At 41.3% G+C, this 72089-nt stretch overlaps 2 long non-coding RNA genes across 2 annotated transcripts; one reads left to right on the top strand and one right to left on the bottom strand.

Annotated features, from left to right (window-relative positions):
* Positions 1-36571: 36571 nt before the first annotated feature.
* LOC138066569 (uncharacterized) lies at positions 36572-66142 on the bottom strand. The gene is made up of 3 exons (XR_011139881.1): positions 65834-66142; positions 62397-62498; positions 36572-37772 (listed from the first exon to the last, which is right to left on the bottom strand). It is a non-coding gene; the product is annotated as an uncharacterized lncRNA (long non-coding RNA).
* On the top strand, positions 60742-71434 carry LOC138066570 (uncharacterized). Its single transcript, XR_011139882.1, has 3 exons — positions 60742-61177; positions 66980-67144; positions 71353-71434. It is a non-coding gene; the product is annotated as an uncharacterized lncRNA (long non-coding RNA).
* The last annotated feature ends 655 nt before the right edge of the window (positions 71435-72089 follow it).

Here is a 72089-nt window from a genome sequence, read left to right as displayed (position 1 = left end):
ATTATTTCACTGTGCTAAGTTATGTATCCCTCTTTATGGAATTAAACTAACCTCTGTCCTATTCAGACATACTATTATCATCATCACTGTTAAATTACTTGTTTCTGAGGCAACTGCAGACAAGGTCTCAAGCCCGTCCCCCCGGCCATGTTCCACTGGGTGAGCTGCAGCCCCCAGTTCCAGGGAATGTATTGGGAAATGCACAATTTCTGCTTGTAAAGTTCAGACACACCTCTCCCCTGCGATTCCTTGCAGCTGCCCTCCCTGCCAGGCAATCTGCTTTCTCAGAAAGGTGCTGGAGAGGAGATCTGAAGAGGTGTATTCTCGTGATCACACATGAGAGGATCCACAGTTCTCCGCTCCCCGCTCTGTCCCTGATTGCGAGCTGATTCTTCTGTTCTTCATACGCAGAATGAATATAGCATCTTCTATCTCCTTCCCTTTAACAGTCTTTTTTTCCTCCAGTAAGCTGCCTTGCCACTTTGAGACACAACTTGCAATACAAGTATAGCTTTAAATATTTAATTGCCTTTCTAATTGTTCTTTATCAGATTGACAATTCTATGATAAAGCAGATGAGTAATATTTGTACCTTTTTCTTCTATGGGTTATTGTGCATGTCACTGAATTACTCAATCATGAAAGGTAGGACAGAGAAAATGTTCTTTCATTTAAAAAAGTTGTATCCCTTATGTCATAAATGGTGTTATAGTAGCATCATTTGTAGCTTTCATCTTGAGCAAGTCCTAGTTTGGGCTTTCTTAGGCTGAGAATGGTCAAACACTTGTTCTTTGTGTTTTAAAACTTTTCATAGACAATGGTATTCGTGCTGGCAAAAATCTAGAGCAGAGAATGAACTTCTGTTGTAAAAAAAGCAGGATGGAAATCAGTATGCTTTATAAGTGCAAAAAGCCATGACAGAATCCTGAACGTGCAAAAATTAAATAAGGCTAAGAAATATACACATATATATGTACTTATGCATAAAGTCAATCTCTTTTTCAAAGGCAGGTAATGGTTTCATGATGTGCACAGTTGACTCTATTACAATAAGACATATGGTTTCATAAATTCAATAGTTATTGTGGGGTATTTGTTTAAATTTCAATGCCACACAGTGTTCTAAACTCATTGTGATGAGAAATACCAGCTGATGATGAGAAGCAGAGCTAGGAACGCTAGATCACACTAAGCGTTGCAAGGATCCAGATAAGTGAAGCGGTCATATAGTCACCAGTACATCCTGGCAGACATCATTGCGGGGAAGCCTCTTAGCTCCTCTTTAAGCACTGGTGGTTTGGTACCAATTTAGCAGGATGGAGCAGCAATTTGATATGAAGCCACTGTGTCATTTTAGCCTGCTTCACTGGTAAAACTAAAAAATGTTATTAAAATCTTGCATAGAGAAATTACAGTGAATGAAAACCTTTACCTGATGAGATCAATGTGAATTTCTCTCTTGGCTTTGGAAGGCCAGGATTTCACCTAGAAAGTTTTAGTTGCTTTATTTCAAAATAAAATACGCTATTTTAACCTTGATTTATAGAGGATCATAGGTCTGTTTATATATGCAATAGTGTTACTAATCAGCTTTTAAAGATGTGGCTCTTTATAAATTAATGATTTATTTCATCATTCAAGTACTAATAACATAGCAGGTGATTGTATTTCTGAACAAAACAAAAGGAAAAGGGATCTGAGTTTCAAGTATTTCCTCAGATTTTGACTGGAGTTCTTGCTTTTTGTTGACATTTGCCTGAGCTCTGTGCTACTATCAGTGTGATAATATTAAACACCCACAAAGGCTCTAACTGGAGCTAAGTCACTGATATTTATATAAATACACACACACACACACACACACACACACACACACACATATATATATATATACACACATAAACTCAAATACACAGATTTAATCACCAAAGGAGCTCACCTGAGGCATGTCATTCCCCTGCCCTTGCTGTACTTCCGAAGTGTTGTTTTTGCACTATAATTTTAGAGGCTTATAATTAAGTAATCAGGGGGTGTATAAATCTGAGCTTACGATAAATATCAATTTTTAAAACTTAGTCTCTATTTCTACTTGAGAAAAGTTTCATTAAAACAGTGCAAGTTTTGTACACTACTATAAATACCTAATTTCCACCAAACTGTACTCCTACCAGAGGACCACTGCTGACACCTCTGCATGGGAGCAGCACTCCAACTAGGGCGGGGGGACTGAAGGCTAGGAGCACGTATATGAGATTTCACCTAGATAGGGCTTTTGTCTGCATGAGACTTCATGCTATCAGGCTTCAATACAGCCTGCATTTTATATAATATTTCTTTAGTGAATCTGTTAGATGAGTCATAAAGATTTGAACTGGACCGCGCTAGAACTTGCATTTTGCAAACAATTCACTCTTCCTCTGCAAACACTGATTCACGTGCTTTTCTCTGTGCAAGACAGTGAATGGGAGTGCTCACGGTATGAGGAACGAAGGATGTGCGTAAGTCTCTGCAGGATCAGGGCCACAGAGGTGGGTGATACTGATTTTACACTTTTGACCCTAGGCAAAACAGGCCTTTTTCTAAATGCCTTGCCTTTCTTAATCTGTAAAGCAGTCTTTTGCTGGTGACAGCTGTGAGAATTCTGAAATTTCATCATGTACCATGGGGACCTTTCCTGATTTCTGCTGCCTTGTAATACACTTAGAAGAGCACATGGAAAGTGAATAGCCAGAAATTTCTGTTGGTGAAAAGAAACAGAGTCATCCAGAGGAAGGATACTCGAGAGAGCCAACCTCAGAGTCACAGGAGAGTTCTTGTTCTGCTCCAACAGTTCCTTTGCAATTCTGTGTGCTTTTTTTCCTGTACAGTTGTAGTTTTACTAGTTTTACATTCTTCTCCAGCAAACTTAAGGGGTCACATTGTCTGTATTCCTCCTCCAGCATTTAGTAGGCCCTGTAATAACGCTACAAAATTCTCCCATTCTTCAAGGAATTGAGATAGTGTGGAGTCCCCAAATATGTTTCTCATACATGTCTGTGGTTCCAATTTGTTTTTCGTCATATATGCATGAGTAACAGAGGTAGTTATATTAGGTGTATTTGATGTAAAAAAAGGGAGAGGCTGCACTGAGGTTTGTCACCATTGCTAGAAATATGTATTAGAAAGTGAAAAACAGATCCTGAGCTGATGAAATGATTTAAAATAATTTCACTGAAAAAGTCTGCTCTACAAAGCTAACATTGTCTGTCTCCTTCACAGATCTATTCACATTTAAAATTAATCGATTATCATTTTGAGCATGTTAGGACTACCTTTTTGGCAAGGAAGATATTCTTGAAATACATAGACATAACCAGGGCACAGTCCTGTGGTCAGACAAGCTGGGCTGACACACAAGGTTTTCCATTGACACTGCTTGAAAGGGGGTTCTCAGATCATTGAACAAAACCCTAGAGATAACAATTATGCACCAGACTCCTGTGCTTTTTTTTTCTGAAACAACAGCCTATACATTTCTTTAGCAGTACGATGCCCTTGCTCCACCTCTGACCTCCCGATTCCTCATTTTGCCAACCACCTTTGTGTAGCAGTGGCCTTGAGAGAGCCCTTGTTCACTGGGTTGCTGAGGGATCCTTGAACATCCTTTTCTGTGCCGCTGCTCCAGGCTATGTGTCTTTACTGCGCATGGAGCACTCCATGGTGGTAGAAGGTGAGAATATGATTTGCCCCAAAAGCCCTGCATCAGTCACGCCTCCACAGAGTCTGAGTTCAAGAGGCAAATACACAATTTAACTTGTCTACTGTCAGGCCTCTCTCAGGCCCAGTCAACAGAGAGTACTCACAGAGTCAATCCTTCCACCTAGAGTATGAGTCATATCAACTGTCTCCTGTATCAGCTAAACCTGTCCTAGGATTGGAGCCATCCCTTCCAACTTTAGACATCACTAGCTGTCTAAATCAAAGGTGATTATCAAAGCTGCCTCTATAGTCCCACCCTAAGATCAATATCTAAAATAACTGGGGTGAATTGCCCCCTGGAGGCTCCTCTCTCTTCCCATAGACTACTGAAAGAGCCTAGATGGCCAGCTTTAGGATAAGCAACTCACTCTGAGATATTTAAAGTGAGGTGAGATAAATAGCATCCCTCTAGTAAGTGGCTTGAATACAGTCCTGGCTTATTTCTGTCTTATTTCCGTAGACTGTGTGACATGCCAGGGTCTAGCAGCCCTGTAGAGTAGTGGACTGTGGGAATGCATCATTATCTTTCTTGAATTTAGGTGCCATATTGTCCCATTTTTTTCAACATCATAAGGGCTCTGGGTGCAAGCCTGTGTGTCAGGAAAAGACAAAACCCACTGCGTAATGGGATGGTATGACCAGCATTGCACTTTAGTCAGCAACTATCTTTTTATTCCCTGACACAAAAGCTTCAGCAATGCAGAGAGCAATGCTAACTTGAAAAATGTGTGAAAAATCAGCAAGAGCATTAAGGAGCACCCCTAATAGACATTTCTTATCGATCTTGTTTGGTAGCTAGCCAGAACGGGAAGTCACCTCTGTAATTCAGCTGAGTAGATTTGCTTTTGCAAATGGCAGGAGAACTGAAAGCTTTGAAAGCCCTGCAAGAGCCTGAGACCTGCAGGAGTTCTTAGCGTGTCTGAGAGGGAGGATCATCCACAGCCTTGAACGTACTAAGTACAGACAAGAGGTACATAAGCAGTCAAAGATAACACCACTTCATATCAAGGGCTGCTATCCAGCCCTACAAAGGAATTTGCATTACTGCTAAGGATTTCTGAAGTCTGCACTTCATTACTGCAGGACTTCAGATACCTTCTCCAAATATTTATGATCTCTCTCTACAAATCAGAGGTTTTAAGACACCTAAAAATTATGCTATAAAAACTTCTCCAAGTATCTTAGATATAGAATTATTATTAGATTTGTTTCTGTTTTACAGATACATTCTTTGGCCCAAGCTGTATGTTTCAACACTCCCTCCTTACATCAAGGGCTCTTCAGGGCTTTTTTTTATAAGTGCTGAAAGACATTTCTTTACCTGAGGCTATTCTGCTAACTTCTTTGAGTACAAAGCATCTCTGGATAATTTAACCACGTGAGGCACACTCAGAAGATTTGGCAGATTGTCTCAAGCATTTGGAGTTAACCAATCATAAAGTCCTCGCTCCTAATCCTACAGATTTCTTTTAAGTTCTGCTTCTATTTATTCTTAGTGAAAAGCATGGCATTATCTTATTACAGCAATTTGATTTTCATTACCTAAATAGGCTGCCGTGTCAGCAAAAAGCAGCAATTTGGAAAGGATGGAAAAGACTGCGAGTCACGGATGAATGAGTGATAGGTGGAGAAATAAAAGAAGATAGAAGAGGGTATGTTGAGTGATTGAGAGAGCTTGGGAAAAGGTGAGGTCTGAGGTAATTGGTTAAGAAATATGGCTCTGTTTGCATGGTTAAAAGTGGAAACCTTTTCCTGTCGCATACAAACTGCGCTTAGATGGTCTAAGTTCGGCTAAAAGTGTGCTGCGAAATAGTTTGTTTAAAATACACTAGAGTACTGAGATGACTATACTGTTGTGTCTAATTCGTTTGGCAAGAAAAACAAGCTTGCCAAAATCAGCAACAACCAACTCCCATCTTAAAATCTACTTTTGAGATGCATTTCCTATTACCACAAAAAGAAGCCTGGAAGATGGTGAAAATCAATTTGTTACTTATGAGCCATCATTTATTTATGTTTACAACAGCACAGATGTTCTTATGGAGACACAAGGTCTCAGGGGATGATATATAAACTGGTATGGGCACGGAGTACAGCACGCTCTTGTTGGCATCTAATTAGCTCCAGTTTTAACAATTTGCAGTCTGTATGTCTGTAGCATTTAAAATATGTTGTATATCTTTCTCCAGGTGTGATCCAGTGCTCATGAAAAGCAGTAGGGCTATATCTAGTGTAGTAAATAAAGTAAGCCACGGACTATTCTCTGGCTTTGATGCCCAGTGGTGTGGCACAGCTCATGTCCATACTGTTCAACTTTCTTCTTCCCCAGAGGAATGGGGAGTCACAACCAAAATGCTATTGGGAATGGAACCCCATGGGTCTGACCTTTGAACGCTGCCTGGGCAATGTTGGGAACAGCCAGAACTAGCCCGTGGAACATACTAAAAAAAAGTGGGATGGTCCTGTCCTTGGGTCTGTGCACTAGTCCTCCTTAGTTTATTAACACAGACATAGGTTGAGAGTCTTTTGATCGGTATCAGCTGAGTATGAATGGGTGAAAATGAGCCATCTTCTGTGATGGCTCTGTAATCCACTGGGATTTCCAGAGCATATTGCTGTTGGCTTAAGGGTAAAAGGACCTCCATCTTAAAGATGGAGAAATTTTAAAGCTGCTTTAGGCATTTTGCCAGCTGGGCAGCAACATCTGGTTGACATTCAGAAGCTTCAGGGGCAGCTAATCCTGCTCGGAGTGGGATTAATATCTGTGCTTAAACTGTGCTCCTGGTATGTCTAATGGAACCAGGGTTTTGGGAGTGCAAAGTGGATAGCAGGAGGGCAAGAAGGACAGCCTGTGTGACTGTCACATAGTGTTTCCATCCTCACTTTGCTCTCTGCGGCTTTAGTGCTTCATCTGAAGAAACAGCTTTTGCAGCCCTGCCAAATATTCACTAGATATGTAGAGACGATTGCCCATCTTCTCCTCACAGCATGTGCTGCAAGTGAGAGCACTTACCAGCAAGGGGTGAAGTTATTTGCAGAAACTTTACTCTGTTTTCTCTAGCTTAGGTGAATGAGAAATTTTTTAGCTCCCTTATGAACCATAGACACATGTAAATCCCAGCTGTGTTTTTTGTGAAACTGCTTTCTTGAAGGAAATACAAATTTTTTTTCGAACAGGCTTGTTGCAGGACTCATGAATGGGCTCCTACAGAGCATTTCCTCAGGCTCCCTACAGTCGTGGGTTCAGAAACCAAATGCCCCAAAGTACTCCTGATGACAGTGACTGATTGACTAATTTTTTAAAAACCAGCTCTGCCACTAAACTACAACTTTTGGAAATGACAGGACAATACAGAGATCTGATACTGCTGTAGAAGTTGTGTAAAACTTTGTACTTTAAGCAGCTATTCTTTGAAACTGGAATACCGTGGACCTGTGGGAAGCATGGCTAGCCATAGCCCATCCTGTCCAGAGTGCAAGGACAACAATTTTCCAAGGCACCAGAGCAAGGGGAAGTATGAAGGCACAGCTAATTGCACACATGCTTTTCAGCTTGGCCCTAGGCATCTTTATAAGGAACGTGTACAGTTAAGTGATTATTAACTAATGGCACGTCCTGAATATGGGGAGTACTCATATTGTAAAAACAAACCGAGCAGCAAGTACAGTTTCTTCTGTATCTTTTTCTTTAAGTTTATATAGAAGAGGAATTGCTGATATACTTCTGCATGTCACTAGCACAGGCTGCTACATAACTGTTGGTGGCAACTGGTTTGGCTCTGCTGAGGAGAAGGCTCAAATTATAGCCCGAGGGGGGTTTGGCCTGGTATGTTCAGCTCTACAGGTACTATCAGGACTATCACACCCAGATGCAATATTTGCATACCTGCATACAATATTCATATATTCATGTACAGCATTTGCATGTTCTTTATTTTGCATATTGAGACATTTGACAAATAAAGGAAGCACTTCAAACTGTGTCTTTATTTTTGTTTCCTATGTCTCAGATTTTCCAGAAAAATAAGTTGTTACATCCCCCTCTTTCATCCCTGAAAAGGATCAGGAAAACCAGCAGCTTTCCTGCAGCAGCTGCTGCACCTGCTGTTTACAGTGAAGTTGGACTGCAACAAGGCTCCTTTTCTGGTCCACAACATTTCCTTTAGCAGTCAAAGTCGACACATCAAAGTGAAAACTCTGAAGGAGAAAAACAATGTGACCTATTGTTCCAAGAAAACAAAACAAATGATTTGTAGGAAGGGAGAAAAAACTCCTAACTGGATATTTAAAATATTAACATTGGGAAGAAGATCAAGATGCAAAAGGTAAAATAACATGTGATTGTGATGATGCTGGACACTACAATTTCCAGAACTTCATTGTACTGCCACACAATGTGTTCTAACAATACCAGTAGTGCATGCAATACATGCCATCGTTCTTTATATAAATACATCATAGCTGTGGATAAAGGCAATTTTAAACCCTCTAACTTACTTCTAGTTCCAGTTTTTGAAAAGCTGTAAATTCTGAAATTATTCAGTCTGATGAGGTCTGGACCTGTCTTTGTATTTGCGGTGCCTCTTTCGTTCCTCCTCTTTTCTCTTGTTTGTTGTTCTTACAATGGAAATACCTTGAGGTTCCCACTGAGGGCCCCATTGTGCTAGGCAATTATGCTGCACAAAGAGATTATGATGTAAATAGAGAAACTAGTGTGTGGCAGAGGAAACAGAGACATGGAGAGAGGAGAATCCGCTTGCCTGTAGTCACCCGAAAGGTCAGTGGCAGAGTTGGTCAAAACCCAGACTTCCGTTGCTTGGTTCATAAAGCCTTTTCAGTAACGGATGAAGCCTAACGAAGACACAAAGTTGTTTCACTGGGATGAGAACGATTACATTTTTCAAAAGCTTAAAATATAACTTGTTTGCTGTATGGGGATGTGTAGAAACACAACCAGAATTGCCAACCAGGATTTCTTAAGAAACTAAATGCAATCTGGAAGATTGCCTGCCATCATGAAATCATACTATCCAGAGGCGCTTGGGTTGCCTCCCCTCTTAGCATGATAAAACTAATTTTGACCTTGTGACCTAGATGCAAGTAATAAAATGTTCAACTTTCTTCCAACGGTATTGCTGTAGCTACGCAACCGTGAAACAATGAACCTTATTTCTTGTGGTCCCGTTTCTTCATTTTGATCAGAAAACTGAAAGCTTGGCCAGTCCATACTTTCTCGATGCTGTTTAGAAGACCTACCATCAGAGAAAGGGAGATAGAGCAGAAAAATCTGTCAAAAACTTGAGCTCCTTTTTGAGACTATTTGAAAGAATCTAGATTAGCAAATGCAGGACTCTGCATACCTCATTACCAAGTAACCAACTAAAATCAAGGCAAGCACAAGCAATTGTTTCCATGAGAAATGGAAATCCAGAACTTGACTCAGTTTCTCCCCTCTCTAACGAATGTCTGGATGGAAATGAATGAAACCTACCCCAAGTTTAATGAAGAAAGTGGAATAATCCTGCTGCCTCAGCTTAATGACTTCTATGGAAAAGACTCAGATGCCCAAAATGCTGGTTGGTGCATTGTGCATACTGGGTTCACAACACTTGGGCCAGGTCTCCATAGTACTTGGACACTGAAAAGCTGTCTCTTGTTCTAATTTTAACACACTAAATTGAAATGTTTGCAGAAACAAATACTGAAAATGACTGGTGAAATTTGACGGCCAGTAAGAGAAAGGAGATCAAAGGGCTGAACTCATTACCTTGCCTCCACAATTTTTACGCCACTGAAACCATGAACTAGCTAAAAGCCCACACTTCTCAAAGGTCAAGAATACAAAATGCTACAGTGCACTAATTTAATAAAAAACTTCAATAAAGAGGTCATCCCCTGTTCCTGTTTCTCTGCTGTATTTGATTACCCTGTGATTTAAGAACGTCTTTCTCAGACTGGGCTTTACTTTCAGCAAGCTAGAAATTTCTCTGTACTTTCTCTGTATTTCCCCATTAATGTTAAGAATCATTACCAAACGTTTTAGAACTACTTATACAGCTAGATCATGTCTCTTGCCATTAAAAAAACCCCATCTTAAGCCCAGCTTAAAAATCCCCTTTGTTAAAGGGATGTAGAAGTTACTTCATAAAGCAACATGCGTTAGTTTAATTGGAACATAACCTCTCACAACTGATGCATGAACCCAAACTAATTCCTGTCTAACCCTTGTGTGGTTAGATATATTTTACCACTTAAGAACTCTGAAAGGCTTTGATGGGCCACACATAGTCTTTGTGCTCTATTTGTATAGTATTTGTATAGACAAGCGGGTGCTGTCTGTGGCTAAGGTTCTACAGAAACATATCTAATAAAGCCGTTATAGAGATCTGATTTCAATTTCAGAATGATTTCAATTATTTCAATGCAGAAATTATTTCTTGCTTTTGTCCCTTCCTCTCTCTTTTCTCTTTTCCTTCCTTGCTTTCCTTCCTACTCTTTCTCCTCCTTCTCTTTCTCTTCCGACCTTGCCTTTCTTCCTTCCTTCTTCTCCTTCCACCCTTTCATTCGTTCATTTTCCCTTCTTTCCTTCCTTTCTTTCTTCCTTCCTTTCTCTCTCTCTCTCTCTCTCTCTCCATTATGATCTTAACAGTTTAGTCTCAACAGGAAATCCACCTCCATACTCCAACAACACCTTCCCAGACAATAAGAATTTGTTCCCTCTCCCAGTCTTCCCCCCTCCCCCACAATCTCTTTTTTTTTTGTTTTGCTTTGCAACTGTCAGCTGGTCTCTTGGATTAGGGTTTGCAGCTCTCTCTGGGCTCAGGAAGGCTTGGTAGCTTGGCAGGATTTCTTGCCAGATCACTGATCCTAATGCAAGTGCCAGAATCCTGCAGTTTGCCTAATGCTAATTTGCTTTTCAGCCCAACTTGCCAACTTGCATACCGCTTAGCGTATCGAGTGGCAGAAGGAGGGCCACGTGCTCTACCAAGAGCCTGGAGGAGCATAATTGGATAGATACCCACTACCTGCAATTGAAACTAATCTAAACAACCCCGGGTATAAACCTTAATGCACTGCTGAGCTTCTGGTAAGAGGTTATTAGAATGAAACTGTTTCAAGCCAATTAATTCCCTGTTCTCAAAGCTCTGGTTGTAGAATTTTCACTGGAATAATAAGGTTGAAAATACTACTTCATTACAACAATGTTCATTCACTTAGACCTAGATCCCGCCATCCTTACTCATAGTGAGTAAGGGTAGTAGAACTGGACATTAATGCTTGTGTTAATGAAAATGCTAGACATGTTAGGGTGTGGTGATACTGAGAGATATCACCACACCTAAGGGATGTTGCCAGTCATTGGGCTAAATGCCAAGCACTTTTAGACGACTAGGCGTGGGGATATATCATTGTATTACCACACATTGAAGCAGCTTATTACTATTGCAATGCAGGTTTCAAAGCAAAACAAAACTAGACTGCCTAGGAAAAAAAAAAAATCTCTGCTGGTTTTCATTCTAAGCTGTAACCACATTGAAGCTGATATAACTTCAGCATGAGTCCAGTAAGGTGGGACTTCTCGCCTCTGAATTTAAACACCCTAATCTAAACTGGTTGTCCAGGCTCTCTCTCCAATAAATGAAGGGAAATGACACCTCTGAAGAAAGATGGATTTCTTCTGTCTGAGACACCTGTCTTTTAGACAGGATGAGATGAACTATGCCTGGAAGGTGTTCATGTCTCTCCTCAGCTGAAGGGACAGCCTGGACAATAGGCTAAGGACTAGATCGTTTTAGTCAGTTGAAGTTAGTGGAGGTGAATCTCAAATTTAGTGTCAAAAATAGAGCCTGGTTTGCTTTGTGACTGATTGCTTGGTCACCGACCGGGTCTGTGTTCACAGCTTGGGCCAATTAGCTGGTGCAATACTCCAAACCACTCAAAACAGGGACCATGTCCATGAGAGGACGCGCTCTTGTCAGCACCCAAGAAGCAATGAATAACAAGGGCCCTGGGAGAAGTGCCTTTGATTTTGTCTGGTCAGCAGGAGAAGCAAGTGCCCTGGCCCAACAGGTCATGCAGACACCCTCCCAGGAGTGCAGCGTGTTGGTTTGTGAGCAGCTTGCTGCTGACGTGGCCCAAACACCCAGGTAGCGGGATCTTAGTGCATAGGAAGGGCTTCAGAGTAGTGCTGAGCACACACAGTCCCTTATCTAGGAGGTGTAGAGATTAGAGGGAGATTGAGTGAGGAATTTACAAGGAATGCTATGAAATAATTGACAGAGTATGACATAAGCAAGAATTAATGCCCAAATAATATTATCCTAATGCCTTGATTTTCTGTGCTTGGATATGGCTTTGCTTGGAAAGGGTAGAGGTGAAATCCCCCAAATCTCTCTCTACTTTGTCCTGCGTGGTACCTTCCTCTGTGATCTTTCTGCGTTAATAAAGCTCCAAATGTGTGGAAGGGCCAGGGCTGGAGGGGTTTATTATTATTCTTTCATCAAACTGACAACAACTGAGAAACTCTGAAACAATTCCCATAAAGCAAAATATCTACAGCAAGGTTCTCTCTAGGAAAGTTTCCTTTGGCAGTAGGCAGCATCAAAAGTATGGCTCAGCTGTGTGGATGTTTGCAAGAGAAAGACTGCACTGGGTAAGAGCGGATATGTTCTCCGGGCAGACCCTTCTTGCTTCAAGTTGGTTTCCCCTGGTCACTCAGTTATGGAGGATCACAGAGGGTTAAAACTGTCAGATCTGACACACTGATGAAAAGCAAGTACTGCGAAGAGAGCTTCACTAATGTTCCTTTCTTTTCTTAGGACTTTTGAGACCTAAGAAAAATATCAAAATTTGCTTCTGCGTTAGGGATGCGCACTTGCTGTCTCATGGGACAGGGCTGCTGAATTCAGTCAGAAATGCAGGTTGCATCCACTTTTGAGGACTTAGCGGAGGAGCGGTGCAATGGAAAACCACCCTTTTACAAGACCACTCTTTGAGTCACTGCCAGCTTTTGCTTATTTACAGCATGTGGTAGATGTATACAAAAATATACTAGATTTTCAGCATGATATAGTTTTAAATAATTCTAGAACACCAGGCCCCAGCATTCAAACAATTGACTTTACTGGATTTACTAGGCATCCTTAGGTAGTACACTAATGCATGTGCTTATGGGATTATACGATGGAGGATCATCTTGTGTGGTGGAGATCACATAAGAAAGCCTGCCCAGTACCTGAGTGACAGGGGTGAAAAATCTTACAGAAAGCATTCTAGTAGGGGAAAGTATGGGATCAATGATAATGTTTCAGAAATCTCTGTGGTTAGTTACACTTCTGGTGAGCCTGAGGTTAAGAGATGAGGAAACCTGTGATGAATAGAAAATGATTTCTCAGGAATTACTCTCCATAGAAACAGTCGCAGTAAAGCTGCAGCTCCTTTCTTTAAGCATGCATACATTTCTTCTATTTAAATCTCTGATTGTTCAGTTTAAGAGGGTGATAATTGCCCACCCCAGTGATTCAGCATTCTGTGAATTTCCAGAAAGTGCAGTTTGAGTTGAGCGATGGTTTCTGCTAGCCTTTTCCAGCCTTAAAAAAAAGGTCAATTTCTCTCTAAAATAGGCAAACTCCTTTCCTTTTTTAACTCAAAGATAGAAGCAACATTCGATTAACACTAGCGATGTATGAAAATATGAGTTTATCAGAGAGCTCAAAATAGGACTTTTATTCTCCAGAGAAAATATTGTGTTCCTGATATATTTTATATACTTATGGCAAGCATCTGGGGCATCTGGGTACTGAGTTAAAAGTATTATAGTGCCGTTCAACAGCCAGGAAACTAATCAGTTTAACAGAGCCAAAATACAAACACAGGAAAGAAAGTAACCCAAGAGTGGAAGCTAATGAAAAGGAGAGGTCAGTACAGGCAAAGATGATGTGTGTGAGTAAATTAGGAATGTGTAAACTGGCCAGGCACAGTACTATAGTGTTGGCCATTCGTGGTTGCCATCTTCTTAAATACTTCCTTGCCTCCTACTTTCTTTCTTGTATCCCCAAGCTACCTATTACTGTAATGCTGAAATAGTGATTATTATTTCCCTTTTCTGTTTAGATATTAGAATAATTTCTCCCTCGTGTTGTGCATGTGTTAGAACATGAGCTAGACATAGGAAGCTAAAAGAAGTTGTAAAACACTTTTGTTTTTCCTCTGACCTTCAGGCTTACTGAATCTCGTGTGTGTACATGTGCATGCGTGTGTATAGCTAACCTCTGGTACAAATTAAGTAGCCACACAGAAGGACACAGAAGGCATTTAGCTAGGATGAAGGATTTGTCCCCATTGTTTCCTTGAAGTGTTGGATCCAACATCCTTTGACTCATAATATATTTAATTAAAAAAAAAAATCCTACCAACCCAGAATTAAAACTATTGTTGTAGCTAGAAATTGAATGCGCAAGGAATGAAAGAATGGGTGTCTAATGTGTTACAATTACTTTTCAGGATACTGTATGCTTTGATCCCACTGAACTCAGTGGGAAAATTCCCAGTGACGTCAATAATACATGAATGGGTTCATAGCCCTTACTCAGGGTAGATTCCCGTTGAAATCAGTAGGTGTGGATAAGCAGAGAAACCCTGTTGGAATGAAAAGAAAAATTGCTTTTCAAAGATTATCATCAGTGTGAGCAATCTCAGTAAAGTCCTAATGAATATTGTTAACAAACTGTGTCTTATTAAGTTTCCTGTAAAACATTGTGCTTCATTGGGGGGAGGGGAAAGAAGTGTGTGTTGGGGGGGGAGGATAATTGTCATTCTGGTGAATCAGCTACTCTGGGAATTTCCAAAAGGTGCGGTGAGCTCAGAAGACTGCCGTGTTTGCCACATTTTTCCTTCCTAAGGCTAATCTTTGTAATTCAAATTAATTTACAACCATTTAGTTTTGGATCTGGAGTTAATGCAGTTGATTAAGCCTTATTATTCTTAAATAAGGCAACAACAAAGGCAGCAGCTATAGAAAAATACTAGGTATTAAGTGGAATGCATTTATTACAAATTCTGAGATTTGCCAGACAGTTCAGCACTCCAAATTTATCCACAAGAAAATGAGACTATCCAGATCATGGGTGAAAGATGAAGCCAGCACATCTGCAAAGCAAGGATGCCATGAGGCAGCAGGGAGAATGCAGAAAAGGACTGACTCAGATGAAACCTTGCAGTGAATACCACTTGCGAAAGGAAAATTTAGGGGGATTAGCCACATGGAAGACATGCAAAGGGCAGCCCAAAATAGCCAGAGATTGCAGTGGCTTGTTCACCTCCCAAGCAGGAAAGATTCAGACAGAAAACAGAAGTATTTTTCTTTCTGCTGTGAATGTCCATCTTTCAGGAGAGGAAATACTATTCTCCAGAAATGTAGCGGGAACAACATTTTAAGTATTGCCCATATATATTTGATTAAGAAACTACTATTGTCAATGTCAAAGAAACATAGCAAATTCTTCCCAGCTGTATTATTGTATTATAATGATTTTCCATTACAGAGGTGACTGTTGCTCCAAGCCAGAATGTGCAGCACAGCCAAGATTTGCCTCTCTAGGCTCTCCCATGCACAATGCTAAGCACCTCATACATGATGCTGACATCTCTCCGTACTTATAGACTTCCCTAGGAGTTGAAGGCACTCAGTATTGCCTGGGAGGAAGAGTCCTGTGTGTGGCAGAAAATGTTAGCATATTAGGAAAGTAAATGGAGATGATTTAATGATGAGACTACTGCTTCTCACGCTGACCAGCATTGTTTCATTGTTTCCTCGTGTTCCCTCATCAGTCGGCATCTATCTTGTGTCTCATGGTGAGTGCAGACGGCAAGCTCTCCGGGGCAAGGACTGGCCTTTGGCGCTGTGTTTGTCCCCCAGCGACAGCCAGGTGCCTCAGTCACAGCAACTGCGGGCTCTTGCCATCACCGAACGGCTGCGTTCGCGCTTTATGGGATGGCTTTCCCTGTTTACGTCTGTCAAACCTTTTATAAAAGCTGTGCTGTTAGCAAGGGCTGTTTTGGGGTTGTTGTTGTTTTTTTTTAATATAAATTGTTTTGAAGGCTCTTTTTAGTTAAAAAGTGTTTGCCACCGCAGTTAAGACATGGACTGGATTAAAGTTCAAAACAAGCTCACGTCAGCAAGTGGATGGAAATTGTTACCATCTGACAGCTGGTGGCCTGGAAGGAAAATGTAAAAGTTACTGCATCACTGCATGAAGGATTGGTTCGGGGCAGTGCCACAAGAAGTGACATGGCTTTGTTTAATATCCTGGCAGAGCAGCTCTCTGTTCTGCCAGAATTTTGCTCAGAGGTGGTGGGCGTGGAGACTGGTGAAACTCACTGCACCTCTCTGGCCTGCAGTGTCCTGGCCTTACAATGTGTTAAACGTGCACAGAAGAAGCTGCAGCCTGTGCCACTAGTGGTATGTGACAGGACAGGAGGGCAGCAGGCCTGGTTTATGGCATCAAGCCTTCGCTGTCCCCTTTCCACCCCCTGAGCTCCCCTCTTAGCCCTCATCTCATCAACTTCAGCCAGCAAACAACTGAATTAAGGAGAAAGAATTATTTTTTCGTCTCCTCTAGCTGCCTGGAATACCCTAGAAATACTAATTGAGAGAATCTCTTACACTGAATAGTGTGGAAATACCTGCAAGACTCCACCACACAGTGTAAAGAGCAGATGGGGCAGACCAGACAAAGGCTGAAGAATTAGCTGACTTGCCCAAATTCATCCAGGGGATCAATGGCAACACTAACTGCTGACACAGGACTCCCCAATGCATATCAATCACAGTGAGCTCAGTTGTCTTAGACAGCAAATCTTTGTTAATCCAGTTTATTTTGAATGAAACAGGTTAAGGAGCAATCATAAGAGCATTTGAATGGGTAAACTGAAGGAGAAGTAGCTTCTGGAGGGAAGATGGTGTTAGGTGGCCAGGGCTAAGCTGGATCCAGTTACCTGTTACCTTTGCAAGCAGTGCAGTTGCACTGGGAAGACATATCTGGGCTCAGTGCCCTCACTTCTGAGCTGTTTTACAAAACAAATACTACAAAATGGGAGCGAGAAGAACAGGAGAGCCAACCAACTCTACTGCAAAACTCAAGAATTTCCCAAGGAAAACTAATAAAATAAACTTCAAGACAATAAACTGTAGTGACAGCATTTACTCCTGAAATAGAACATTTAGGGATAGAAAGTGCCAAATAAATCACTGCCTGTGCCTCTTTCTGCAGAAGATGTTTTGAAGCGCTCAAGGGTGAAGATGGGGGCAGCCTGTTTATGTAATTGGACAGATTACATGAGGTTAGAAAGCTCATCCATATATTTCAGGAAGCACAATTTTTTCAGAGGAAAAGAAGTGAATGTGATAACTGAGAAAACACTTCACTTAGGATGAAACTCAAAATGTAGTTCTTTGGAATCTAGATCATCTTTTAATGATGAGAGAAGAAATACCATTGAGTATGAGGCCTGGTAACTGGCACATAGGGTCACTATTTCAATATTGCTGTCAAAGTCCTACGCAAAAGTGTCTACATGGTACATGTTTACATGAGTTGTATTTATGTGAAGAAGTATACACTGGACAAATCCAGATTTTCTGTCGGATCTATTCTTGCAGAGGTATACATTCTGTATGACTTTACATATTTTGAGATGCCCAGTATTTTAAAAGGCATATCTCAGAACCTTAATCCTAAAGCAGGCATAACCTGCCTTGAAGTTTTTCTAGTGAGATGAACAAAAATGTCTGGCATCTCTCTCTGTTGGATGTTAAATAATTATGTATTTATTATTATTAAAGCATGCTAATTTACTCTCCTTGCACTACTTTATCTTCTGCAAAACGTAACCTGCTGTTTCCAGATCTGTGCCAGTGTCAGTCAGTGATGCTAGGCAGGAAAGGCAAGTTTATTTTCAAAAAACAGCCAAGAGTGGTGACAGAGACCAAAGTACATGTTTTTGTATCTCTGTGCACAATTTAGTTTGTGATGATTCAGGGTCTGTACTACCTGTAGGCTGCTTGCTGTTCTCGTTCCACTTCCTAATAGGAAAAAATCCTAGAAGAGTCAACATTAAACTTAAGATTAATAACCACATACATCTCCAGAAGGGCTAGAAAATTGGACTATTATCTTATCCCATTTTATTTTTTTCTCTTAGTCAGATATAAGGCATGCTGGCCAGGGAAAAGGGTCTTTCCCTGAACTGTGCCTTCTTAGCAGCTACAGCAAGAGTCAGCACCTTTGAACACTCATAAATGCATTCAGTATGATATTAAATGCATTCTTAAATGCATTATTAATGCATTCAGCATGATATTAAAAAATAAGGAAACAGTTGAACCTTACCTGTTAGGTATGTTTCTAGTCCAGAGGTGTAGAGAATTTAGAATACAAAAATCCATTGTTCTGTGTTGCTAATCTTATTTGCACTATGGTAGAGCTCTGGGGTGCTGAGGCCTTGGTATGGCCCCAAGAGTAGGAATAACTGCGAGTATGTAACAGTTATGCTTCACTGCTTAACTGTAGGGTTTGTGTCTGTCAGGGCTGTGAGCTGAAGCAGAGCACAAGGCCACAGTCAATTCTCTCTTTCAAATCATGGCCTAAGCAAGGAGCCACACTTGCCAGCCTCCCTCTTTTGCCCAGTTGCTCAGTGTTCAGAGTAGTCCCTCCGGAAGAGGATTTGGGTAGTGAAGTCTCATCTCAGGTCCTCAGGCAGATGGGAACCTTTTTCTTCACCCCCCCCGTCCCAGCACTCTGATGATTAGGGGTGCCTGCCATTTAATTTTATGGAAGCCGTTTATTAAACTAAGTGTTCATGGAGCAAGAGGAGAGTAACGCACACCTCCATTACCCAATGAACTCACATGTAAAATGGGAGTCCTTAGTTTCACTTTTTGCTCCATGGACTGTTTTACTATTGTATACAGCGTGATCAGCAGAACAGGCATGGAGACCACCTTCCACAGGCCAATGTGACACCATCAGGCTAGAGAGTCATGCTCACATACACATCCTCTCTTCTTTCCTCTGCCTTTTACAAAGCTGAAGGATGAGAAAAGTCAAGCACCTCTGATAAAGATAATCAAGAAGCCCATCACCTAAAGGAGGCAACAGCTGGGAACACTGGCCTGGGGGACCCTGGCTTAAATTTCCTCAGAGGTAAAAGAACATTGGCCCTAACCTTTTCTTATATGATTATTCCTCCCAGGACTGGACATAGTGGGGGAAAGGCAATAACCCTTCTTCTGATGGCCACATTTTGGGTTGGGGGTGATATTGCTGGTATTTTGTAAAAGGCTGCTGAGGTGATTATCTCAGAAGACACAGAAAGGAACTCTTCATCTATCAATACCAAGGAAGCATAACATAGGTTTACTCAGGCCTGACTTACCTCTGAACACAAACGCACCTGGAAAAATGTGTTGCTGAAAACCTAGGGAAGGCCTCCAGGATTAGGTGGTGGCTTAGCAGGGTTTTGGAGCATGGCAATTTTTGATTGCGATGTTTAAAATTAAAGTTGAATACAGTTTAGAAATGTCCCTCCTTTTGTGGAGTTAGCCTTAAGTTCTTCAAATTGATTCGACCACCTCATCCAACATGTTCATGTTGCTGAGACATATTCTTACTTATTTCTATTTTTAAAAAGGGATGTGTACATACAGGATAATAATATTAATCTTCTTTGGGGTTTTAAAAAAGTGACTAAAACAACTTCATAAATGATGAAGATAAAATAATAGAGTGTCACTAATGTTATTAATTACAGTGAATGCCACAGGAGGATCCCCTGTCCAGAGTTCATTTTCTTTTGTTGTTAAATGAGTCCCAATGCTAGTTTTTGTTAAACTGTGGGAATCAGCATGGACTTCTGGCAAAACAGGCGGTCTGCGCTTTCTGCATAGCCTTTTTGTAAGCCCTTAACCTCACCTAATTCTGTTCTGTTCCTCCATTTGATAAATGAAGAGGTCATTAATCGATTATTTAAAGGGCTATTGATATTCGCAAATGTAAGGAGCTGTAGAAGTGCAAAGAAGGATGTTCGTATTGATGTCACAGAGGTGGTAAATGTTAACCACAGTCCAAATTAATATTTTAATTCTTGTTTAAAAGCAAATTGCCTTACTCTTTCAAAGAAAACATCATCTTTTCTAAGTATTTCTATTATTCCTGGTCAGGCTAGAAATTCTCCAACAAGGAATGCTGTTTGCTTCATATAGCGAAAAGAACAGTCACATTAAGGGGCATCTTCTAGTGCCATTGACTCTGCACTGGAGAGAAGAGATACAAACACAAAGCAACAGCTCCACTTCTTACATGCCTTTGTCTAACAGCAGCTTCTACTATCAGTACTCCCAGAGAAGGTGAGTGCTTAAATCAGGGCCTTCAGAACTCACTGTGAGCACCAGCACTACAACCTCCACACAAACTCAAACGCTGTATGCACGTACACATACAGTTCCAGAAATCAACACATGCTAAAAATGTCAGTGCACCCATGATATGTTACTGCACACTCTACAGAGATCTGTTAAGATCTGCATCTAATGGAAGGTCATTGCTTCCGCCCCGCTACTTCCTCCCGAAGCGCTAGTATTGCCTAACGACTTTTGCAGGGCTGGTTCATCCCTCTTTGAAGGCAATTATGGATAAACCAAGAAGGAATTTACTCACTGTGATGTTCCTAATATTTATTTAACCTTTGTAGTTTCCCTGCAAGTACCAAAATCTGTTATTTGGACTGCACACTTGAACATGACTTAATGCATCAGTAAACAGTTGTTCTGCCTTCTCCTTCTTTCTTCTGTGATGAGCACAGACCTTGTGCCGTGACTTTATTTTTGCTAGTTCTCTGAATCCTTTCCAATTTGCCTGCACACATTTCTTTCAGATGTGGTGCCCAGAAAACACCCAGAGCGTTATATGAACCTAGCCTAGTGTCTTCTAGACGTGTGTTCTAGATGCTGGTGAATGTTGGACCGTGTATTTCCTGAAACAAATTCCAGGAAAGTCTCAGAAGTATGATAAGAATATAAAAATATGAGTAGAATGAGAGCACCCTGGGCCTCCCATCTACTTCATTAACTGGCCAAGCAAGATAGGCAAAATCAGGATGCCTCAGATTCATTTAATTTACATGCCAAACCTAAGACATTAGTGTTGCTATACTGAACAGCACTGGAATCCATTAACCTCTAAATCTATCAGTCCTTCAGCTCATTTCTCTGCCTTCATGAGCCAGGGAGGGATGAGAATTAACTATCTGGCCTCAATGTCTGGTTCTACATTGAGGCAATAGTGATGCTCAAATCATAGGCTTCTGAGTTTACAGGGGCCAGAGTGAAGATGGAAACGTTTTGCTTAGTGTAAAAGTTATTTACGAGCTAGGGGTATTTGAGAGCTTGAGGAAGGAGGATGGCTAGAGAAGGGGGAGAGCACTCTTTCCTCCACAGCATCAATGACTCTCTGTCAATGGTGACTGGGGTAGCAGGTGGCCACAGCTGGCTCATGTTTCTCGTTGCTTGGATATAAGAAGGGATTTCTTCTCTTTTATCAGACGGGTGGAGGTTGCAGGAGTTTTTATCTTCTTTGCTAGCATGGGGCATGGGCTGTCTGATCATGAGATTCTTTTTTTTCTACTTGATTTTGAACACTGGTGTGGACACTGGTGGCACCTTGGTCATTCTTGTCCTCTGCCTGGGGCATGACACATTTCAGTCTGCAAAGAACAGAATACTTCAAGAAATCATTTTGCTCCATACAGACCTTTCTCTATTATGGAGTTATATAATATCTCTCCCATAGAGACTGAAGGGAAGTTCTTGACAGCCCTTCAGACTTTAAACACTGTGAAAAATAGCATTACAGCAGAGAGTAATAGTACATGTGCTGCTCTGTCTTACTACTGTCAAAACGTCTTTCCAGAAGCCTCTTGCGGTGTCACTGGAGATGTACGGGATAAAAGTAAGAAATTGTTGAAAGGTAGGCATGCTTAGAGAGAGTATTAAAATAAAGTGGGAAACCTAGTAATTCATTTAGTGTATTTTGTTATACCAAAGAAAAAAAGAGCTGTGCTTTTTAGCTTTGGACCTAGCTTAATTAGTATTGTATCATACATTTAAAATGTTAGAATTTGGATAGAGAAAGACTTATTTAGTCAGCCAGTATCTGTTACACCTAGTGCAGAACTGATAAAATTGAATGCTCGCAGTATAAAACCCAGCTCTGAGTTTTATACCTTTACACAACTGACAGAAAAATAGCAGAGGGGTGCCACTACTAAGCTTTCAAGTTCCAAGATTTAACAAGGTCTGAATTTCATTCATGTAGTTACTGTTGCCTTGATCACTGCCTTTAACAGAAATAACCACAGGAGGAGGAAATATACTCCAAAAGTACTATGAGTAGCTGTTTGTGGTTATCTCACCTCATCATCCCCAACTGGAAGAATCACTCCAGTGGAAGATCTGAAGGAAACTTAATTTTAAAACACATGGACCCTTGACCACACCACTTGAGCAGCTGGATTTGCACATAACCTGAGAGCAACTTGATCTCAGCCCAGAAATGGGTCTATCTCCTCTCCTTCTGCCAGTGGCATTCCATCCCAGCTGAGAGGACTACGTCAGTCACAGAGATTCATTGCTGATGAAGAGAAGCTAATCTGGTTGGTTATAATGGTTATATCCCTATTCTGCCAAGCCATGAAACCACAGCCTCTGTATGCTTCAAAGAGTCAAGTGTAAGAGGAACATGAAAACAAACTCAGCGTCTTCATGCTGCTTTTGCTCCTATCTTCTGAGACAGTGAAAAGAGCCACCAAGGATCCATGAAAGGATTAATTCAATGATCTATCAAGAACAAACAGTACTATTGGCAGTATGGGCTTTTTCTAACTGTACCACAAATACCAGTCAAAGGGTGATTTCCATTCCCTTCTTTTTCAAGTTGTTCACATATGTCCTGTCTGGTGTGAGGAAATCTCCTGCCTTCCCTCTAGTCCTGGGGCAGCCTCAGTATGTAGGAATCATGGGAGAATCAAGACTTTGGTGTCGTTGCAATGTTCTTCCTTGGGGACAGGTGTATACTGTATGCTAGGAAAAAAAGCTGAGTTGTGCTTCTCCGGCTGTGTCTACAATAGCCAGAGTTTGCCAAGTGGTGTTGGGAGTCAGGCTGGTGAGACGCTTTCAGAGGCCGGCAGGGTGAGAGAGGTGCAGTAGCTGCAGGGTGCACCAGGCTGGCAGTGGTGACCTGGAGGGAGCTGGCCTTCCCATAGGCCTGGGGGTGTTCAACACTGGCCGTGGAGGAGCCCTGCAGAAGGGACTCGGCGGCATGGGCTGCCTGTAGAGGCCAGCCCAAGTGTCCTGAGCATACAGACCTGCAGGAACACAACCGGGAGAGTAGGCATCAAAGCCACCCAGGCACGGGGGCCCAGGTCTGGATGGGCACAGAAGGCAAGGATGTAAGGACATCCTTGAGGAGCACTGTGCTGTGGCCCTAGATGCTACTGCCGTGCTGAAACAACCACACACAGCACCCCACACCAACCCCACCTTCCCCCTGAGCTAGCCAGCGTGTCCCTGCTCTGTGGCAGTACAAAGAGCACACTGGTCCCATGGTATCACTGCACAGGGACTGCCCAGCCCTCTGTTGCCAGAGACTGGTCCTTGGCTCCATTTCAGTCATTTATTGTCCCTTCAATCAAATACTTCTGCCATGAGCATTAGTGTAACATCAATAAAAATTTCTACTTCCATTCAGTTCTCTGTTGTTGTGAACTGCATTTCTCTGGTAGGTATTTGTTTTTGCAGTCATAGTGATGAAACACATTTACTGGTTGTAGAAGTTACAGGAATTCTAAATAAATATCTGTCTTTGTTTAATTTCAGTAAATAGGGCATTTTACCAGCACCACAATAATTGACACTTGGGGAATACTATGTGTCTATGAAATAACTCTTGAAGCAGTTTATTCTTGCATTAGGACACAAAACTCTTCAATTTGGGCTATTCCTGAAGATAAGGGACCAGCTCCCTATGTTGCAGGGTTTTTTTTTTCTCCACATTTGCTCCGAGTTTTGCATCTAGTTTGTTTTGCAACTTTGGTGTGTGAAAATATGTAGTTACAATTTTCCATGGGACGTAAATGATACTATTTATAATAGTTGGCATAAGAGCCTCCCAAACCTCCGGGGAAGAGGATCTGGTTAGCTTCCATCTCCCAAAGGTACCAATATTACCAATGTGATCAATATTGCCTCATAATTCCCTAGGAAAATGTACAGTCATTGTACATAGTTTAAGTGAATCTATTATTTCATAATGCTCTTATTTTGGCTTCCCTTTCAGATTTTCTTTTTATATGTTTCCAGGTATTAGGCAGATCCTGTCCAGAGTTATACCTTGTTCACTCTTCCCAACTAAATGGGAACGAACGCATGTAATTGAGAAGCATCTTTGGGAAGATATGAAGGGGAGTGTAAGTTGGTGAAAATGTAGGTAACATTTGCTTAGTGTTTTCTCTTTAAAAAAGCATCACTCTCCTTCTTTGTGATAGTTGCAGTAGTATGAAGGATGTTGATTTTGTTCCATCAGCTGACTTGGAAAGAACATTTTTATTTTTTTATTTTGCATTATTTATAAAGTAATTTCAAATTTCATTTTCAAACGTAGAAAAGCTGTGATACATTGTTTAGCAATGCTGACCATTTTCATAGATTGAGGCATTTCTTTGATTTCATACATCTGAAATCCAGGGATTAGTTTCTGAGGAATTATTTCCCCACCACTCCCACTTTGATGGAAGGGGTCTATTGTTTTTAAGGCATGTCTGAACATATGGGATGTCCATTTCTGGAAGAATTCTACAATTGAAATGAGATATGAAAGGCAAAATGCGTCAATTACAGTTGCAGAGAAGCAGATCATATCTAATGGGTCAAGATTTTGCCAGGACTCATCTGTATGCCTTGAGTTCGCATTGAGCTTTGTGTTTCACTGCAAATAACAATAACAATAAGCTCCTTTTCATACCCCTTGATTTCGAGTGTTTGTTAAATCCTCCTGCGGGGAAACTGCCCCCTAAACTCTTCTCAAAAGCGGTTAAATAAATTCTGTTATTTTTTCAGGACAGCTATGATTCATAACGGTACAGAATCAAGGCTTTATTATGTTGCTTTTATGTAGGGGTATCTACCACTGAAATCTGTGAGGATCCTTCTGTGAGAAAAGTCATCAGGACCCTGGCCACAAAGTTTTATGTTTTAGGGTTGCAAACGGTGTATATTAATAGGGACATTCAATTTGTTTTTCTCTCCATCCTTCAATAACACGTGAAGAAAACAACATGATCTGAGCCTAAGTACAGTATTTGTGCTGGCCAACAACCCGTTATTGCGCCACACACAAAATTCCCATTGAGGTCAATGGAAGTGCCCTGAGCAGAGTGGCTCTTGGCCTCAGCTCGGTTTTGTGTGCGTGTATATGTGTGTATTTGTGTGTGTGTGTACGTGTGTGTTGAGTAATAATTTTCCACACCAGAAAAGAAAATAATAAAACTTTGTTGTCATGCTATCTTACAAGGAAGCTAGTTTCACCCACACAGAGTTGAAAGCACATACCACTGTTACAGCACATAAACACTGTTATCACGCTAGTTGTAGAAAGAGCACTGTCACTGGGACATTTTATAGGCATGGGCTTTTATACTATTCAGCAAGCTATTGAAAATTAAAATGTAATTAGTGTAGCAAAACAATAGTTTGCATCTTTTAATTACTGCTCCATTTTTTTGACAGAATGTTTTAATTATTGTTTTTTCTTCTGTTCTGTTTTTATTGATTTGGTGCCAGTTCAATTGTGTTACCAAGACCTCCCAGTACTCAATGAATTTACCTCAGGGGATTCTGCCTTCTTCATTGTTTTAAAACAAAACAGATCTCTAACTACCTACAGAACAAAATTAGAAGTGGAGGAAAGAAAGAAAGAAAGGAAGAGAAAGAAAGAAAGAGAGAAATGAAAGAGAAAGAAAGAAAAAAGAAAGAAGAAAGAAAGAAAAGAAGAAGGAAGGGGAGGGAGAAGGAATGAATGAGAATGGAATAAAGAAAAAGAAAAAGAAAAAAGAAAAATAGGAAAAAGAAAAGAAAGAAAATTTTATCTGCTGGCATTACACACCTTTTTTTAAAATTCATATATGTGTTAATATGTAGCTGTTATTTAGTTATAGTATCAGATTTGTTTTCGATTAGTTTTAGTTAAAATGTTTATGTGATTTACTGAAAAGTAGTAGCAAAACTCACTCATAGAGAAATAACATTGATAAAATTTTAATGTTAAAATCACAATAGAAAAGACCGAAAAAAAACCTTTGATAATTTTTCGGTGTAGTCCCTTGGGGAGGAAAATACATGTCCTGCGAGGCTAGGTTATGGTAGTACTGTCATTCTCCATGGGTGTGCATGCACTCAATTTATTGCAGCTTTTCAGCTGTCAAAAAAGTGCAAAGTAAGTGGGAAATGACACAGAGCACTGATTTAGAACACTTTCATCTCGATGTGGTCTGTTTTCGTTAGTGATCAAGAGAGAGGAAAGCAGTGGTTAGGCACTATCTGTACTACAAAGCAAACGCTGTGGAATCTATACAGCACATGGTCTCTTGAATGACTATGTACCTCTAACTAGAAACAAACAAACATACGAAGCACTGTATTTATTTGAGAGACTTTAATAGCTCCTTCGCAGCCATCTTTGTACATAAAACGAAGCAAACCATTCCAATTTCTAATGTGCTTTATTCTAAAGTCTTTTGACTTAACAGGTTAGTCACCATGTATTTTGTCGTACTTTTTAACTTATTATATATTTGTAATATGTAACAGATCTTTTTTGGTTATTATATATCTAAGCCTTTATGAAGTTATTTATTTATTTATTTATTAGTTGTTTACATTATTTATTTACTATGCTGTTATTTGTTTACTTAATAAACAGCTCATGGAGGCAAACAAGAGACCCAACCCCAGGAAGATCAATACTGCATTTTCAATTGCAGGAATCCTATGAGAATTTCATAGCAGAAAAATATGAGCATACCACTCTCATGGTGCCTTACTGGGGACTGAGAGGTGGTGGGCATAACCCCAAATGTGGAGAAACCGGTGAAGAACATGATGAAATCAGGTGATTGTGTGTCACCTGGAGATTTGGAGTTTTAAGCTTCTCTCCTTTGGAGAGATATCCAGCTGCCCTTCCTCAGAGTGGGTGGCCCCCAGTTGCCTCTCTCCAAGTAAGCAAAGACGGTCCCCTTTGCAACATTTACTCTTAACGCTTTGGGCGCTTTTGGTTTGGGCACCTATAGTAAGTACAACCCCCAGTTTCCAGAAGGTAGTCTTTATCAAGCAGCACATGTCTTCATGTTGCGTTTTCCCTTCTGTCCTTTCCCCAAAGATGCTTGAGAAGAAATGGGCCACAGAAGTACATCCTGCATCTGAAAAAACACTATGCCAGGCAGTGCCATGTAGCAGTAAATGTGCGTAACCTCCTTAAGAATATATGAGGAAATCTGTACCTACTTCACTGAGAAGATGCATCCTGAACTCTGTCAGCGTTATTTGCCTTATTAAACATATGTAAGGAAAGTCACTATGAAATACATGTTAGCACTCAAGTATGTATCTTGACTGTTTCCTGCTGGTTTCCTAGATGTGTGTTCTCCCAGAGAGAGCAATGGGAATTTACTAATATCCACTGCTCAGCCCTGAGGACATATTCACACTTCTCGTCTTTTGTGTGCACAAGATATTGAAGTATAAACTTAGAGGATGCTTCCACACATACATGTGGAGTGAATTTCTTTATGCAGAATTCATCACACCTAGCTCAATACATTTGTAATATAAAAGCCTACACCTGAGCCCAGGCTTCCTTTATAGTCAACGGAAAGAAATACTCACAGGACATGATTCATCTGACCTGTTTTAGATGTCTATGTGAGGACGAGATTAACCTTGCCCTAGAAACATCTATTTCTACTTCGATGACTGAGGAGAACTCACTGCACTGTAAACATCTCAAGCTGGATGCAGAGAATCCTACTGTAAATGCAAAGGACGACTATCCTGAGGAGCCCCATGCTACCATCTACCTTTGCTCCTGACCAGTACCACAAAGTGAAGTTTGAAAGCTGTAGATTGAATGTGTTGATAGCATCAGCATTGCTCTCTGGACTTCTGTTTGTGCGTGATGCCTGACACTCACCTTCCCAGGGGCTGAGATATGAATGCTGCTGGTGTGGGGCTCCGTGTAGGACAGCTTTCACAGAAGGGGAAGGTGGAGCCTTCGGCTGCCAGAGTGCCCTTGGAGCTTGACCACTTGCATGTGTACAGCCTTTGGATCCATGCAATTACCTCTCCACAGGCCATGACATTTCACTGGCAAGCCTGTCTCCATTCTCCCTCCTACACACAGCTCCAGGGATTGTACCTTTAGGGACTGGCATGCTGCTTATGCCATGCTCCTTTGCAAAGTCCTTGCATTTCATCTTCCTTGCCTCAGTCCACCGGAACCGTATGGGGCCAGAACTTACATTATTGTCACTTAAGAGGTACCTCTGAGAGTATGAAGATGTTTGCACATATATAGTCCCTGTGCCAAATGGTTTAGGTACTCAGAAGCCAAAGAATATGGGATAAAAGAAACCACATCATGCCAATATTTCAATATTAATTTTCAAGTGTGAAGCGGATAAATCTGGAGTGAGGAAGAAAAAAAAAAGGAAAGATGATTACAAATAATTGGTCAGGTGTCTTTTTTTTTTTTTTATACCTGACCCATCCATGTGCAGATCAGCAAAAGAAAACGGCCACCAATATTAAGCTTCACGTAATTGAATTCTATGTTTATTTTCATATCATTAGTAAGACAACCCAAGTGGCTCCCTCCAACAAAGTGTGGTGTTTCTGGCTGGAGGTTTGCTCAGCCAGCTCAGTTCGGCTCTGATGTTTATTTACATGCACTCTATTGTGAAATTGTTTCTCTGTGAACGGAGGTACTGAAGAAACTGTGGGAATTAATCTGCCCAATACTACTGTTGTGAATAGGCCCCAACCCTGTGCTCTGTTCAAGATGGGCAGACCCCTGTGCTGGGGCAAAACACATTGCAGGCTGGAGGTCTTACACAAGTGGCATAGCAAGGCTGAGCTTACATTTCTGATGCTAATTTCACAAACGTTTGTTTGTTGTTCTGTTTTCCAGAGATCTTTGTTTGGCAATCCATGGCCCAACACACCAGGATGCCAACAAGATGGTGTGGTAGTGGCTGAGCCCTTCTAGGAGAAATGAGAACAGTGGGGTAGGTACTCCTCTTTCCTCAGAAGCATTTTTTCCTCTCAAGAGTGGCAGCCTGGCAGTTCTCCTTCACTTGCCAGCAGCAGGTAAGGCCCTACTTGCTTAGGAAAGACAAACTATTATATTTTATTTCTTCTTCTATCTTATTCAGAGTTCTCAGTGAAGGTTGTGTCAGCATAATCTCAGGACAGTAAAACTTGGAGTGAATATCCTCTGGAGACAGCGGAAACTAGTTACAGATCTGGAATGATTGTTTCAGGCTATCTGCTGACTCAGGAAAGTGTTTCTACATCCAGCATGGGCAGTTAGCGTTTCCAAAGTATTTTATTGAGCAGTAAAAGGCAGAAAAGCATTCAAAAACAAGTCTGAGCTTGATGAAATCAGATGATTCCAAAGCTGGAGCCCTGAACAAGAGCAGCTTGCTTAAATTCGGCTCTGGTTTCCTCCGCACATGAAATGAGTTACACCCTCGCTATATTCCTATAAAACTTACAACTCTTCTAGCATGTATCTGTGAAGCCTGCTGCGTCTTTCCCTTCACCTTCACTTATTGCTGTGCCTCAAGTCCTTCATATTTTCTACAAAACATGTGCCTGCTGTTTGGAAATACTGGAATAAACTTAGATGGATTTTGTACAATACTTATTCTTGTCATGCATGCTTTTTCCTTCTTCAAGTTTATGAAGGCCAGACCAGGATTAAAAGATTTAGCTTCACATTCCTAAAAGTAGCGCAATACTTTCCACTCAAATTAGCTGGTAACTCATCTTTGGGTATCATGAACACAAAAACATGTTTTAAAAGACGAACCATCTCTGGATCAGCTCAAGCGAGGGATGGCATCTCGGTAAAAATACAGATAGACATAATACATGTAATTTACTGGAAAAGCAAGAGAGAGAAACTTCCTGTCAATCACCAGGCAGAGTTACTTACCTTTGGACAATCAAACAGCCTATCTTGCTTGCATTCTCCATAATTTTTATTTATACTTGTTGTTTGCACTCTGTCATGGCATTCAAACAGATATCAAATATTTAGAAGTCAGGGGAAGGATGTAAAAAGAAACTAACTGAAAGTACCAACTAACTTGGTTGAAAGTACCAAACAGCAACATGGAATGAAATCTGGGCCAGTGTGTGCACTCATTTAAAATCAAGGCGTGTATTATTATATTGCATTAGTACAAAAACAAGAGTCTTGAATGCACAAGTGGCATCTCCCTTGGTCACTACCAAGCTATTTCACAGTTATTCGATGGATGCCTTACTGTAAGGATAGTACTGCCACCCATCAAAAGTATTTTCATGACTCTCCTCTGCAGACTGGGATTTCTGTCTCCATTTACACACAAGGAACCGAGACACACAAGGCTGGAGTCGGTGGGATACTCGGTGTCCAAGCCATGTACTTGGGCACCCAGGACAGGGCAGGAGCAGGTGACTGCAACAAGGCTGAAACCCACCCGCACAATGAAGAGGGAGCACCTGAGAGCTGCCCTCTAGGAAACACTGAAGCAAGGTGCGAGTCTGTAATCCTGCCCCCATGGAAGAGATCCTGCACAAAACAGACCCCATGCTGCCACGGGAGTTTATAACTCTTCTTTAAAGCATAAGTCCTGAGCTTCCAGAAGGCTTAAAAAAACCCTGTCCCAAATAACTCCCTTACGGTCCCGCAGAAAATCTGATGCACGACAAGAAAACAGTCATAACCACTGCAACAGCCTTCCCTGGTTTTGCGCCACCTCTTTATCACTGAATATTCAAGGCATCCTAGCAAGGATGCAGTCTGCAGTGGAGTTCAGCTTTTTTTTTCCATGTATTTGCATGTGGCAGTCGTTTAAACCTTTGATTGAAACAATCAGCTTGTCCAGGGCCAAGCTGTGATCCTCTGCCTCCACAAACAGCCCCAGCACTTCAAAGGGATGGCTGACATGAGTCAATTGCTTGTGGGCCCGAAATCTTAAAGAGCTAGTTGTCTCTTTTTTCCCTCTTTCACATGGCGAGGCAAAAACTGAGGGGTGACTCCAGCGCTGGCAGCAGGAAGGGGACGTCTCGCACTACACGCCAGGTGATGCAATAGCTTTCTCCCACTGCTCTGCTGATGCTGCTCAGCATCTGCCTGGGCCTACACCTCTCCTTACTGGCGAGGTACAGGCTTGCCAGGCTGCCAAGTCAACCACCCCGTTGTTGTTGTTGTTTTCCTCTTTCAAAACATACTCAGCAAAGAGTAGCTATTTATAGGGATCTGACTCTGAAAATTCACTCCAGAGAGATGAGAGGCTGCAGATCCTGCTCATATCTCCTCTTGCCATTGCTGCAGTTTCCCATATGGAGCCAGGTTTAACTCCCAATTTAAGCTCTGTCAACAGAAGCCCTGAAACAGGAAGCAAACTAAATTTTGTCCCCGCCCCCCAGGCTCGGAGCGCCTTAGTGAGGGGTATCTGGGATGCTGTGTGCTCTGGGCACCCATGCGTGTAGGAGATGCGCTGCAGTGCAGCTGCTGCACGGGAACAGCGAGCAGCTCGGAGAGCTGGGCCTGGAAAAACTGCCGCAGAAACCATTTCCCTTGAGGGTAAAGCAGGAGGGAGGGAGTGGAGCTGTTGAAGCTGAAGGACAAGGCTGGCTCAGAAATGAGCAGGTATAAACCGTTGATGAATAAACTCAAACTGGAAATTATGTGGTTTCTAACCATAGGAGGAATGATGTGGTGAAGCTGCTTTCCACTAGGAGTGTTGGGGGCAGCCGGGAAGCTGCTCGTACGGTGGAGCTACCCAGTTTGTGCAAGGGGCTGTCTGATGTGGTTGCTTGCAGTGCGGAGGGACTCGTCTCAGCAACCTAGGAGGTCCCTTCTGCTACCACCTCCTGTGTCTGCTGTTAGCATTGCCAGCCTTTTGGAGGCAGACAACCCCCTTTTCTCTGTTCTCCCTCCTTACACAACACCTTTCTCACAGCAGCTCACCAGCCTCACGGACTGATGCCCATCTCCTTCTGCCCATGGCCCTCCAACAGCAGAAGAGGTCTGGCACAGGGATAGCCGAGCCGAGTTGTCATTTCTCCTCCATCAGGCAGCTAAAAAATTGGCTGTCTTGTGCAGTGTTGCACAATTGTTAATACTAGATCAGTACAGAACCACCTAGATCTGATCCTCATCCCGTGTGGGCACATCTCTGTGTTTCCATCAAATTAGTTAGAGGACATGATGCAAAGCTGATACCAGTTTTAGACTCTTATCCTGGCTTTATGTTGGTTGCGAGAGCACAAATAATGTCAAATCCAAACCAAGGCCTGCTGGTTAAAAGCTGAGCCGTCAAGAAATGTTACCACATGTAGGCTCTCTGAGTGAATTTATATCAGATCCATGCTTTGGGCCAGTGCTAGGAGCCCTAAAGCCATCTGATTTACTGTACTGTACTGTACTGCTGAATTGCAGCCTCAGCCTGACCTTGTCACCTCAAACTTCCTTCTTATTCGACAGAGAAAAATACACATTTCTTGAAGGCTGTTCTCCTTATCCTGAAAGAAGTGTTTGAGAAAGGGGAGCTGAACTGCCTTCTGAAGGTCCTCCTCTTTGGCTGTTACTTATGAAGAGGCCTCCAGGTAACTAGTTCAGCCTGAGACAACTAACTGTCAGACAACTAAAGCCTGATGAGGTGCAGTCCCTGAAAAGCTAAACAGATGCACTGGCAATCTTTAGGGCAGAGACAATAGATTTGCTTTTCGTTGTTGTGGGACTCTTTGACCACCACTGAAAGTAGTATTAAAATCAAATACATTAACATGTACTGCTCTTCTGATATGGAAAGGGTTTTTTCAGTTTAAATGCTCTACTTGGACTAATTTGTAGTCTTTCATTATTGGTAGGATTTGCAAACATTGTTTCCTAAGCAAGTAATGATGAAAACAGTCTTTGCCAGTATTCCTTGTGGGAGCATGAATTATTCTGTTCGTGAACAAAATAAATAGTGACTGTCCTTCTGTATTCTGAACACTTTCTATGTTCAGCATCAGAAACAAGATGTTTGAGTATAGGCTGTACTTCTCAGTTTCCAGTATATGTATTTTCTTTCTTTCTTTCTTCCCTTTTTTTTTTTTTGTGAGCACACTGCAGAAATTGATTGTAATTAGGGTGATAGAAATTGGCAGCAGCCTCAGCTCTTGCATCCATTTCCAATAACTTGAAGCTTGTTAAGATCTGTTTTCAGCTCAGAAGGTGTCTGAAAGCACTTGAAATGCCTCCTTTACCATTTACTCTGTGGGTTTCCATGCTTGTTTTTTCCGTCTGCAACAGGGTGCCAGTATCAAGACAGCTTGTCTCCTTTTGCTGAGTTGTGGGGCAGGAATTTGAGTGGGTGAGGTCTGAGGAGATATTGTTTAGCGTTACAATTTTGAAACTTCATCTTCCTTAGATCTTTACTTTTCCCTTCATGTGTTTCCATTCACACCTGAATCATTCATTATATTGGCAAGCTGGGAAGATCCCTCTCTTCTTCAAGGTAACCACACATTTCTGAAGTAAATTATAGGTTGGGAGATTATAGAAATTTGTTGTCTAGGCACACACCCTGGCTCCTTTCCTTTTCCAAAGCGTATAATAATGATTGTTTTTCTTTTTTCCCCATAGTCAATGTATGCCTAATGTGCGAACAGTTGTTTTCTTTGTTTTGATGGAACATTAAAGCAGTCTGTATAATAAGGGAGGAAGTGTAAGAAGTGACATTTTACTTTTAAACACAGCTTTAAAAATAACTGGCAAGTCAAGTGATCATGCTGCATTGCTGTAATTGCCTCTGTGACCTTCTGCTGGACTGTCAATTTAGCTAGATATAGGTTAAGTATGAGCCAAAAGCCCAAGAGACCCTTTTGAATTTTAGGCATTTATGCCCATATTGAGGCTCCCCTCTGCTTTTCCACACAGTGATGCTTTCAAACCAAGTTCTGAGTCCATTCCAGGAAAGGATAAGATAGCCTTTTCTATGTTGTTATTTTGGCCCTAAGCAATAGCAAGTGTAGGTGACTAGCTGATTTTATGGCTGAGAAGCCATGAGATCATTCTGCCTCTTCCTTCTTTGTAGAGCCTCTCTCTCTACCTCTCTCTTTGTGGAGAGAGTCTACTGGAGAGAGTCCAGCGGAGGACTACGAAGACGATTAGGTGACCGGAGCATCTCTCCTCTGAAGAAAGGCTGAGAGAGCTGGGCCTGTTCAGCCTGGAGAAGAGAAGCCCGAGGGGAGATCTCATCAATGTGTACGAGTATCTGAAGGGGGGGGGGGGTGTCAAGGGAATGGGGCCAGACTCTTCTCCTTGGTGCCCAGCAGCAGGACGAGAGGCAACGGACACAGACCGAAACACAGGCAGTTCCATCTGAACATGAGGAAGAACCTCTTCACTGTGAGGGTGACAGAGCACTGGAACAGGTTGTCCAGAGAGGTAATGGAGTCTCCTTCACTGGGGACATTCAAAAGCTGTCTGGACGTAATCCTGGGCAATGTGCTCTAGGTAACCCTGCTTGAGCAAGGGGGTTGGACTCCAGAGGTCCCCTCCAACCTCAACCATTCTGTGATTCTGAGATTCTGTGAGCCTGATCTTCTCAAACACACCATGGAAGGATTCTTGTGGGACTGGAGGATGGAAACATGGTGCCACACTCACAGTTAGCACTCTCTCATACTCCCCGGACTTTAGTGTCCCATGCATGCAGAAATGGAAAGGATCCCACCTACTAATTTAAGTCCTAGAGCGCAAAATGCCAAGCAGCTCTTGAAGATGCATCCACGGAAGCAGATGAGCAGTAGGACTGCTAGATAATGAGAAATAGGGGTGCAGTGGAAGGAGTACTTAGATCTTGAGAAAATATTCAGGTCGGCAACCAGCTCTTTATCACCATCTCGTGTAAGCAATAGCAGAAAGAATTATCTACCTCTCAGTCCTGTCTGTCAGACCTGACCTTAGCAGATAAGAATATTGCATAAGAGATGAGGGCAAGGGCAAGGTAAGAGAGAAGTGAAACATTAGATTGAGGAGAACCCTCAAAACAAAAAGTTTCTGAAAAAAAGTTTAGTTTCATTTTATTTTCTATAGAGGAATAAAAACAAAACAAATGGGGAAAAGGAAAATGGAAATGGAAAGGGAAATATCAAAGTCGGACCTAGAAAAGAGCACTTCTCTTTTGCAATTTTTTCTGAGTAAATTTACTGGGCAAATAAAAACTTTTAGGTGTAGTTTTAATGAGGGGAAAACTCATTATTTCTGGAAAAAAATTGTTTATCAAGCAACAAATTGTAAAGACATCACATATCGTGTTAGCAGAACATGGTGGAATTAAAAGAGAGGCACCTGAGACAGAGGTAAGAGAAAAAATAAGGCAGAGATAAAATAAGCCTGTGACCAGGACATTCAGGAAGAAAGACACTGCTACGCCATGAGGCTGGTGCTGAAAACCATGTATTTGAGCCACATTGCTGCAGTGATGTTTCTGGAAACACCAAACTGTTACACTTGGGAACAGGCATACTCTGAACGGCTGGCAGCAAGTGCTTTCTTTGCTACCTAGTTAGTTCCGAGCATTTGTTACAACAAAATTAAATGTGATATTTGAAGCCTAGAGGTAAAAGGGCATATGGCACACTACAGTGTTTTACCTCAGCAAATAATTATTTCAAATCTTTTATTCCAGAAAATGGACCTTCCAAATCCTTCCTTCAGAGCATCTGTGATGACCCAGCTGTATTTGCTAATTGCTATGTAATAGAGTAAATGTGTTTATTAGGTTAAGTAGGTTTCACAGGGGGAAATAAAGGTTGTTAAAGTTTGTTGTACCCAGGAATGAAAATTGCAGTTCTTTTCTTTCACTCTCTCTACGGTGATAAATTCCAGAAAATACAAGTCAGTTCCCTCCCGTCTGAGCCATCCGCAGATGCATGTTTTCTTTCTATAACCAGCTGTAGCTAATTGCATCAGTGCCGCCTCTACTGCTGCACATGAAAAAGAAACCTGTAATTTATTGCAACAGACCATACTATTTCTGCTGTACATCTTGCCTGTTCTGTCATTCCAGTGAGCGGATTTCTTATGGTAAATTGGCGGTTCAGAAGTGAAAAACAACCTTGCTCAGAAGAAAGCTTTCAAAAACTCCTCCATATGTTGTATCCAGATATTGATAAAAGAACAAACAGAAAACATATTGTTTATCTGTAGGACCATGATTTCCCCATTAGCCAAAGAAATACTGAGTCAAATTCATGTCTCATGTACCTTTACTGTAGCCAACAGAAGTACAGTTCTCAAGATAATGCCCTCATTCATTTCATTATTGCTTGAACGGCAGCCTGGTGCCTTGGAAAACATACACAAGTGCAGTGGTGCAAATTGGTGTCAAAATCAGTGGAGCTGTGCCAGTTTATGCCAGCAAAGATCTGGCTCCAGTCTCTTCCTCGGGGAATTTATGAATCATCATATAACTCCAGGCAGATCCAGTGGCTGTAAAATTCAATCTTGTCTTTAATAGCAGTGAGGCAGGAGAAGGCGAAAGGTGAGCTCTAACCTACTTTCTAAAGGGTCATGTCAGGGGCATGAAAAAAGGCCTCTTAGTTGTTCTTACAACTCAGGGGAGTTGTACATTGTACATTACAGGAGTTGTACATTACAGGAGACTGTAATGAAAGGGAGAAAAATATGAATATATGAGTGCATTGCTAGGGTTAGGAGTTAAATATAATTTTCCTTACACTGTGGCTTAACAATATGAAGGCTTCAGGGACTACTCTGGTGCAAAGACCTCCGTTTCCCTTCCTCTGTTATCAACACCATCAAAGTGAAGCTGCTAATGTTCATGTAACTATGTGTAGGGCTATGTTGTGAGCTGAATCAAGGAACTGCTCCATGTTAAAAATAACCCAGAAAAAATAAACTAATTAATAAGCTTATGGTATACACACCTAATAGCAGAGGTTAGCATTTGCAAAATGCTAGCAGGGCCTCATATGACTGACATTTTATTTATATATATATGTGTGTGTGTGTGTGTATATATGTGTAAAGCACTTACTAATTTTCAACTATTAGTATGAAGCGTTGCTATTTACAGAGGGTTCAGTCTCTTGTTTGCATGTGATGTACATCAAAAAGACTTTACACACAGGCCATGAAGCCAGGTGGTTGGCTCACAGCTCTGCCTCCTTCACTCGCTGGTGTCTGCTCAGCCTAGACTTCCCCGTAGCCCAGCCGCAACTGCTTCCTCTGGCTCAGCAGCTGCAGAGGCTAAAGCCTCAGGTGTTAATTGCCCTATTACATTAATGTGAAACTACAAGGATGGAGTGGAAAATCATAGCCATTGTCTTTTCATTTACCCTAATTGACCAAGCAACAGTAAAAGAGTGGCCTGGAGAAAGCCTCTTCTTTTAATACATTGGCACTAATTAGGCGTTTTAACACAGGAATTTTAAAAATTCTTTACATCCCCTTGGTAATGTAGCCTCAAATGCACCACTAAGAAATAGAAATGTTTTTGTACCATTTAGGTAGTTAGTATCCGAAATACTGCAATCATAACTTATGCAGCAGGTCTGCAGCTGACCCTGGAGAAGATCTGGCACTCCTCACAGCAACAACCGTGCCCGAACCAGGAGGGTGTTCTCCCTTCGTATGCTGTATCTAGAAAAAGAGCAAAAGGAAGACAAACTTTTTATGAGACTACAAATTCCAAAGGGCTGGGAGCAAAATCTGGGCCTCGTGTTGTGTCACAGTAGCCTAGAGAGTTACACCGCCCTGTGAAATATCCAGAGATTGCCTTGCAGGCAAGAGGTATGTTCTTCCTTTGAATACGGGTCGCCAGTGAACAGATTTGCATTTAAATGAAGAAAGAATCACAAGGAATGCGAAATGTGGCTTCATTTTTCATTGTTTCCCTCTCTATATGTGCTCTTTTTCCTATATTACCTTAGGGACCAAAGTCTGTAAGTCTGCTAAGGCAAGACCCTCTTAGCTTCAATGAGAAGGGTTTTTTTCTTCCAAAAAGGGGCTGAGGGTTTCTATTTTGGTTCCTGCAGCAAGGAGTAACTAGGCATAGTGCAGTCCCTCACTTTGTCATGATCCATTCCTGTCCCCATTTTCCACCCACGCAGCTTGGTGAAGAAAAAGAGGGGAGAAGGAGACTTCACTTTCCCCCATACCAAGCAGCTTAGTTGTGCAGGTCTAGAGGAAAAAGAAGCTATGTGTAGGGCTGAAAGTTACTTGCCTCATGGAGCAACATAAAGGCAAAGACTAAAATGAGATTGTCAGAGGTAGGACTGGGTTCCTTGATGCATTGCAACAAAATGCTGCTTCCTAGAGAATACGTTAGCACCAGCTGCCTGGGCCTTTGGGCTGGGAATGACACTTGCAGACAGGATGTGTTGTTGGGCTTGGAGCTACCAGTTTCAAGGTGGCCTTGGACACGTGAAAGTTATTTTCTCTTAAAATGTGACAGCTCTGCCAATAAAACCCTGAATGTAAATTATTGAGTAGAGGATAAAAGCAGCATAGAAGCAAAGAGATTTGATACTGGCAGAAACTGAGCTGGGTGTTGTTCCAGCCGTGAATTTTGTGCTGTTGCTAATGTATTTTATGCACTGGTGCATGTTCATGTCTTGTGCGTGACACAAATAAGCAGTTCTGCCATGCAACTCTTGCTGTCCTAAGAAAATGCGAAGGGGATGATATAATGGCTATGTTTACAGTCTATAGCATGTTAGGCTGTCTACTTATTGCATGATAGCCTTTTGAAATAACCCCTAGGATGGGTTGCAAATACAGCTTTTCCTTTGTAGTAACTTGATTCACATTTTACTACTTAAGAGATTTTTTCTTTGAGAGAGGGTTGTAATGGGAAAGGTTGGATTCAAAGCTGCTGATTTAACTAAAACAGAATGGGCCATAGTAGATTCTCAGGCCATGGTAGCTAAAAGCAGGTCCCAGCTGGTTCTCAAGTGAAGGCCTACCAAGCAGTCTTGACTATTTTCAGGGTGTAGTTACATGAATATTTTCTTTAGCATCCTGTCTAGCACAGGAAGTTCCCACGCTTTCCTCCTGCTCCACCTGTTTGTTCCTGTCCCTGTGCTGCTCTTTACTGTGTTCTTGGTGCAGCTGGCATTGAAAGTGCCAGTGCAACTTTCTGTGGGCTCATGCTGTAAAGGGAATCATAGTAGTGATCCTGGCTAAAAAATAAACTCCATACACTGTGTACTCAGGTCTGGATTCATGCCAAAGTGAAGACATGTCTGGATAGAGAGACCGTGAACGAGATGACATTTTAGTGTGGGTTCATGTTCTCACTGATGGCAGCTAGATGGATCGAACAGAAGCAGGACCACTTGCACATTTGAAGTTGCTGAACTTCTACATAACCACAAAGTTGATGCTTTGCCTTTGACCTCATCCTGGCATAAAACCCACCAATGTGACTGGGAAGCACACAAGTTTCTAAGGTAGCCACTTTTTCTTGAATTTATTTTTCAGATCACTATTAATTTTGCTGTGTAGATGTAACTCTGAATACCCAGAGAACTGACAAAATTTGCCCAGAGAAGTTGCCAAAGAGGTTGTGGAGTCTCCTTTCTTGGAGATATTCAAAAGCTGTCTGCACACAATCCTGGGCAACGTGCTCTAGGTGACCTTGCTTGAGCAGGGGGTTGGACTAGATGATTTCCAGAGGTCCTTTCCAGCCTCAACCATTCTGGGATTCTGGGTTTCTGTAATGGAAAAAAACTTGAGGGATGAAGCAAAGATTATGGGTTAGCTTGGACAAGGACACCTTCTCAGCATGTGCCATGACTAGCCACTGGAGCGTAGCACATCCAGAAATGCCTATCTTAACAAGTGATCTAGCTAAAAGCAATCCCGTAACAGTGAAGATGCAGCTGGTCAAATATTTGTGTGCTCCAGTCCACTAGAGTGGGGGAAGCTGAAGTTGAATATCACCCTGTGGGGGGGTTCACTGCTGTTCATCTTCAAGCTTAACTATATCAACACTAGATACCATATGGATATGCAGGCCACAGTCTTGTTTTAAAGTAGGGTATGCTCGCAGCTCCAGAACCCATCACTTCATTTTCATAGACAGGTCACACGGATGAGCCAGAATCAAAACAAATATGCTTGGTGACTTGTGTAAGGGTCCTCCTTACTCTGCAGTATATTCACACCAAGGAAGAATTTAGGTATCTTTTATCCTTTAAGGAATTCTTTTTACAACTTGTAAAATAACTAGAGTTTTGTGAAGATAGCAAAAATAATGGAAAAGGTGGCTAAAAGGTTAATGTGACCTGGGGTAAATATGGCAAAGATTATGTAAGGGATATAAGTAACCTATATAAAGTGTACTAATATGTAAAATGCCTATTTTCTTTAAAGAGAGATGAAGTAAATATTTACTAGCTTATTAAATCAAAAGAAATATGTAATTAAAAAGTAATCACTAGCTTCAGAGCTGTGGTAAGCCTATTTATTAGGTATTAATAATTTTATTGGGTACTGGATTGCTGGAGTACTGGGACCACACAAGGTGGTCATAAACCATCTTGATACGTCATGTTCTTTCAGTCTTGCCAATGTGACATTTGCTGCGCTGGCACCAGGGCTGTTATCTGGGCTAAAATAAATGGAAAGACCCTACCTATCCTAGACCTCTCTCACCACGCCCGGCAAATTAATATTGAAGGCTTATTATTGAAATTAATATTGAAGGCTTATTATTGAAATTAATATTGAAGGCTTATTATTGAATTTAAGAAGAAAAGATGCATAGTGATATATATTTACGTTGGAAAACCGTGGCACGCAATAAAGTTGACTTATAGTGAAAAACTAGAGAGTGATGTCTAAAACCCTGTAAATGCAAGGAAGGTCCTAGGGGCTTGTTTTGTCTGTTGGTGCTACTCTCTATATAGTTTCTCTCCACGTAGCTAGTCTAGTTGGGACAGCGATATCAGGCGATATCACTGTCATATGCCCTATGAAAACAGTTGAGATTTTAAATTAAGTTCTGATTCTGACCAAAAACTGAGTCACAAACCAAAACCAGTCCGGCGCTGGATCCAAACATGCTCTGTGTAGTCCACTAGCGCTTGAAAGAGAAATGACCACTGAGAAGTGATGCCTCACCTCCCATAGCCCCAGTCTCTCCAATCATGAATACAGACCTGGTCACGTGGACCTCTGTTTTGGGAAAACCCACTCTTGGCTTTAGACAGGATTGGGTTGCGTATCTTCATGACAAGGTGACACCAATGGGTATGAAGTGCTGTTCTTATGTTAGTGCTATGCTAACTAGCAACATGGGAAGTAGCTCTGCTAAACTAAGAACATATGCTAACCTCAAGCCAAAGCTCAGTCCAACCCATATTTGAAAAAGTTCTGTTACCATTATTTTCATTGTCATTATAATCTTCCAAAGCACAAATCACAACTTACAGGAAAGAAGACAAATCCTCTCTAAGGACCTGCTGCTCAAAATAAAATAATCATCTACAAATTAGGCCCTCAAAACCTTTTTGTAAGCATTTTCACCTACAACTCAATAGCTTCCAAAAATGTTCAGCTTCTAGAACTGACTTGCAAATACCTATATGGAGTAAACCATACTAAAAAGCAGAAGAGTTCAACAGCAACTCCTGTACCTCCAAATCGTTTGTATCTGTGGGAGGACTGTAACAGAAACAGCACCAGTGACATAAAAGAACCAAAAAGCTGCATTTCAGACTTTCCATTACAGCAGCAATTGTGGAGGTGGGGCAAGATAGAAAAGTTCTTCCTTGGGCTTGTTCATACAGACATGTTTACTTTCAAGCTGATGTATTTCAGTATCGATTATATTAATACATCTTTCCAGGAGTATACTCATAATCCGTTTAAGGTTTGCAATAAGAACTTATTCAGAAAGGTAGAGGTGCAGAATATACACAGTCGCTGAGTTTTTATAGTAGCAGATCAAGAGAAACCTACATATATGTGCAAAATTACAACGTAAGCAAATCTTATGGACAGAACGGTAAGAAAGCGACAACCTATCTGCTGTGCTATCACTGAAAACGGCTTTTTAATGGGAGCAGCCAAGGGAAATATGAATTATAAATAGGCCAACGTATACCTTTTCTCCCCTTTGTGTGGCATGCTAAGCATTCTGCTATTAGTTTGTCTCTGATAGAAATGTTATACATTTTAGAAGCATTTTATCATGGAGTCATTGTTTACTTACTTGTATATTTTAAAAATTATATGTTTTATCATCTTTGCATCCATTATTTTTACAGAAAGTTTCTTGGTTTTTTTTCTCTTCAGAAATTTGACACTGATGTCACACCCTTGGTTAGAGATAAAAATAATACAGCTAAGCGTGTCCAACAAAAAGTGACCCACATCCATGACATGAGATTTGCATAATAGGAACATTTTTATCTCAATATATGAACTGTCAGCAATCTTGAACCAATAAGATATCATGCTGTTGTACAAAGTAAGCCAGCTCCTGATGAGCCCATCTTATTATTACTAATATTCGTTTGACCTAGATGGGCTTTTGATGAGGTTTCAAGTGAATATTCGATTCATGTATATGCAGAGATGAACATCTTAGGCAATTAGTCACTGCACCAGGTTACAAAACCAAATATGAATGTATATGAAGATGTACTCTGCAAATAACCAAACCACTGCTCTAATTACATGACAATCATTGTGGCAAACCATGCACAGTTGTTCAAACCACTGCATATATTTTTTCATAAAAAGAAATACAAAGGAAAATATATTTTGTGACACTGCCTTTCATAATATTATGTTATGCTGCATAAGCGCTCATTTGATGGCTAGATTTTGACTCTAACATCTCATCTTTCATTGCTTTTAGCCATTAATCATATTAATCATTAAGACACACAAGGTATTATTAATATTAAAAAACACTAAGCGGCTCGACCAGAGGTAGGGCTATTCTGCAAAGTCATAAGAAGTAATTTCATTTTCCTTTCTGAATTCTGGAATTCCTCACAATCTTTCCTCTCTTTAGTCTACAAATTCTCACAGAGCAGCAGAAACACTTCACCAAGGCCCAGTTTTGAGAAATGGGTGTCTTAAAATTTGTCTGTTAGGGAACAGGCAAATGAGTTACTACTTCTACTGAAGCCTGCAATCCTGGTGAATAGACACCTGCCTCAGCTGCACGATTCTGGGAGCCTCCCTGAGTTGGTCAGGATCCCTGTATATTCAGAGAAGAGAAAGGGCCTCAAATCTGCCTCCACCTGGCAAATTTGGGGAGTCTGAATAAAGCGCCTTCACTCTCTGTTGAATGCTATCCGTCTTACCTGTTTTAGCTACTTACTTCAGGATGAGAGGAACTGAATTATAAACCTGCCACTCCATTGACTAATAAGAAAGCTTGGACAACTGTAGTTCAGCTGTAGAAGACCATGTTGCGGACATTTGCACATGTTCAGAATAAGCCCCTCTGAATCAGAGATTCTCAGGCATTATGGTAAGATGTCTATATGTTCTTGAGAACCTCTCTAGTGAGGGATCACTCACAGTGGGATAACCTTGTCTAGGGTAAAAGAAGAGGTACAGGTAGGCTTTTGCTTTCTCTGCTATGTAATGCAGGGGGTGAAGAAAGAGACTGAACAGATTCTGCTATTTTATCATACTCATGCTTTCTTTCTGACATTATTATAACAGTATTCGTATGGCTTAGTTCCTTACTAGGGCACTACATGACAAAAATTATTTGATAATAATTACAAAAAACTGTAAATGTTACTGGAGCTTTCATATTTCCTGATACTAAACGTGTGCAACTGATTTGACTCATGCCACTGTACAGATGTGGAAACAGCTTCAAGTAATACCTGTCGTCTTCACATTCTGTTAAGTATATTTAAGACCAAAACCATATAGCAATAAAATTTCCTGGTAGATTCAGCCGCACCACAAACGATTACTTAGTCTCAAGTAAACTGTAGAATTTGACTCAATAATTCCTGCAGTGGAGGGAATGAGTTCTCTGTCGTTTACCAGAAATTATTTTTCTTCTATTTATTATTTGGCTGATCATGCCACATGTTAGAAAGAACAAGAGAAAAGTTACATAGTTCTTTTGCTATGTGTTGACAAGTGAAAAGTTTCAGAGGTTCTCCCCAGTCATGGTTCATATTTACTCATCCACAGAATTTCTTTCCTGAGGATCAGAGACATGTCCTTGATAAACAGGAACGAATAAACAAAGTGAGTCACATGTAATTGGAAACAAAGGTTATGATCCTCAGTTAAAGCTTATTAGAGTCTATAAACCCATATTCGGCGTCCTTATCCTGCTTTCTGCAAAGGTTTTTTTAAGTACTCCTATCAATTTTATCATTTTAAAAAACAGTGCTATTAAGCAGAGTAAAATGTCCATTCATTGTTTAGGTAACATATGTAAATCCTTTTCACAGAATCACAGAATCACAGAATCGTTTAGGTTGGAAGGGACCTCTGGAGATCATCTAGTCCAACCTCCCTGCTCAAGGAGGGTCCTCTAGAGCATATTGCCCAGGATCACATCCAGACGGGTTTTGAATATCTCCAGGGAAGGAGACTCCCCTACCTCTCTGGACAACCTGTTCCAGTGCTCTGTCACCCTCACAGTGAAGAAGTTTTTTCTCATGTTCAGAAAGAGCTTCCTGTGCTTCAGTTTCTGCCCATTGCCTCTTGTCCTGTCGCTGGGCACCATGGAGAAGAGTCTGGCCCCATCCCCTTGACACTCCCCCTTCAGATACTTATACACGTTGATCAGATCCCCTCCAATCTTCTCTTCACCAGGCTGAACAGGCCCAGCTCTCTCAGCCTTTCTTCAGAGGAGAGATGTTCCAGTTCCTTAATGATCTTAGCAGCCCTTTGCTGGACTCTCTCCAGCAGCGCCATGTCTCTCTTGTACTGGGGAGCCCAGCACTGCACACAGTACTGCAGGTGAGGCCTCCCCAGGGCTGAGCAGAGGGGCAGGATCACCTCCCTCCACCTGCTGGCAACACTCTGCCTAATGCAACCTAAGATCCCATTGGCCTTCTTGGCCACAAGGGCACATTGCTGCCTCATGCTTAACTTGTTGTCCACCACGACTCCCAGGTCCTTCTCGGCAGAGCTACTTTCCAGCAGGTCAACCCCCAGCCTGGACTGCTGCATGGGGTTATTCCTGCCTAGGTGCAGGACCTTGCACTTGCCTTTGTTGAACTTCAGGAGGTTCCTCTCCGCCCACCTCTCCAGCCTGTCCAGGTCCCTCTGAATGGCAGCACAGTCTTCTGGTGTGTCAGCCACTCCTCCCAGTTTAGTATCATCAGCAAACTTGCTGAGGGTGCACTCTGTCCCTTCCTCCAGGTCACTGAGGAATACATTGAACAAGACTGGACCCAGGACTGACCCCTGGGGGACACCGCTAGCTACAGGTCTCCAGCTAGACTCTGCACCACTGACCACAACCCTCTGAGCTCGGCCATCCAGCCAGTTCTCAGTCCACCTCACCGTCCACTCGTCTAGCCCGCACTTCCTGAGTTTACCTACAAGGATGTGATGGGAGACAGTGTCAAAAGCCTTGCTGAAGTCCAGGGAGACAACATCCACTGCTCTGCCCTCATCTACCCAGCCAGTCATCCCATTATAGAAGGCTATCAGATTGGTCAAGCATGATTTTCTCCTGGATAATGACTGAAACCAGTGCAGGGTGATCATCCTCTGCAGATATGAAAGATGAGGCTTGGCTGTGAACACTCTCACTCTCTTTAGGGAGTACAAGGACAACCAGAGTTACTCATTAGCATTTTGAAAACCTCTTTTAAAAAAAACCAGAAACAAACAATAAAGTGCATTTTACACTGGATTTTCAGAGTGGTTTGAGGATTTTCTTTTGGTGCCTCTTCTCCTTTGTGATTCAGCAGATCAGCCCCCATCCATTCTGATGGAGCTCAAATATTTGCAAAAAATACATCTACTATTGTTGCTAATTAGCTACTATTGTTACTACCAATAATTCTGAATGTAAAGTAGTCCCCAACGAAGTACAGAGCAGTAAAGAGCTCAAAGGCCAGTTCAGATAGGAACAATCACGGACAAACAAAGCGTGAGGATATAGTGAGATATTGCCAGCTTAGCATAGTTCTCCTGAAGACACAGAAACAAACTGTTTCCAAAACCTTGCCCTCAGGTGGATAGCTACATAGATGAAAGTGATGTTTTGATGGAAACCCTCTTCCATTGTGGACCAGCCAGAAACTATCAACATGTGCTACACAGGACTTTTGATAACCGCTAAAGACTTGCTCACAAGTGTGGACTTGTTGCTGGAAGTGAGAAGACCCTTAGAATAGCTTTTTCATCTACCTTTTTCCTTTTTTCAAAGTGGAATGGGCCAGGGACAATTATGACAAGCAATAACCAAAATAACTGAGGTCAGGAAAGATGTGAGCAAACATTAGCTGACCAGAGGACATTAATTCTGCTATATGACTACTTTGAGGTTTCAGAATTTGTTTTTGTTCCATGCCGAAATGAAACCAGAAATGTTCCATTGGTTGTGTGTACTGGCAGGATGAATGTGTCACTTTAATCGCTGGGTGGTGAAGGGACTGCGCAAGCATGTGGAAGACTCAGGTTCAGCTTCCTGCTTTACTTGACTCAGAACGATGATCTTCCATTCTACAGCAGGGATTTGAAACTGCATCTCCCACACCCTCACTCAGCACTGTAGCCAGTCAGGTCTGGAGTCTTTCTTTCTTTTCTCCCTTACTACAAAAATGGATGTGAAAATGTTCTGAGGAGCTCTGAGGAAGATTTCATATAAGATTTTGGGTTCCCTTGCCTTTATAGACTGCAAGGTAGACGATGTTCTCAGGATACTGCCAATCAGGAAAATGCAGAGAATGGCAAAGGCATCTTACCATCCTAGGAGCCTAGCTGTATACGTACAAGTTGCAGAGTGTGTTTTCTGTAGAGGAGACATTTCAAAAATCTTTAGGGTACGATTGTGTGCATGCTGCAGGAATTCCTGCAGATTCAGGACACAGCTACTGAGAAATTGGAGGGGGTCCAGTAGGGGGTTACCAAGAGAGTTAGGAGCACATGACCTGCAAGGAGAAGCTGAGCGATCTGGGCTTCTTTACCCTGGGGAAGAGGAGGCTGAGAGGCAACCCAATAGCAACCTGCAGCTGCCTGAAGGGGAGTTACAATGGAGCCAAACTCTTCTTGGCAGTGGCAGATATAAACAAGGGACAATGGCCCCAGGTTGCAGGTTGGGAGATCTGGACTGGACATTAGGAAAAAATGTTTTCAGTAGGAAGGTGGTGCAGCACTCAAGCAGGTTACCAGAGGGCCTGTTGAAGCCTCATGATGTGTTCAAGACTCAGAGACAAAAAAAACGTGGGCAACCTGATCCTGTGTAGGAGGTAGTCTTGCTTCAAGGCTGGCTGGACTAGATGATCTCTAGATGTCCCTTCCAACCAATATTCTGTGGTTCTGTTACTATGGCAATGGAAATGCCCGTTATGGTAAAGACTAGAGAAAAGTCAGTTGTAAAGAGAATGAAAATGAAGTTTGAAGCAGCTGGACACCATCTGAACATGGTGATACTACCTTGAATCATCATTCTCAACCTACCTAATGCCAAAATGCAGATGGTGAGACATCTCAGTAGTGAAAAGCTGGTTAAACTGCCCTTTTGGGATGCCATATGCTATGTGTTGGGATTCTTTAGTGTCACTGAAATGTTTTTCTCGGTTTTCCACTGAAGCAGTTAAAAACCTCCTGTTCACTCTGTACAGGGGCATGGCTTGGAGGACGGGCATATGCCTTGTGCTGCTCTATCTGAGACCTTCCCGGACCTGGACAGTTCGTCCTGCAGCATGAATGATCTCTGCTATTCACAGTGCAGAGTGTTGTGAGACTCACACAGTATCAGCTCAGATGGCTAAACGATATAAATGGTTAACCAGGAGAGATTAGGATTAATGACACTGCCACTGATTTAAGGGAATAGAAGATGCTTGATGCGAAACTCTAAGTAGGTTTGGGTAGTGAGATGTGCAGTCAGCTTTGGTTGCATCTCTATTATCACACAGAGAATGTTTGGTGCCTCCTGAGCTTGACTGCTCAGGCATTCCTTCCTCATAGTGGGATGAGACCAGTGCAGCACTTGCTTTTCCTGGACCCAATCTCATACAGCATATACTTAAATTCCAGGAATTTGAGATCAAAGAAACCAATCTACCCAATGAAGAAAACTGATACGGAATGGACACCAAACTGTCATGTACAAGGACACTAATCCGTAGGAGACACTGGACGTCCTCCAGTGTGCACACTGCTGCACCAGGAAAGCACAGTGCCGATCCTGGTCCCAGCAGCAGTGCAGTCACGTCAGCAGAACTGTAACTGATCATGCCACCGAGCCCTTACAAAGTGCTGCACTGATAAGGGATCTCGCCACACTCTGGTATGTCACAGAATGACATCTCTGACCACCAGCTGACATATTTGCCCTTGTCTGGAGTTTCTGCCACAAGATTAAAATTGAGCCATCCTATCATCAAGCCTCGTTAAGTCTGGTTATCTAGGAAGGTGTCTAGATGGGAGGGAGGAACTTTCAAGAGCCTATGAAAACACTCCAGGGCATTGCTTCAGATCATTCAAGATCAACTGAAAATGTCATTCTGCCAGCAGAGCTGGTGAATGCAGAGTGCCGAGGCAGCATGGGTGATACTGGCAGTCTTTTAGTCTGACTTGAACAATTGCATTTCCTTGTGCTCATGAAACTTTTCATCTATGCTTATGTCTATTGTCCTGAATAATTGCACCTATAGTTAACTACCTATTTATTTTATTAGCATTGCTATTTATTTATTTATTTACTATTTGTTTGTTCTCACTGTGACAGGGCTTCTGTGTTGTGGATTGGTCTCTAGTGGGTTAGGTAAATTACCATCTGAGGATTTCTTCTGAGTGTCTGTATACTGAGAGTAAACGTCATGAGAAATAAAGCCACAAGACTATCATTCGTGTTATTGTAGTTTGAAATGGGTTGTGACTCTGGCAAGTATCTGTGACTTTCTGTAAGAATGAACCACATCTGATAAAGATGACAATCACTATGGTGTTAGAAGGTTAATTGAAGTAGGATGATGAGTGTGAGTCATGCTGTCAGGGGAAACAGTTCTACCCATTTATTTTGTTTTGTGATTTGGTGCATTGGCTTATCAAAAGACATCGTATCTCCAACTTGAGAGATGACTAAGTGCATTCTGCATGCTGCTGAGCGCTCGTCAGCTCCCGCTGATGGCAGTCATTTATTGAGGGAACATAGTACTTTTCTGAATTTAGTTATAAATCTACAGCAGCAAACTGACAGAGAAGCTCTTCCCCTCTGATAACAACAGGAAATACAGCACAGAAACAGCCAGTTCCTTCTCCTGTCTCCCAGAAGGACTAACCCTTTAGGAACTTCTTCTCATCTGCCTTTCTGTTGCTGACCCTTTAATTAGATAGAGATAAGCAGCTTCATAACTTGGTGGCCATTTTACATACAGCGGCCACTGGATCTGTGTTTCTTTCCATTGGATAGCAACCAATCTGGTTTCCTTTCACTTCTGTCCAGAGAGATGGCCTGCATACTCGCTGCCTTCTTGGGAGGATGGAAGGCAAAATGAACAGCATGTTCTTTTCTCAACACAAGCAAGCAAGCAAGGGAGGAAAACCTGATGTTGCTTAATTTGCAATTTGATTCCAGGCTGTATTTTAAGATCAGGATCCTTAGTTTTCATTGAAGCTACAGTGATGTACACCACTGATGTATGATAGTCTACTATAATTATTACTGTCTCTTTCTAATTTCCCCAAACTCTTCATGTTTCATTTAAGCTTTTTCTTGCCTTTACTTTGCCCCACTGGATCTTGCTAAAACTGGGTATCTTTTTGCAAAGCTATTTTATATATTTTATATAAAGTTTTGGGGGGAGCTTATGGATGCCTCACCGTAAAGTTTGTACTATTAGTACAATTTCTTTTGGAGCCTCTTATAGAGGAGTGAAACAGGCTGAAGCAGAATAAAGGTGTTTTTTTTGCAGCAGATCTGGCCAACTCCACCGGTGACATGTTCCAGTTCCTTGAACATTTATAAGGCAAGAAAATTAGTTCTTGCAATAAGACTTCTGCACTTCTGAAAATCGTTGCTTTTTTTTTTTTTTTTCCTGAAGTGTGGTGGAATTTCATAAAATTAAGCTGGAATATTTATTCACCTTCAGTTAAAATAATTTCTCTTCTGAAAGAAATAAAGACACTGGCCACATTCTAAACCTGCAGGGGTGAGAGGTATCCTTACACGAGGCACCTTACATATACCAATAACCACTTCATTTTCCTTCTGAACTATCTGAGGTTTACTCCAGCTCAGCAGAACCCATATAAATTCAGCTCCATTTGGACTCAGTGAACTGCAGGGGTTAGTCAAAGACAGAGATAGTTGTAATCTGTCTGAAGGAGTGGCAGCCAGCTTGGACGATCTTTCCCACTGAAAATTCCCACGGGTCCGTTTGGGGGTTCAGGTAGTGCTGGCAGTGACGCACCACCAAGCCTCACTATCTGCAATAATCACACTCAGGCTCAGCGCTGAATACGCCTTTCTGTGCCCATAGGTATTTCAAGATACCTTTAATTTATGCCATGATTAAGTTATCTTTGCTTGAAATCATTGTCCTTGTTCCTCTGAAGTCAGAGTAAGCGAGAAATTACTATGCATGGTCCAGCTGATGAACACTCCAGTCAGCTATTCCCCTCTAATGGCACACAGTAGAAGCTGTTTCCATACTAACTAAACAGACTCCTAATAGATAATTCTGGTTTTCTCTGTTGAATCTGTACTACTAAGCATATTAATCATCCTCATCCAGGGCCGGAAGAGGAAAGAGGCTTTACACAGAAAGCAACAACTAAATATCTTAATACTGTTGGGTTTTAGAAGCTTTTAAATCACAAAACAAGCAGTATTTATGTAACTTCTCACTCTTTTTATTAAGCAATTAGCTTTACTAGCTAAAACTGGCCACTAAAGACCCATTTTCATTCTTTACAAGCATGAAAGTGTACATATGATATTAACCTAATTTCTCTGTGGTAAGTGTGCCTGGGTTTTATGATAACAATTCATATAGGTAACCTGTCCTGTTTTGTTAAGTAAGCTGATTAGCACTCAGCAATAAGTAGGCAAGCAGAGAAAACATAATAACATAGTATTACTAGTTCTGTAGGACAAAACTTAATGGCTACATAAGATATGTTACCTGAGTGGTCAAAAGCCAAGGAGTGTCTGTTTGAGGAGTACCTCAAAAATCGTGCCATAGAAATTGCAGTTTTACTGCTTTCAAAGCAAGTTTATAGAACTGGATAGTAAATCACTGTTGAACCACTGTTTTCTTCTTCTCCATTGTGTAAAAATAGATTTTACTTATTGATGCAGCAAAGGGCACTGCATCTGTAGAGAGTGCTTGCATAAGAAAGTTCTGATGTCTCCCACAAAAACTTAAAATATAACTTGGGAGGAGGACAGGAAATCACCTTACCAGCTGGATTCTGTGGTTCCTTTGATCAGTATCCAGCTCTGAAATGGGTACAGAGACTATGTAACGCTTATATATGAAAACACCAGTGGAAAAGTTTGACATGGGTTGCTGTAAGAGATAACGATACTTCTCATTTTTCAATCTGAGAAAGCCATCAGTTTTGTTCACTGAAGTGAGTGGGTAGCTCATTTTTAGAAAGATTACCAAATCTTTGTCTGCTAAAAGTTCTGTCATCTGCACCAAGCTGAAGACAAAAATGTCATAGGATAGATTTTGTTCTGAAGAGTAGAAGAGTAAATCCGCTCTTGTAAATCCATTGAGTGCAGTGGGTTCCCCTTGGATCAGAATATCAATGAGATCTGAATCTAGTTTAATCAGGCTTAATCTAAGAACAGCCAGCCAATGAGTTTGCATTATCTCAGTCCTACTTTGCTGTTAGTACAACACTATGTTCACTGTTTTACAAAAGAGGTAGAAAAACATACCTACTGTCCCAAAGAACATGCTGCTTTTATAAAGTAGTTGTGATGTGATGAATATGTCCACATTAGTCTTAAAATACTGACAGAGGGTTACTTTGTGGTTAGCAGCCTTCCAGAGAGAGAAGTGGTGCAGGAGCAAAATCATGAAAAAGCAAGTTACAGTTTTCCTTCTGTGCTGGAGATCAAAACAGAGATGAACCTACCCTGGGGTCAGCAGCTGAGCCCATTCACAGGCAGAGAGGGGACTGGCAGCTCTGGGTAGAGCTGACTTCAGACATCATAGGATCCCGGCTAATATGCGCTGTTGAGCTAGGCCAGTTCTGTCTGCACACACTGGAAAACCTGAATAACAATGAATAAGAGCCAGGGGTTCAAGAGAGGACCTCATTGTCTCTCTTCCTTTGCACCGCTGCCCAGGTGGAGTCAATGCATGGTACACAATGAAAGAAGAATGGCTTGGCTGCTCCAGAAAAAGGAGGAGCTTTATTATTGTTTTTCATTTTTGGGCTTCCAATTTTATAGTGTAATATTTTTTCTAGGATCAACATATTAACTTCAATAGAGACAATAAAAAGAAAGGGAACAATGAATTAGTTAAAAACCTCATTAAAATGTTTTACTAAAACAATTAGAAATCTTAATCAATGGCAGTTACCTATTAAAACACATCCTCTATATTCTATTCTCTTAAAAACTTCACAAGAAAGCCCAAAAGATTGCATGACATGCTGGCATGTCTATTTCTGGAATTGCTGTTTTTGTTTTCTCAACCCCAACTTTGCCAACGGGAAACGACCATTCCCCAAGGGAAAGTTAGCATGTGTTCAAATGTGCCAGAAGATGGGTGAGTAAAACCTCCGCGGTTGTCCGCTACGTATGCATGTAAGTCATTGCTTTTCTGGAGCTCCAGATAGCTTGCACAACCTCGTCTTTGGTGGTTTTATTTTTCTTAATAAAAACTTATTTGGAGCAGGAACAATGTTTTAATTGGGGACTGGATCACATTACAAACAGAGTGCAGAGATGGGAGAGCAGTTGTCAACCTGGTTGTCTGAGCGCCTCTTTTCCTGCCTGCCTCCCTCTCTTTCATCTTGAATACCTCATTTATGCACAAAGCCTCTTGAAAACAGAAAGCCAATCTATCATGATATCTTTTCAGATAATGTATTAATAGTGTCCTGGAGGAGAGGCAGCATCATAACGGGCAGTGATTATTTGTTAACCCTTTCACATGCTCTTTGGGCCACAGATTGGGTCCAAACCTTGTATCTAGTACCAAAGGTGCAGAGATGCAGTCAAACCAAATAGAAATGGAGCAATGCTATGAAAAATTCTCTGTGGACCTTCTTGCTCTTGTCCTTTTTTCTCTCTCTCAGAGGTGCTAGTTTTTGAATGCACTTACTGTATGCACAATTTTTGTCCTACCAATCTGCTAGGTAAATGTGGTAGTGTCCATGGACAAAGTCAGCACTTGTCTGGAAATACTCCTCCACAGCAGCACACTTCCAGCGATACACATGTTGTGATCTTAGTTCGTGCTCAAGAGCGTTATGAGAGGAGATCTGTAGTAGGTAAAAAGTAGGAAGAAGTAATGCTATTTGGTTTAACAAGAGTAAATCTTGTTTACACCAATAGGCTGTGTTGAGGCAGGACTTTTTCATGGCCTTAGTCCAAGTCTGTGGAATCATCTTTTGCAGAATTTCGGCTCCCCAAGCCACTCTACCTTCTGCTTTTAGTGCAAGTGAACTTCTTTGACCCAGCCTTTAATAATAAAATCACATAGTAAAGAAGGCATAAATACAAATTTTAAGAACCCACAGTTTTCCCCTGGGGTTGAGAAAGAAAGAACCTAGCATAATAGATATTAGTCATCTTGCTCACATAACTATTAGAAGGTGGTCTAATACCATAGTGATAGGAAATCTGGAAGCTTTCAAAATATATTCAGGATTTTCTAACCTACCTTTGTCTAGCGTCTCATCTTTCTCTTGCTTATTGGTAGAATAGGGATTTTTTTTTCCCCCTCACAAGTCTCAGCACCACGGTATCTGAACACCTGTGAGGGTTGGTGGGGGGAATCCTGTAGCAATCTATGAACAGGAGGACTTCTCAATCCCTGATTTACAGATGGAGAAACAGAAATACAGAGAGGTTACCTGGCCCTCACAAAATCACAAAGTACATCTCTGGCGGGCCAGGGAGAACACCCAGTACTCGATTTCTTGCCCAGTGAGTAACCATAACAGCTCAGCCATAACCATGAGAACATCCACTCTTGCCCTGTGTTTTGTCTCTGCATGCCTCCTCCCATCGTTCAGCATGGCCGCGGTTTATCTGACTGTATCATTTCTTTCTAGCCCCCAAGCAGCCTCTCTAATATCGTAATGGCTGTTTTCTACCAGAGCCCGTTTCAGAGAAGTTCTTTCCCTAGTAAGTTGTTCTCCTGTATGTCAAAGGCCTGTCACTTTGGTAGACCATCAGAGGGTGTTTGTATCTGTCACATTTGCACAGGGTGCCTCATCAGACCTCATGGTTCAGATTTTTCACAAGTCTAATTGATTCTTAGTGGATTGCTTTATAGCGTTTTGCCCTTTTGTTTTCTAGTATTGCCACTAGACAGTCCTGGCACACTCTTGAAATGATTACAGCATTAAAACAGCCCTTAGAAAAATTTGTATAGAGTCAGTCTGCATCACACATGAACAAACATGTCAGAAGTTAATATAACTTCCATTAGCCGGTGTCCTAATTAGTGGCACGGGAGAGAAAAAGCACTGGGGCCCTGAAAAGGTAGAGAGGAGCTGCTCAGAAAATATAGCTGTGGTTTACTGCTTTAGATGATATGCTATAAAATATTCTTAAACATTGCCTAGTGGGGAAGGTGCTCCAAGCCTCCATAGGCAAAGCTTCTTCTAAGGCCAGAGGCAGAGCTGCAGAACGGAGCTGGTGCAGAAGGACCAGCTGTGAGGCTCAGCTGTTCCTCCTGGGAGCTGTTCCTGTACAAAGCATGAGCCATATGAACCACCTGACAATTTGTGAAGGATAAGCTGCCTTAAGGAAGGAAGGAAGCAGTTTTAGCTGCTTTTTGTTTGAGTATTCTGTATCTAGTCTGACCAGAAGTGATGACTTTGTGGCATTCAAAATTTGCATCATCGACTTCATCTTTTTTTTATTTTAAGATTTTTCTGCCAGCTTTTCTCTGACTACAGGGATAAAAAAATGCAATATTCAATATTGCTACTTGAAGTTTTACCTGAATGGTTGTAACTAGCTAAATAAATCACAAGAATTCCTTTCTCTTCCCACATTGTCTTAGCAATACTGTTACAATAATTAAACAAAAGCCAACAGCTTTATAATCAGGCCTAATCCCTAGTTTTTCAAATAAGTGAGAAAAGGATATAATTAGGGGAAAAAATGAACTTCATTTATTTCACCTTTTTTCCAGTCTTGACTTTTTTTTCTCCATATAAACACTAAAATTAGAAAAAATATGATTCCAGTAAAAATTGCTTCCTCAATACAGAGGTTATAGTTCTGATGTTTCTGTTACTTTAGTGCAAGGAATGGCCTAGATGGTATCTTAATGTGCCTAGCTGTCCTCCTCCCCTACAAGTCTATGACTCTCTGCAGTTTCCACTAAGGGTGCTCAAAGCAGAAGTTTACCATTGATTTTCTGTGAAGACCTGATCAATCAGATCAGGTGAAGACAAGACATAAAAATACAGGTGGAGGGAATGACTTTTTCCATACAACTTTACCGGATATATTGTCAGTTTATCGTCAGTCTGGATCTTGGAAGCAATTAGTTACATGGGAATCTTGACCTTTGTTTTTTTTTAAATCAATTTCCATTTCTAGCCTTAGTTGGTCCAGAGAAACACCAGAATGTGTGGAGGGAGTGCACCCTAATGGCTCAGAAATTAGAAAACAAATAAAAGCACTTCCCTTTGACAAAATAACATAAGGCTTTCTTAAAGCCTTTCCCTGGATTTCCCCAACTCATGTTTTTTTAACATTTGGGAATGACATTAATGTCGGCTCATCAAACTGTTTTTCTCTAAACAGTGCGTAAGTCAGAATTTCAGGAGACGACACTGAAATGAAGTGTATCCAAAGAATTCAGACAGTTGTGCAACTGCAAACCAGTGACCTGTTCGAATCTGCCTTATCTTAAATATATCATTTGGAATGTTGATTCTCTGAGGTATTCTCCGTCCTTTAATAGTTTCACTGACAGTCATCTGCCCATTTATGAGTGCAAGGAAAAATAGGAATTAGTGAATCACTGGCACATGATTTTTACATGGGAAAAAAACATGTTGCCCAGTGCATGCTTTTTTTCCCATAAAGAATAAAACACTGGGAAATGTGAACATGTGGGTACTGCCCACAAAAATGCAGTGAATTATCCCTCATTCTCTACTGTTCTCTGTCTGAACACTTTAAAAGGTAATAAAAAACCTACCACTTAAATCCTACAGTGTATCATATTATACATTTTAGTAATAAAATCTAAGTACACTTAAATATTTATACATCTCTTTAACTAATACATTTTATTGTTACACTTAGATTTGCAGCTGTTAACTGCTTTAAGTAGGAGTTTTTCATGTTATTTCTGGCATCTGTGGCTTCATTGTCCATCAAATGTTACTTCTCCACTTTATTAACATCAAAGGAAGGTGAATTATTTAAGGATTAGAATGAAACACCCCTTAGTAACAATTGTTAATTGAGTTCAGATTGGTGCTTTGGCATTACTTAACGTAGCTGCTGTAATGCAACTCTGTCAGTGGACGCTAACCAGTAATACACTGTGGACTTACAAACCCACGTTGTTCAAAAACAAATTCCCTGTGCAACTGAAAATTCTCACATAATATCTTGATCTTCTCTTGAAATGAAGAGAAGAGGAAGAAATACAAACATTTTTTGGTGAAATAGAATCATGTGTCAGTGATTCATTAGATTCTGTTCTATCTTGTGCTCATAAATGGATAGATAAATGATTATCTGTGGAATGGTGAGTATCTCCATAAGTTTCCTTTTCAAGTAATAATCCAAGTTAATACAAATTCCAATAGGTTCCCATTTATCAAAATTTCTGAGGAACAGTTCGTTCTGTGAAAAATGTCAGTATTTGCAATTGAAGTAGAACACATTTTTTAAATGTCACAAGTTAGGTATCTTTAATATTTCACAATCTCAGGCTGCACAAATATTTAATTTTAGATTTATCCCTTGAAAACATTGACATGTTCATCAAGCGACATTTCTCCAACATGTTTTAGCTCAGTTTCACTGAACCTTGAGTTTTTTCAAGAAATCCTTTCCCTCAAAAATGTTGACTGCTGCATCTTCAAATACGGCTATGATGCAATTAAACCGGCCGCACAAAAGATGTTGCTACCTAAACCATGCCAGTGGCAGTAGTAGCCATGGAGGGGGACAATTTGCACATAGCTTTAGATGGAGCCTGCCATGTGGTCCTTTTTGTATTGCTTTGTAAATGAAAATCATGCCTAGGCTTGAAACTGGACAAAAACTCTGTGTCACCTACATCCCACAGTGCTTCACTGAGATGTGTGCAGCAGCTAGGGCAGCACAGGCCCCTCCGGAGGACTCTCTGGGGCGTTCACTGAGCATGTTATTGGAGCTGCCCCTTCTGTCAGAGGAGTGCAAGAGGTGGAGTTTCTGAGGCTGGATGACCAGTCACTTGGTGCAACTCTGCGGGAAGCTTGAACTCATAACTGTAAAATGTGCTCACTGGCTTTGTAGCATGATTTACCAGGTAGGGCTGTGCAAAACACACTAGCTGCAATTTGCATAGGTTTTGGAAAACGGAGCTGGTGTGCTCACTTTGCAGTACTTCGGGACATCCCCTCCACTATTTGTACTTAGGAGTTTCAGTATTGTGTGAACCTGAAAACTCAAAGTGAAACTGGCCATAGCCATACAGACGTCATTGCCCTGTTGAAAGCAATGAATCTGTTACAACCGGTACAGACTGCAGTCTCTCCAGTCCCAGATGGAGCCTTTTCCAGCTTTTGCGAAAGGGAGGCTTTGGCTGGGAACAATGATATTAATTGGCAACCCCACATTTGTACCATGTACATGTGCACCCTTGTAGCTTTTGCAGTATTCCTATGTGTATATATATGACTTATTTAGAGATTGGAGTTGTGTGGAGGGAGAGAATAGATTGCCTTAAAAAAAAGCTTCCTAGAAATCTTTTTTCAAGTCATTACAAATATCAGGGATTTCTTGTTCAGGGGTAAAGCCAAGGTAGACTTACCAGCTCTACGGTTTGAAGGATTTTTACAACTCAGCTAAACACAGAAATACTTTTCTGTTTTGTCGAAGTCATATTTTTGGCTTGTATCAAAGAGTCTGAATTGCTTTCAGCTAAACTTAAGGTAATATACAACTCTAGAGGCTTTAAAAAGCTGTGAGTTGTTTTTATTCTTAAACTAACTTTGAGTCAAAAATTTGTGCTGAAGATATAAATATGTGTATACAAAGGAAATTAAGTGAGGCAGGCACTCAGGAAGGTAGCTTTCTTCATAAAAGTGCAGCAAAAACCGGGTAATTAAAAGAAAAACCTACTTAAATTATATTAAAATTCACTGTACTTCCTTTAAAGATTTCCCTTTTTTCTTCAGCAAAGCACCAGAAGGAATATTTTGATTTTTCAGTTTTGTAACAAATATTTGAGAACTGCTAACAAATGAAATACAATGAATGAAAATGTATGTTTTGAAAAAAAAAAATCAAATGCTTGTCATAGAAAGCCACAAAACTCTGATGTTTTCAACCAGCACTGATTCATTACTCTAAATAAAGAATCTCAATTTACATTTAATGCTAAAATGAGTCAATATAACAAATTATTAAAAATTCTTTAACGGATGCTGTAGCTTTCACTCACTCCAGTTCTTCAAAGATTCCCATCACTGCTTTTTTCTGCCTTCCCCACTAAAAAAAGGCAGATAATGGAAAGAAAGGTTCGCTAGGAAAGAAGAATACCAACTTTTTTCCAGCCTGTTAAATCAGAATATTCTCTAACTGCGAAGCAAGCCAACTCATAACAGAACATCATTTAGCTAGAGTAACTATTTCTGTTAGAGAGGACCCCCACCTACAGTTTTAAGATTCAGATACCAAATTTCTAGTAAGTAGATGTGCATAGCCGCTCTGAATTTTGCGCTCCATAGAAGTCTGTCTTGGGTTGAGCATTCCCAGCGTTTGTGGACATGAGCATATGAGACTTCCCTTTAGAATCAAGGCAGAATAGTTCATCCTGTTGAATCATTTAAATCGGCTAAAGAAACCTGACCCATTAACCAACACCGACAAGATGGAACAAATATTGAAAAATGCTGCCTTCTCAGTTTTCAGAAGTTACTGCTTTTAGTGCCTCATGGTTAGTGGAAATAAGTCCAAATTCTCTTGATTTCCAGCACCATATCTGAAGAAAATGACAGTGCCTGCTTGCATTTCACTCATTTACTAGTAACTAATGAGACATGTCTCTGGTTCTTAAGCTGATGGCAGATCTTTAGGTTCCATAAGTAACTCTTGCTGAGTTTATTTTTCCAGAATTGCCCCCAGCTACATCTTTAACAGGGCAGCCACATCTCAGGTCTGATTTCAGGGGGGATGAGCACACTGCTGATCACAAGGGGCATCCCAGCTGAGCCCTGGAAGCAGAGCGAGGGGGGCCCGGTGGACACGCACACACACACACATGCATGTGCACACATATGTATGAGCAAACACGCAGAGTGCTAACACAGCCCTTAGGAACTTTTGTTTCCTTTCAAATCACTGGCAAGTCAAGAGGAGAAACAGTCTGTAATTTTCAAAAAAACAGGCAAGAAGGAGAAGAGAGTGGGTGGGAGAGTGGAGGGGAAATTTTGTGTGAAATGGAGTCAGAATCACAAGACAGTCCAAGAATCAGGGTAGTCATGGGGAGCTCTTGCTTTGACATTAATATGTAAAAACTTTACATTCCAGTTCAGAACAATTAAGCAAGTTTGCCAATTATTTGTGGGTATCATTAGTATCATAATATGCTAAAGCAACACAAAACACAGCCTATGGCACTATATGAAGGGAAGGAAGAGTGGAGTTTGGAGAGGAAAACTTCCTTCACCTGTGATCATATGACCACAACTATTTTACATTTAACGGGAGCATAGCCTCCTCAGCCCGTGTTAATGAGAGAACCAAAACCTGGTAGATTTGTGTGTGACACAATGCTGTCAATCTCCTGACCTTTCCATCTGAATGCATGGGCCAACTGGTTTTTGAACATGCAGCGAGAATCTTTGCCATGTGATTGCTACTCAGGCACCATCTCTGTAATTTAGATTATGAAAGACTTGTGGTGACTTTCAGGTTCTGTCATCAATAGCATGTTTTCAGCGTGGGTGGTGTAGCTGTGCCAAGCCCAGTACCTCATGATGAGAGCATGAACTATTTCAGGTACTCTGCTGTAATAACTTTGCTGTGCTTAATTAAGCCACAGATTAATCCAGTAGGAAGAGCAATCTGGAGCATATCATTACCTGAAGTCTATCAAAATGATAAGTCATCAGGTGCAGAAGACCCAAACATGGAGGCCTGGCCTTTCTGGGAAAGAAGAAGAGGTCGGGTACTGCTGCTGCTCCTGTTATGAGGGGCCCGCTCCTCTCAGATTCTCGTAGAAGAACCAGTTGCATAAAATGCCTGGCTCGTTCTGGTTGTGTGCTGGCAACTGGTGTTACTGCACGCACACAGGGACTGTGCAGCCTGCCCCTACCTCTTTTTCCAAGGTCACCCATGAGTCTGAGCATTGACCTGCATTGGCCATCTCTACGGATCTGCAGAAAGCCCTTCTCCAACGTGCGCTTCCTCCCATCGCTGCAGCTGTACTAGATTTTATAATAGCTTTCCAGGCTGTTCAGCCTGACACTCTCTGAACGTCTGGGTGAGTGTGCAGAGATGCTCTTGATTTGCCTACATCACTGAAATCTTGGGTGGTTTTCCTGCTCTCTTTTCTTGTTTCCCTAGTTTTTAATGCTTACCTTAATTGACAATGATAGGACGTGCTTTAAGGGTTGGGCAGTGAGGACCAATCAGATCAGATAGGCAGAACTGTATATCATTAACTTAAAAGGAGGGTATAATTTTAATGCTATGATAAAACTGAGACTGAGGATCACTCTGTCTCCTCTGGAGAAGCAAACATATCACAGGAGTGAACTACTAAACCCTGTTCGCCACTTTGAATGGCTACTGAGTGCGGTGTATCAAAGTAGGGAAGAATGGATGACTCAGTTTCCTGCAAGCAAAAAAATTAATGATACCACACAGTGCAGCACAAAAAAATGGGAAGTGGCGAAATGCTCCACATTTGACCCTGATGCGCGGTGTTCAGGATGTTGGTCAGTGTTCTTCACACAAAAACAAGCTCCAGTTTGTTCTATAAAATGAGGAATGCAGCAGAGAAAACTGGGTCTGTGCAACAGAAAGCTCAGTGATAGCAGTGACTAAGAATTTTATACTGTATTGAGTAACCCTGCTCTGCAAGGCGATACAGGAGCAGGAACAATTTAGCACAGTGTAGACGCAGATTTATAGAAAATCAGCTTCATGGAAACTGCCAGTAGAGCAGTACTGACGGGCTTGCGTTATGTGAGCACAGCAGCAAAGCAAAACAATGCTGGGAAACAGATTAGTTTTGTTCTCAGCTACTATGCACAGATGAAACTTTTATTAAGACATATTGGCTTGCTCTGACAGCAGCTTGAAAATTGCCTCCTAAAATTTTGATGAGCTAGGACCTGCTCCCACTCCCTTTGCAATTACTGGTAAGTCAGCGTACACGGAGTTTGTACGCCAGAGCTTTTGGGGTTTGGAAAGTACAGGCGCAGGCTGCCCATGTGCAAACTAAAGACACAATTACTGTGCTCTTTCTTTCCAGTGGAGCTGCTTGCATGGAGTGGAGAAATGTGTAATCATTACCAGTTACTTGGCATTTACTTCTGTAGCTTAAAAGGATAATTGCCGTGTTGGGCCATGTGGTCCTGCAGTTTATGTCTGCACCTCTCATTGAATTCATGTAGGTTTGCCTGGAAGGAGTAAGGGTGGTGCATGATCACTCTTGCTCTTTCTCATGTGGAAGGAAGAAAACATCGTGCTTTTACCTTTGCAAGTTGAATATCTTCTCCCTCCCTCCTGGGCTGACAGCTGCACTGTATCCAGGTGCAGTGGTGCCACGTGCTTGGTTTTTCACATACGGACTTTTTCTGAAAAACAGTGGATTGGTGAGGAAGCTGCTGTGAAAAAATCCAGCCAAGAAGACATGACATATTAACATCACAGAGACTTGAAACAGCCTTTTTTTTTTTTTTTTTGGCTAGACTTTCACTCTGGCCATTTCAATAATGGAATGTGCTTTTACAAACAAAGTAAGGCAAGATTAGTAGGAAAAGGTAATATCTTTTATTAATCAAGTTGGGGAAAAACAGACAGACTTCAAGGCACACAGGTTCTTCCTTAGATACAAAGAAGGACATTCACAAAATCTGGTTTATGATATGGTTGGCTGCATTCATGTCTCTGTGTTTCATTTTTCCAAAAGCATTTTCTGTTCATTTGAATGTTTGTAGTGATGCCAGTTTTATGATCTTTTCAGACAGACATGAATTAATACTCTTCATGTCATTCTTGGTTCTGCAGTTTAAAAGAGATTACTACAGATTTCACCTCAGGAAACCAAAAATATAAGACAAACAGAACAAAACTTGTAGCGTATAAGATATTAATGAGACTATAGTTTATTACAATTGAGACTAATCACTGATAATGAACAATGTAAAAAAGTGGAAAAGTCTACAAAACTACTAATGCTTTCTAGTTCATCCACTAACCGAAGGAAGGGCTCAGTATTATAAATGTTATACTTTTATCATATGTGTATGTATACATGTTTCCTTACTTACACAACACATTGTGCCTTCCGAGTTATTTGCAAAATCTACTGCAGACTACATTTAAAAAATGTAATGTAAAATGTTTGGAAAATAATTTCAGATAACTTACATCCATGTTGTAAAACATGTATACATGATATATGTACAAATATGACAGTATATGCTATAGGAAAATGCTGACTCCATCTACCTTGCTTGTCAAATAAATTATGGCTCAGTACTTTCAGATGGTGGCATACAGTCTGACAGATTTCCAACAGCACTGTTGTTATTCACTTGCACCATGATAATATCATATGGCTCCAGTTACTATGAGAGCCTACAATTAAAAATTACAATGGTAAATGCTATAACTACCCAGTAAGAGACATGTCCTGAAAATCCTAAGCAGCTGGTGGGGATGCATTTGATACAATTTGCACTAATAATTGTTAAAGAATTTGCATGTATAGACTAGAGCTGTGGTCAAACCTCACTTTCAGGTCCAGGGCTTAATAGTCTGTATCTGCCTGTCAGCAAACAAGCTGTATTTCTGTCTGCACTTTACATCTTATCACACTCTTAAGTCTATCCATGTAGCAGGTATTATTTTCAGTGCTAACACTCACTTTGGACTGACTTGACGTGCAGGCTGACAATGCTGATGGCTACTTTTTATTGTGCCTCTTTTGACAGATAACATAAAGTTTACTGTAAGTCCTAACAGTGCATTCTGACAGAAAGGTCCTATTGAATTGGTATGTGAATCTGTGACTGAGAAACTACCATCTGACAGCTGAATTTTCTACTAACTTCCCACTCATATAAATTGCCAGTGCACATCTGCATAAATATGTCCTGAATACACTTGAGAAAATGTGTGAAAATCATTGACAAAATGTTCTTTTTGCTTTCACTTCTATTGCTATTCACAGCAGTCTGCATGGTCTTACATTTGTGGATGTGTGCAATAATAGAAGCCTTTCCAATTAATCCAAAAAGCTTCTTTGTGCTAGCTAAATATGGCACATAATTCTATGTAGTGTATTTCACCATACATTTATTTTTGCTGTTTCATTTTCTGTAACCTATAGATCTTCCTGACCTAATACCTCAAATATCCACATGAATACATATGCCAGTAAAACTGAGAGACCAGAAACAAGCAGTAGGATGAAGGGAAAAAGAGGGGAGGGCTGGCTGGCTTTTGTTATGTGAATTACATTGTTTGTGCACTGCATCTATATCCAGGTATAAACCGTTGACTGTACTAGTCAGCCTAATTTTGACCTGACATGGGCTAACTCTTTCTTTCTCTTGTGAAGCTTCTGGAGACATCTTGGCCCTCAGCATGTGAAAAGGACCTGGACAAATAAAGCTTTATTTAAAATCGTAAATAATTTTTCAAAGTTAGCACCTTGTAATTTATGTTCTTGAAAGGAGCCAGATTAACAAGCAAGTGGACCTTAATCGTCTGTAAACTGCGCTGGTTCCTCGGTTTGCATGGCTAGAAGGGACTAGCATGCAGCATGAAAGAATAGCTCAGTCCCTGCTCCCTTCAGATCCTTGACCTCTCTGAGAAACTGCCAGCGAGGATACCAGTTATGGAAGCAATTTAGTGTGCAAACAAGTATTTACCAGGAATTAAGCTGAGACCACCAAACACAGTGGAGACCAAACAGTCATTAGGCTGAGGCAATTTCAGGTCACTACCAACTTGGGTCTAATTCAAGAAAGCAACCTCAAGATAAAAGTCTCTATATTCCGTCATCCAAATCCCCCTGAGGCATTCAGTCCCTGAGTTCCTTCTCTGTTATAAACATAATTCCTGTACAAGATAAGAAGTTACACTGTACATTTAGTAATCCTGGAAAAGATTAGAAACAGAATGTAAAGCTGAAAGAAAAAAAAGGCAAGCATCTGCATCATTTGTAGTGACAAGGAAAGTTTATTGTTGATACGAAGAAGCTCCTGCACTACTCCCTAGTACAAGAGATTATTCTATAGGGGAGCAGGGATCTGTACTCTAGGAGCTCATTGCTGCCATAAGGCACTTTATTACTCTATTACTCCACAATACTCCCTTGAGGATGTTCCTACATTGAGTTATCTAATTATTTTATTGTTTATTTATCCTTAAATATTATATTTCTCCTTTCTTTCTGTCTCATTTTCTGTTCCTTCTGTGAATCCAATAGTAAAAATGAATTGTTCCCTCACAGAAAATTCAACTTCCAGGAAAATGGACAAGCATTTTAAAGAGCATACCTTTTGCCAAATACATGCAGTTGTTAGAAAAAGCAGCAGCAAAGAGTACAATCCTGTCTGTGTAAGTTGTGTTAGTAACAGAGAAGTGATGTAGCTTATTTTTGCTGTCTACATGCATACTGTGTTCCAGCCCCTGCAGGGAGATGGTTTCTTTTTCTCTTCTTCTTGTACTCACAAGTGAAAACTCCTTTTTTTTTTTTTTCTGATTGTTTGCTTCATAGAGTAGAAGGCAGTGGACTGGGAACATTGCAAATTGCCCTGATGATGGAGCACAAAGTAGACACATTTCTGACTAGGAATGCAGTAGTGAACTCCTATACACAGTCCCATAAAAGATAGTAAACCATCCTATGGATGCAATTAAATGTATCAGCAGTTAAAATATTAAAAAGATTACTTACTGATTTTATGCCTGTAGATGAGCACATCCCACCATTTCATATTAGCTGTCTTCTCGTTATTGCTGGAGAAAGTCTCTTCACTGATGCTACTGCTACTATGCAATGGATAGAAAAGACACTCAGTCAAATTTACCTATCTACTTTACCATTGAGGCAGAAATTATCAGGGACAATCCCTCGTGGGCATGCCTCTGTCCTTTTTTCACAGTTGTCACTGGTAATAAGCTGGCTCATCTCTAGATGAGACTTTAAAGCAAAAACAAATCCTTGTTTGTCTAACCCAAGTAATAGAGCACTGGGTAGGGTAAAGAGGTTTAGTTATTGTGTATGGTAATAGTCAAACCCAGCTCTTCAGTAGCGGTTTTTCTCTCAGTAAAGGTTAAAGGAGATGCATACATTAGTGATATTAGAGATGGGACAGAACCCTGAATCTGAATGCAAATATGGCAATTGCAAAATAGGGAGAACTAAGGCTTGTGAATGATTAGTGCCTTTTAATGTGGGTTACAAAATCTAGAGTACACTAAGTTGCGCCCACTAATACGCTAAGTTTGAAGTCTGATCAGCATGTAAATCCAGAAGGGAAGCTGGAATCTAAAGTTTGAAATCAAACCCATCTTTTGCTGTTGTACTGTGATAACATGAATAATTTGATCAGAGAGTATTCTGTGTTTATTTAATCCAGAAGAAGGTACCCGTCAAGACTATTGACTACAAGTGACTAAGCAGTTCACTGTAAGAGGTCTTCATTCAGCTCTTCTTCTGGCATCAGACATACTGTATTACAAGCTAAAGAAATGTCCAGCATGTGTAAGACCGATGTAAGACATGGAGCTAGTTTTTGGCCACACGGTGGGGAAAAATATTTGGCTGTCTGTCACTAGAATGAGGTCAGACTGGGAAAAAATATGGGACTAGGTGGACTTTGAGAGACCTGCAATATAATCTCACAGAATCACAGAATCACAGAATGGTTTAGGTTGGAAGGGATCTCTGGAGATCATCTAGTCCAACCTCCCTGCTCAAGCAGGGTCCTCTAGAGCATATTGCCCAGGATCACATCCAGACGGGTTTTGAATATCTCCAGGGAAGGAGACTCCCCTACCTCTCTGGACAACCTGTTCCAATGCTCTGTCACCCTCACAGGAAAGAAGTTTTTTCTCACGTTCAGAAAGAGCTTCCTGTGCATCAGTTTCTGCCCATTGCCTCTTGTCCTGTCGCTGGGCACCACTGAGAAGAGACTGACCTCATCCTCTTGACACTCCCCCCTTCAGATACTTGTACACATTGATGAGATCACCTCTCAGTCTTGTAAGTATCATATTTTTGTGATGTTGCAACAAATGATGATCACAGTGATATAACATGTTCTTTCTGAAAGAAAACAAGCTCCAGAGTGCTCATGTTCTGCCAGAGCTATTCAGTTCATAGTAGTTACCTCTAACTTTTCTTTTTCTGAATGAAGTCATAAATTAGACCATCTTGCATAAAACAGTTTAGAAACTCTCTTCCTTCCTAGAGAATGCCTCTTGCCATTCTTGTAACTTGAATAAGTCACTGAAAGCATTTTTTAAACAGCACTTCCTTCCATTTACTTGCTCATTTGTGGTTGAAGTATATTTATCCACTTCGTAGCTCTCATCCTGCCAAGCAGCAAACATGCAACACAGGCCTCTAAAATAAACGACAGAGCTACAAAAGGCAAATTCTGTTATCCCCATTGCAAATCTGGAGGGAGGCCCAAATCCGCAAGTTGTTTAGGCTCTGTGTTCCTTGTTAGATGACCTCAACGGAGAGCAAGGCACCTGAACTGGAGTGAGGCCCCCTAAATCCCTCTTGAGATCTTATCTTCGCTGATGGACATAGATTCACACTAATATAAATAAGAATAGCAAGAGATTCGAAACCTTGATAAAGTAGGCTACAAGATATTTCATTGCCTTCAGTAATTTCTATGTCATAGTAGGCATATTTGATAAAAAAGAATGACAATCTGAAAGAGTGGACATTGTCTCCCTGCATAGCGCAGAGGGAAATCAGAGGTTTTAGAAATATTTCAGAACCAAAGGGGTTCAGAAATATTCTTTGCCTCCACTGAAGTCTCTGCACTGGCAGCTTTATTATTGACTTTAGACAGAGTTAGGCCCATTCTAAGCACATTTAGAAAACGTATTCTAAGGCAGTGACACACCTCACAACGGTGACAAGGTATCATCCTCCCCTGAGCATGAGCACACCTGGGATTTTTTTCAAGTAGTTCCATTTACAATCTGAATTGCCCATGTAAATTGCAGAACAAAATGTTACCCTCTTCAGCCTAACCAAAGACACAAGAAAAGTAAAGAGTCTGGGAAACTTGTAACAACATAGAAAGGTGGGTTTCTTTAGTGCTGTTTGTTTGACTGTTTATGTTTATATTCCAGCATAGTGCTATAGGCCAGGTAGGTGCCCTCTAGAATTTTTGGGTCAAAACAAACAGCTAATGGGAGCTGCTGTTCAGGTGCTGCTCATTGCTCCCTGCCTGATTGTCCACTGCTGGCAATCACCTTCCTGGAGGAACCTCTGTGAGATGAAGCAGAGCAGAGAAACTCAGCGCCTATTGGGAACGATGACATAAGGCCAGGTATTTAACTTTTCAGGGACAAGGAATGATTTTCTGTGGCAAGTACATATTCTTCACATGAAAGAGCCTGAAACTCTTTTAGTTGGAAAAAAACTTTTGGCAGAAAGTTTCTTACTTGCTAGAACCTACCTTTGATGACATGGCTTTACAAAAGACAGAACAGTGCCATTTTCTGACACTTAGCATCTGAGTTATTCGAGTGACAGGACATTTCACAAGGACTGTGGCAATGGCAACATCTCTTCTCACTTGCTCTGCCTTTCTCTAAGGATTTTCAGTGGAAAGTACTGAAGGTGATGCCACCTGGCATATCCAAGTGTTTTCCTCCTCCCATTGACATTGCATAGATGCTCCGGTAAAGCTAAACAATACAAACATGTACAACAGGTTCTGCCACTGGGGAACTGCCAGTGCCAAGTGATGGCTTGGCCTGAACACACCTATGATGACAGAGTTCATTTGGAGGAGTGTTTCACTGGCCCACACCTCCCCAGACACAACACCCTCTTCCCTTTTCCTGCTGACGGCATCGCTCTTTGATGAACGAAGAACAGACATATCTCTGCAGCAAGTGGATGACCAATTACCCAAGAAAGAGAGTATCAAGGTATTTCCAACCGGTATTTCTGTGGACATCTTGTTTGCTGCGGTTAATTTTGTCATACACTAAACCTTCGCCCTTTGTGGGATGACGAAGTGCAAGGCTCATCATCAGAGCAGGAGCTGTCATTGCCATGGGCTCACAAGAGTTTGGGGGGACAGAGTGGGTGGACTCCACATGGCTGTGACTTGCTCACATCATACAGACATGTACCTCTGGAGCCTGAGGGACCTGAACAGCCCCAAGGCCCTGGGGTCAACCTGTGCCTGCAGATCGCTGCCTAGGCAACACCGGCTACCACCAGTTGGCTTCACAAGCACATTAAATGCTGAAGAAAAGCAAGCAACATGCACACTTGGGAAGGAGACTTATGTGACTAATTGCTAACACAGTTTCTCTCAAGCCATTTTCACAGTATTAAATGAAAAAAGCCAGGCCTTAAAGAGTACGTGGTCTTTTCATCAGAGATGCAGGCACTAAGCTGTTTGTTTTCGATTGTGTTTAAGTCACATTCTCATCAGCAGGTTTCCTTGTCCTTCCAACACCGTCTGTTGAATGCTTCCTACAAACAGGCAGAGCCACAAAAAGACTTGAGCAGACCTGGGAGAGACACTTCGCATAGGTGGAACAGGGGCCCAAAGAAAAACAACAAAAACTTCTGTGTCCTTTGATAATGGCCTTGGGTAAAAAGGGGAATGCTACACTGTGAACGCTTGCCCAGGCATGCTGCCAAGTGTACACAGTTCAACTCTCTGACTAAGAGAAAGTAAACGTATCAGTAGGCCTGACTGTGGAAATGCGTCCCTTCCAGAGTCATTTTTGCAAGAATGTGAAAAATTATGGAAATGTGGGTAGGAATTGCTGCTTGAGGTGGGGTAATACATGTCAGAGTGGTGAGGAGCCCATTAGGGATGCTGTCCTTGCCCTAGAAGGAACAGCTTGTACTCTAATTCCAACAATAAATGAAAGGTCAATGTTGAGTACGCAGCCAAGGCATCAGAAATTACAGCCCCACCACAAGCACCAAAATGGTTACAAAATCCTGAAACTCATTGAGGATTCCCTCCATCAACACAGAACTTGGCAAATCATGACAGGAATGGCCATGCTAGGAATTGCCATAGGAAAGATGAAAAGGTCACTTTTTAGTAGGGTTGCTAAGTAAGGTTGCTAACCTTTAGTAAGGTTGCTTACTTTCTCCTTGTCTCCTTGCTTTTGTCTTTCTCTCCTTTTCTCTAGCTACTGCTTCCGGTACTGGAGATACCAGCTTTCTGCATACTCCCACATCTTCCCTGTCCCTCTTCAAACCGTTGCAGGAAATCCATTCTTGTTCTCATGCATTAGAGCTCCTTTTACGAGCGGCTCACAAAGCTCAGCTATTTTAATGAGCCAGGACAGGTACAGGCTCATAATTACAGCATCACTTCCCCACTCCTGGTGGTAGCCAGGCCCCTGTGCTGCGCTACTCATCACAGTATCTGAGATTAAAAATAATTTTATAACAATATGCAAAGCAGCGCTAAATCTTGGTCTTACCACATTAGAAGCAGATGCTCAGACACACTGGATCACACTGAGTGAATTTACTGAGTTAATTTAGATGCAAACAAGCTTCACAAGGACCAGCTTATGTCTATGTTTAAATAGAAGTGGCATTAGTTTCAGATTTTAGAAAACACTGTTTCAGTGTAGACCAAGCCTTCTTGTGTAGGATTACAGTGGCTTCAAGTTCCAGCCCTAATACCAGTGAAATCAGTGGAAGTCTTGATGGATAAGGAAGAAATCAGCCCCATTTTAGGGCATGCCTTCCAATCTGAAGTGCATGCCTATAAAGAGCCACAATTTGTTCTAGAAAGAGGAGTTACTAGAAATAGCCCCTCTAGCAAAAAAACCCCAAACAAACAAAAACAAAAAACTATCATCAACAACAGCAAAACCAAATAAATTAAGGCCTTAAAAGCTTAAAGGACAGAGAAAAGATGTTCAGGCTATTTGTGAGGTTTTAGGTAAGTAAGTCCTCTTTTTCTCCTTTCGGTGCTGCTCCCTGAAGTTTAAATCAAGAGACTCTCAAAGTCAGGAAGCCAGACAGACTTCCAAAATATGTGGTGACGCTAAGGGGCCTGTGAACCGGAAACAGACATTTACTGTATTCTTTTCCGATCCTGTTGGCTCCAAGTATGTGCGGCTGATGGTCTGGGATTTTGGGTTCTGGCCAGGAGACCTAACCTGGGAGATTGGGAGCACATGGATCAAGGCGGTCACAAGTCGCTTCATCTCCACCCATTTCTCTTGCAGGGAGAGTTTACAACACTGGCACTTTCACAACAGGGGAGAGGGAAAAAAATGAGGATGTTTTTAATCCATTAGACTGCTGCTGATTCAGTAATAATAAACATGAGTCTGTTTCCTTGATTATTCTGTACACAGCAAACATTTGTGTAATGTGTCGGTTATGTACGTGCACTATAAGTCTCTGTCATTGAAGTGCTTCTGCGTCAATAACAAATACATGAAAATGTGCCTTTGTGTGTGTTTTTGCGTGCCTGTATGAGCAAGAAAGAGAGCAAGAACTCAATTCCCAAGACCCTTAGTCATCCTCTGATCTTTATTTCTGAGTGTGATCAAAGTACCAGCTTTTGAGAAGATGATTTCTCTCTGCTATGCGAAAAACATTAAGGTCAAAAGATAGCGTGCTTCCCCACAGCTTACTAGGACCGAATGCTGTAAAAGTTTGTGATGTTTGGAGACAGAGAGAGGGGAGTTTTCTGCTTCTGTTGCTGCTGCTTTTGCTGTGCGTCTTGCTGTGTTACAGACATCTTGACGGGCCTCACTGATTTAATGATGAGTGTTTGTTGGCCTGCAAAATGCAAACACACTGCAAGACTGTTTGTAAGCTAGCTAAACTTTTGCAGACAGTTTACATGCTAGAATACAGTCTTTGCACACATCAATCTGTATTCCCGAAGTCTATCTTCCTGTACTCGATCTAGAGACTTTCATTTGCTCTTATTTCACCTTAATGTTGCACAGCA

This window comes from Struthio camelus, chromosome 3 (assembly GCF_040807025.1).
Source record: "Struthio camelus isolate bStrCam1 chromosome 3, bStrCam1.hap1, whole genome shotgun sequence".
NCBI classification, from domain to species: Eukaryota; Metazoa; Chordata; class Aves; order Struthioniformes; family Struthionidae; genus Struthio; species Struthio camelus.
The sequence above is the reverse complement of the archived record's forward strand: the minus strand, read 5'-3'. Positions and strand labels throughout refer to the sequence as shown.